This window comes from Seriola dumerili, unplaced genomic scaffold, assembly GCF_002260705.1.
Source record: "Seriola dumerili isolate Sdu_G_001 unplaced genomic scaffold, Sdu_1.0 BDQW01000088.1, whole genome shotgun sequence".
Classification (NCBI taxonomy): Eukaryota; Metazoa; Chordata; class Actinopteri; order Carangiformes; family Carangidae; genus Seriola; species Seriola dumerili.
Genome location: NW_019174343.1, coordinates 13,906,849 through 13,967,796, shown reverse-complemented (window position 1 = coordinate 13,967,796; position 60,948 = coordinate 13,906,849). Strand labels below are relative to the sequence as shown.

At 40.1% G+C, this 60,948-nt stretch overlaps 4 protein-coding genes and 1 pseudogene across 4 annotated transcripts; 2 read left to right on the top strand and 3 right to left on the bottom strand.

The window, feature by feature from the left end:
- Positions 1–1,363: 1,363 nt before the first annotated feature.
- Positions 1,364–16,695, bottom strand: LOC111221880 (SPRY domain-containing protein 3-like). Its single transcript, XM_022745469.1, has 11 exons — positions 16,610–16,695; positions 13,261–13,407; positions 13,009–13,084; positions 9,456–9,580; positions 8,284–8,416; positions 7,973–8,161; positions 4,342–4,491; positions 2,577–2,634; positions 1,970–2,089; positions 1,742–1,866; positions 1,364–1,639 (listed from the first exon to the last, which is right to left on the bottom strand). The coding sequence occupies exons 2-11, from the start codon at positions 13,386–13,388 to the stop codon at positions 1,505–1,507; spliced, it is 1,239 nt and encodes a 412-aa protein (XP_022601190.1). The 5' UTR covers positions 13,389–13,407; positions 16,610–16,695; the 3' UTR covers positions 1,364–1,504.
- A 2,421-nt stretch (positions 16,696–19,116) lies between these two features.
- Positions 19,117–21,475, top strand: LOC111221782 (insulin-like growth factor-binding protein 3). The gene is made up of 4 exons (XM_022745339.1): positions 19,117–19,598; positions 20,109–20,137; positions 20,238–20,357; positions 20,482–21,475. The coding sequence occupies exons 1-4, from the start codon at positions 19,283–19,285 to the stop codon at positions 20,584–20,586; spliced, it is 570 nt and encodes a 189-aa protein (XP_022601060.1). The 5' UTR covers positions 19,117–19,282; the 3' UTR covers positions 20,587–21,475.
- Positions 21,476–22,906: 1,431 nt separating this feature from the next.
- On the top strand, positions 22,907–30,282 carry LOC111221510 (phosphatidylinositol 5-phosphate 4-kinase type-2 gamma-like). The gene is made up of 10 exons (XM_022744895.1): positions 22,907–23,083; positions 23,179–23,276; positions 24,374–24,470; positions 25,508–25,657; positions 27,364–27,510; positions 27,999–28,037; positions 29,252–29,365; positions 29,446–29,704; positions 29,866–29,969; positions 30,113–30,282. Exons 1-10 carry the CDS (start codon positions 22,934–22,936, stop codon positions 30,191–30,193), a joined length of 1,239 nt encoding a protein of 412 aa, XP_022600616.1. The 5' UTR covers positions 22,907–22,933; the 3' UTR covers positions 30,194–30,282.
- A 951-nt stretch (positions 30,283–31,233) lies between these two features.
- On the bottom strand, positions 31,234–44,305 carry LOC111221509 (arf-GAP with GTPase, ANK repeat and PH domain-containing protein 2-like). The gene is made up of 15 exons (XM_022744893.1): positions 44,274–44,305; positions 44,035–44,156; positions 43,669–43,830; positions 42,257–42,340; positions 41,881–41,985; positions 41,626–41,785; positions 40,758–40,886; positions 40,520–40,657; positions 40,238–40,297; positions 39,655–39,806; positions 37,582–37,672; positions 36,085–36,307; positions 35,550–35,853; positions 34,756–35,047; positions 31,234–31,463 (listed from the first exon to the last, which is right to left on the bottom strand). The coding sequence occupies exons 2-14, from the start codon at positions 44,140–44,142 to the stop codon at positions 34,766–34,768; spliced, it is 1,998 nt and encodes a 665-aa protein (XP_022600614.1). The 5' UTR covers positions 44,143–44,156; positions 44,274–44,305; the 3' UTR covers positions 31,234–31,463; positions 34,756–34,765.
- Positions 44,306–56,749: 12,444 nt separating this feature from the next.
- LOC111221614 overlaps positions 56,750–60,948 on the bottom strand; it is a 5,496-nt pseudogene continuing 1,297 nt past the window's right edge.

Here is a 60,948-nt window from a genome sequence, read left to right as displayed (position 1 = left end):
TATAACAACAGGTCAGTTAAACTTCAGGGATATCAATCTGTCAGCACAAGTGATTGTGATTTCACCTGCTTTGGTGCAAATGAAAGTGACAACAGGTGCAATGGAGAGGCAAAAGCAAGACAACGCCCAAAAAGGGAAAGGTTTTGCATGTGGTGGCCACAGACAATTGCTCTCTCCTTCTCCTTCCTGACTGATTCTTCTCTTGTTTTGTGTTTTGCTAGTGTCTTTGTCACTACTGGTAGCATGAGGTGGAACCTGCAGCCCCAATCAGGTTGCACAGGTAGTCCAGCTCCTCCAGGATGGCACATCCATACGTGCGGTCGCAAGGAGGTTTGCTGTGTCTCCCAGCACAGTCTCAAGAGCATGGAGGAGATACCAGGAGACCGGCCGGAGCCAGAGCCCTACAACATGACCTCCAGCAGGCTACTGGTGTGCATGTTTCTGACCAAACTGTCAGAAACAGACTCCAGGAGGGTGGCATGAGAGCCTGACGTCCTCTAGTGGGACCTGTGGGACCCAGCACCGTGCAAGCTCGATTGGCATTCGCCAGAGAACACCAGAATTTGCATTGGCGCCCCGTTCTCTTCACAGACCAGAGCAGGGTCACACTGAGCACATGTGACAGGCGTGAAAGAGTCTGGAGACACCGTGGTGAACGTTATGCTGCCTGTCACATCATCTAGCATGACCGGTTTGGCAGCAGGTCAGTGATGGTCTGGGGAGGCATATCCTTGGAGGGTCGCACAGACCTCCATGTCGTAAGCCAACGGTGCCCCGACTGCTGTTAGGTACCGGGATGAAATCCTCAGAGCGATTGTCAGACCTTTCGCAGTTGCAGCGGGCCCTGGGTTCCTCCTGGTGCAGGACAATGCCCGGCTTCATGTGGCCAGAGTGTGTAGGCAGTTCCTGGATGACGAAGGCACTGACGCCATTGGCTGGCCTTCACGTTCCCCTGACCTAAATCCAATTGAGCACCTATGGGACGTTTTGTACTGCTGGATCCAACGCCGCCAAGTACTGCCACGGACTGTCCAGGAGCTCACTGATGCCCTGATCCAGGTCTGAGAGGAGATCCCCATCCGCTGGCTCATCAGGAGCATTCCCAGACATTGTTGGCAGTGCATACAGGCACGCGGGGCCATACACACTACTGAGTCACATTATGAGTTGCTGTGATGAAATTCACGCAAGTTGGACCAGCCTGTGATTTCAATTTTTCACTTTGATTTTCGGTGTGCTTGTGAATCCAGCCCTCAGTGGGTTGATGATTTTGGTTTCCATTGACTGTTGCTACGTCATTTTGTTCTCAACAAATTATACAATGTAAATCAGTAAAGATTTTCAAATTGAATAATTTGTTCATCAAGATACGATGTGTGATTTAAGTGTTCCCTTCATTTTTTTTCAACAGTGTATTTATTGTCCAATCTCCAAAATGTACCAGAGCTCAATCATTCCTCCTCGCTCTGATTTCCCCAATTGGTTTTCATTTCCTTCTCTCGGCTCAGCCGCTGAGGGGGTGCAGGTCCACTCTGACCTTCTCCCCAGTACTCATCATGCCAATAGTGGGGTAGAAGCCTCCTACCGGTAAGGCCACTTCTCTCCGGCCCACCACCTTTCCATTGCGGGTGAAGAACACCTGTTCAAACACAAAAACACAGCAAAAAAGATTATATAAATGTTTGCATTGAAGCTTTAAGAGTGCTTGGTTTTATATTCCTAGACTCTGACAGCAACTCACCATGACTTTCCTCCCCTCTAAGTCTTCTGCCTCATCCTCCTCTTCATCTTCATTGTTTGCATACAAGTCATTCTGAACCTCGCTGGGCTTGGGAAACACGTCAAGGTCCCAGTCATCTACGTCATCTGACACAACCCAGACAGCAACAGAAAGCGAGACAATTAAGGGCTGTCTTCGATGATAAACAGAGCTTTGAAAAAATGTGGAATCAATATAAAAGATGTTCACCTCCACCATCAGGGTTGAAGTCACGTGGAAACATGATCCCACAGCCCATAATGTCTCCTTCAAAGCAGCGTGGTCCAAACGCATCCCCGACCCCGCTGCCCTGAAACAACTTCCCATCATCTACAAAGGGCAAAGGGTGAAGTTGATTAGTGCTTTTAATCACATACATGAGAGACTGTGATACGATTAAAACACAGGTGCAACTATCAGAACACAAAACACCCGTCATCACCAACATTTACATAACTCTTTTTCTTCTGGCTCCTTCCAGCTGATGGAAGACAAAGAAAGCTGCATAGAAATCAATTCTAACCTTTTAAATATTTCATTATCATTGACACTGCTGTCAATAATAATGAAATTTTAACTGGTCTGTCCTTTTCTACCATTGCCAGAAATGTGAGTGATGATTTGGTGCCATTACCAATGTGATCGTTTGTAACACATTAAATGTGTACGCTAAAAAAAGTCAGATAGAAAATTAAACACACGGACACTGCCCGTGATGATAGTGGTACTATAGTATGGATTTCATTTGAATGCAAATGTTTGCAGAGAAAACTCATGGACACGTCATCATGCACCAACATGATCAGCCAACACTCACCTGCATGATAAGCTATGGACCCTCTGCTCCAACCTGGATGTCTGTTTTTAGGGTAGTCCTGTAAATCAAAAGAGAAAAGTATAATCTTAAGACCTTGAGTTGATTTCATCAGCTTAATCAAACTACTATATGTCCCCATTTTATTTCATTGATGTGTTTTGTGAGGCTTCAGCCAAAGTTCTCATGATACCTGAAATTCTTAAAAGTACTTGAGTACTTTCCAAATGGAAGGGGGGGTTTGAGTTGGATTTCACATTATAAAACAGATCTAATTCGAGGAAGTCTCAGTGACCATATAAGCCCCTGTAAGCAGAGCACTGATGTGATGATGACCACAGCAACAAGCAGGAAAACCAGATGTTGGAGGGAAACAGCATGATGAGATAAGACCGTAGGAACACCCCAGTATTAAAGTGATAAGGAATCTGGTGCGTAAGAAACAGAGACAGTAAGACTTTTACCCGAAGCGACAAAAGGGGAAAGGAATGCACCATAAACAATTGCTCCTTTATACATGATAAGCAATCATTGAGTAACTAGTAAGCATTAAGAATGTGTTAGTCAGAGAAAGAGAATGAGAGAGAGAGAGAGAGAGAGAGACCTTTGTTTTGATTTTTGTAGCAAGAGGTAAGGCTTCCCATCATCAGACTGATGCGTCTTGCAGGAGATGACGGGGGATGGCGCAAAACCTCAGGAATGACCGTTTGATAGATTTATAATGCTCTAGCGAAACCGCAGACACACTGAGAGAAACAATTCCTGGAAAACAATCAGTGAAATGACAGAGCTCTATTCTCCATGCAGGTCTGACCTGGGGGCGCAACATGCCCACACACAGTAACTGACGGCACAGGAATCAGGAGGAGCTTAACACTGAGGGTGAGTGCAAAAATGATCCACCACCTCCCAGGGACCATCACAGCTGGCGAAACAGCAGTGTGATTAGCACGAGCGACGCTCGATCAATCAGCATCCAATAAAAGAGTACAGAACAACAATATCTGAACCACACTTCATTTCATATCTATCATTTAAATGAAACGATTACTGCGCCCCCAGTGATTATTACGCTGCTTTACTTATATTAAACGGGATGTGTATGATTTTGTTTGAGGCCAAAAGCAGCATCTCTGATGTATAAATATTCAACTCACATCCTCTCAGACCCAAGTTTTGGTTCCAAAATATGGATCATCATTTGCTGTCAACATTTCTGATTAAATACGACTCAACTGAGCCAAATTAATCAGGATATTAACCTTAAATTGCGTAGCCTGAGGAACTCCTGAATACGTTTAACCCTTTTCTATTTATTCCTTCTTGTGTAGGGTGAGTGTGTGGAAAGAGGAAGTAAAACAAAGAATAAATGGAAAAGACTGAGACAAATAGAACAATCGGATGTTCTCATCTTATCTCATAACTAACTGTGCCATAACTTACTCGCCTGCAGTATTCTAGTTAAGATGGCAGATTAGCATGTAACTGGAACAACATGCTTTCTATGGAAAACCAGATGTGGGGGTAAAATGAGATAATATTTATTCTGTTGTTAGCTTTTCCTCTTTCGGTCATCCATCACTCAGACTGGAAACAGTGAGAGCAGTGGTGCGTATGAGGGAGAGGGATGACGAGGTGTGAGAGCAAGTTTTCTTAACATGCAGACTGTTACTTACTGTACACAGAGTGTGTACAGTAAGTAAGACGGCGTGTCAATGTCAATGACATGCGATCATTACGGTGGTGACTAAAAGGAGGAGGCTCTTACCCTGCGTGCCAGCCCCAGGGCGATGTAACACTTTTCTCCAGCATCTGTGATCTCCAGTTCATAGTAGTGGAAGCGTGTGTTGAGAGGCCGACGGGCCTGAGCCAGGCCCACGTCCACGATGCTCTTCCCTTTCCCCATGTACTCCAGCAGCTGAGGAACACGCACACACACGAACAGAGGTTGTGACTGTACACAGGGGCTGCATTAACATTCAGATAAATGTCCTAGTCTGAGGATACATATAGAATTTATGTTAGAACAATAATTGAAAACAATGTTGGGCTATACACTGTTGACTCATTTTTGCAATACTGCTTTCAGTTAAGTAAGTTAAGTTAAGTAATTAAAAGAAACACATTATTTTATGCTTTTAAAATTTTAAATTACACCAACTACAACCTCATATGGTCTGGTATGACCAGTAGACCTGCAGCTTTTGGTGGCTAATGTTAGCATATGTCAGCTAACTTTAGGGAAATATTGCGATGTAACTAACGTTACTGAGTCAGTTAGCTGTCTTTATGAGTCCTCCCTACTAGCATTTCACAATAACTGTTTGTTTGTCACTTGTGGCCACAGAGGCAGATGTTCAGTAATGTTACATAGGCTCGCTTCAAGCAGCTTTGCTGTCCCATATGGAAACCGGAGGTCCTGCCCTACTTTCAAAGTAGCTTCTGTTCCACTAACCTCCATTGTGCGTAATGCACTACTTTCAAAGTTGCTTCTTAAAGGCTCAAACAGTATGCAGTGGCTAAGGAGGCATTTTACATTCTGCAATTAATATTACTTGCAAATTTGTTCTAATCCATACTTTTTTAAACGAACCCTTACAATATTTTTAGTCTTTCTTTACTTGTATAGACTAATTGAAGACTACCTTGTTTTAGTCAAGCAGGTGACTGGAGTTTGGTGACTGTATGTTTAGGTGTGTCAGCTGGACTGTGTGAAACCACAGGTGGACGTTGTTGAAATGATCATAATGACTCAAAAACATCTCAGTTCCTCCAAACAGATACCTGCACTTCACTGGTATTGATAGCATGTCTGCACTGGCATAGCTGCTGCCTCCTCCTCAGGTTGGGACAGACCAGAATCCAACAAAATGAAAGGGCATGTTTTATTCACACGTTACCCTATTAGGGATGTTAGATGATGAGATGAAAAAATAGGTCGCAACGGCATGCAATTCTTTCTTGGAAAAATAGGGCAGGATTTGGACTTGTTCTCCCTGCACTGTACTGTTTGGGTACTAAAAGCAAAGCTAAGGCAACAAGGACAACATAACTGTTTACGACACGCAGCACAGGAAATCAACACCACCAAAACTGAATCCTTTCCAGAGTGACCTTTCTAAATGTCAGAGCAGTGGATGAACACATGGGCCCATAATATGCCCATCTGAAGATAACTGCATTAGTCAAAACAAAGCCTATTGTATTCCATGAGTGTCCAGGCTGTTTTGCCCAACATCTCATTATAAATATAGTTGCAGATTTCCCTAATTTCACTGTTCTTTCATAATTAAAAGCAGACTGCATGAGATTTCAGAAATAGACCAATAGTGTTTAAAAATGATGATTGATTGGTGATTCCCACTTTAAACCACTATCGCTTCGGCATCAATAACAACACCTAAGATACACATATGAACAGGTGCATCAGTATAAACCTACTTCTAATAAATAAACTGCATTTTAAGTCTCAGTCATAAGCATTTACAGACTGATTCATTTCTGAAGAACTTGTGTTTTCTTAATACACCTCCTCATCTTTCTTTTTTTAGTATGTAAGCACAACCTCAAGAGGTAAACAGCCACTCTGGTGTTGATACTGCAGCTCACTTCATGTGGATAAAAGCTGACAGTAAATCACTTACTAATCTGTAAACAGCTGTGCCAGTCACAGTATATTTGTAGCCAATATTGGATTTCGTCTGTCTTAATAAACATGAGTGTTTACCACACCTGCATGTCAAGATTTTAAACCAGGGTCCAACAAACGCCTGACCTAACATGCAATCACAAGTGTCAGCAAATTCAAAAAGAATAACCCTTGAAGGTATTGATTGGACAAATGAAAAAGGAACTGCAAATGAGGCTCTAGCAGAAAAAGGAGCTCAGTAACTAGGATGCACAATAACAACTTGAAATTGACTGTAACTTTTTGTTTTTTTCTGCCCTAAGAGCTTTCATGTAACACGTGCACTTGTGTAATTGATGACCTGCAGGAAGTTCAGACTGCGGTTTGTGGGCCCTACCTTCACACAGGACAGGGCCAGATTTGTAGAAATAAAGGGTAAATAAATGTGCGGGTGGCATGCAGGTTACTCGCTCCTGCCTGAGGGCTACTCAGCTGCGATCTCCTCCCATCCTCTTTCAGTTCAGGTTTCGTGTGTATCAGCGCCTGAGTCAGACACAAACACTGTAGCCCTGCTGTCACAGGGAGGGGTGGAGACCCAAACAAATAGAGGGGGAGAGAGAGGTCAATGAACACCTCTGAGAAAAACATTTTTATTTTTGGTTATCTCTTTCTATCTTAATCTTTTATCAGGTGCTTAGCAACAGCTAATATTTATGTCTGAATTTCTGTGTTGATCTATCAACATTAGTTTTACAACTAGTCTAAGAGATGTTTTGATAAATTCTTGTTGCATTTAATCACAGCAACAATTCTGCATTAAGCTAACTGAGACGTTTGGAGGCGGACTTGGTAAGAATCTGTGTGTGCCAGGTTGTGGACATTTTAGCCAGAATATACAGGGCTAGGGTTAGATGTAGGGTCAAGGTTCTTCAGAAAGTCTTGGTTAAAAGAGTACTCCCTCAATTTAGCACTGCACTCCTATATCACTGTCTGCCTCACAGTGGACAGTTTTTTTAAAAAAAGGATCAAAATCAATGTAGCAGAACCAGAGATATGGTCTTTTTTATTCCACACATTCTTCTTCCTTGGCAAAACATGGCACCTACATTACCCACAATGCAACTCTAACTGCCAGCAGTTTGGTTGGAGATTTGAAGTGTTATGCTAGGAAACAGTTAATGTAGCCTCAAACTGGGAACGTCAAGCAGAGATGAGGAGCAGGCTCCTCTTTCTAACGCCACACCCAAAGGTTTTTTAAATTTTCAAATTTGCAGCCGTGAGCCCTAACCGATGTTAGATATCGTGCAGCTCCATCTGGAGCCACAAAAGGCTTTTTACACCTTTTTTTCACATTATGAAACCCAGCACACAGAGTTTGGGATGTTCAAACTACCTGGATATTTCGTAGTTAAACCTTTAAATGCTGACGTAAATTAAATGGACTCTTTTTTTCCCAGTATAACCAAAACCTTTGGTAGGCAAAATTTGATTGAACTACTTGATTGATAAAAGGAGTCAAACCTCAAACATTAGCAGCCAACCTTAATTAAACCTTGCTGATGTACTGTAGAACAATAATCTGGTGTGTGCAGATTCTCTGGTTCATCCACGCACTGATATCAGCCAATCATTACACAGCATGCACCTTCGTGAGGGAGACAACCTTTCAAAGTTTGTGTGACCTTTATTCGCAATAAACTTGGTAAAAACTTCAGTAAAAATGATGTCCAAGTTTTATATATCTTATTCTTCTCTATGCTCTAGGACTTACCGTGCCAATCACCTTGACGTCATGGAGACGGCCCCAGTCCTCTTCATGACTGTCTACAATCATCTGTCCATCATCATCTTCCATCCCCCACTCAGCGTTCAGGTCCAGCAGAACTTCCTCCCCCAAAGAGTGCATTCCCACAGCGGGGTAGAGAGCTTCAGGAGATGCTGGGATTTCCACATTGCCAACCTGAGGACACATTCAGATACAGTATTGTTGGGGAAAAGAAAAAACAAATTCACTTGTAGACTTGCACTGGCTGAATACGTTCGGTGTGAGTTAAAGTAATACGATGGTAATGGAGTACTTACTTCTTTACCATTCTTGGTAAAAAACACTGTCAGCTGTCCATCGTCGGAGTCCAGAGAGATTCCACAGCCGATTCTGTCGCCTCGGCAGCATTTTGGACCAAACTGCTGTCCCACAGTGTTGCCATTATACAGCCTGCGGAAAGACATATTCTTGAGAGGCTGAATGGCGAAGGAAGATTTTGCAGATGTTCACAGAAAAACATCAAAGGACACTCAGAAAATACTTCCACTAATAGAAAATGAAACTAAAAATGGCAGATAATCCGCCGCTCATTGACGCGAACTCTCTCTCAGTAAATAAAGAAAACTATACAACTTTTGACCTGGATTTATATAAAACTGAATTCTGAGTCAAATTTCATATGCATAAAAATCATTGATGAATTCTGGATTTTTGAATAAAAATCTAAAATATTGGGGCATCCTGGTGACCTGAGGGTGTAAGGTGCTGTACCATGAACCAGAACATCCACGATTTGAATCTAGCCAGAGACCTTTGCTTCCTGTCCTCTCTCTACTGTTTGAGCTCTAATGAATGCATCAAAAATAATGACCCCAAGCTTTATTATATCAAAAACTACTATTGTAACTTGGTCCCATGCCTTTTATATCTGACTTCCCTGTGATGAAGCCAATAGTGCTTGTGTGATATTGGTTCCTTTCAGTTCCCAGCACTGTGCGACTTTTTTTAGGGGAAGTGTTACTGTGTTGTAATGAACTCATATCAATTTACAGCATATTCTTATAAATACCAGCAAACCCAGAGGAAACCCTCTCAATTGTACAATAAATCCTGGTGTTTGTCACATCACTACAGCTACTCTAAAGGGCCAGTCCAGCATAAATGAGCAGCTTCTCTATATTTGGTCCAGTTCCTAAAACATCAGACCAAGTATTGCGCTCTCACGCTGACTGACAAAGCTCTTACTAAAAGTAGTAAACAGTTTCTGAGAACTGAACATTAAATATGAAAGTGTGCCCTTTCACGACCTTTCCAAATTTATTCAACAGAACCCTTCGTAAACAGACAAGAGTGCTCTGCTCTCGGTTCCTCAGTCTGTTACGTGAACAGACTAAGCGTTCTGTGGGGATGTGAGATCCCTACATCGGATGTATAACATTATTACATTCAGTCTACAGTGTATGTAAATGAAATGATCAGTGACACATACTTGCCATCATCAGCATGAAAAGCCACAGAGTGTGGGAGCCAGCCCGGCTGATGGTCCAGTTTGTAGAGCTGTGGCACCAAACCAACGGCGATCATCCCCCTCACTCCTGTATCGACGATGGTCACCTGCAAAGACCACAGGTTGATTTCATCACCAAAGAACAAGAGAGGAGTTTTCACTGCAGTTTAAAACCCTCTTCCTTTTGAAATAACTTTTCTCTTTTAAAAAGGACTCCAAGGACAAAAACAGATTTTCCCCAAATTCACAGTAATGTGTCAAACTTTACTTGGAAGTGTCTCCTTATAGTCTTTAAACAACATGGCGTTAGCAGACTTGAGCATCACAAGGAGGGCAGAAGCTGTAGATATTAATATTTCTTTTAAATAATGTGAGTAGTCATTTTATCCATCCTCTGACACATCTTCAGACGCCAACCTAGAACTTAAAGGAAGCTGTTTTCACATCCAGAGCTACGAGTCATAACACATTATCTGTGGGAGGCTGTTGCATTGTGAGAGTGCATAAGCAGAACAAACTTTGTTGATCGTGAGGAGGCGGAGGAGAGGGGTGAAGTCGAGGTGAAGGACATGTCTTTTTTTCCTTTCTTTTTTTTCTTTTCTTTTTTTTATCAGAATTGATTTTATTTTTATTGTGGTGGACGATGTCTTAAAAACATGAGTCAGCCACTGTGATGAATTAAGTGTTTACATTGATGTTATGTTGTGAAAAGTAATATATTTATACACTTTTTTTTATATGTTGTGTGCTGACATTTGCTAATTAGCACTAAACACAAAGTATAGAGATGAGGCTCATGGGAATGTCATTAGTCATGAACTAAAGGACTGGATAAATACTATTTTGCAGTTGTTGGTTTCATTCAAAGTGGTCGACTGTAATCTACCTCCCAGTTTTATAGTTTTACAGATCTGATGGGAGGAAAATCATATAAGATGAACACAAAAAGTTTCTAAATGCCCTTTTGAGTGCTGCAGGTTTATTGCTGTTTCTACTCCTTCAGGCTCCACCCCAAACTTTTACAGGCACTTACATTGTATTTCAATTTTGGGTCGGCCCTGCTTCTCTTTTCACCTCACTGAATTTCCAAATCAACTTGAAACTGTGTAGTTTCACTCTGTACACACATGATGGATCAAAGTAAAAACCCTGAAGCAAAGAGCTAGCCTGCACCATTGTTATCATAACTGAATACTGACCATATGACATCATCCCCAGGGAGCCCTAGATGGACGCATTGCAACCAGAGCACTGCTGTCAAATCCAGGGCAAGCAGAGCAGGAAATTTTTAAGTTCTTTCCCATGACCTCAGCAGTGGTCTCCGGAGAGGGAGAGGGAATACGTCCCTTTTTTTCTGTGTCAGTGTAAAACATGCAGATGATCTGTAAAATCTACCGTCAGATCAACAATCAGCATCCACTTAACTATCATGTATTAGCTCATAAACCCCATTTACGTAAATTGCTTCCTCCCTCCTCCTACGTGACTCCCACAAAGTGAGTCACGTAGCATGAAGCATACGTAAGTATAAAGGTTGCTGTTGCTGTTTCACTACACATCCGATGTGTGTGTTAGGCAAGTTTGAACATGGCTACTTCTGAGAAACGGCCACTGTCTTCAGATGTTTGTTCACGTCAGCGTCTAGATTACCAAAAACAGTAAAATAAACAAACCAGCACATGATTTGTAATGAGCTGCGACTTCTTTGGCTCCGTGAAAGCAGTCTGTCAGGGCTGAGATAAGAGAGCCAAGTCTGTAGAAAAGTACCACTGAAACTTAAACACACTGTATCTGTGTGTGCAGCAGCTGTTAATGCACTTTCTTCTTTTTTTTTTTCTGTCGGAGTATACAGTAGAGTGCTGACCCTACTGACAGGATCACAGGAGTTTTACTGGCTGCTGGCTGAAGCAGTTTTCAAACAAAGGGTCAGAATCTGAGTGCACTGGTGTCAACAGCAAAGTCTGGTACATTTTAGCCCCAGAGCAGCAGCTATGACTTGTTGCTGGCCTTTTCCAACAACATCATGTATGCAGCCATCAACTGCACACTTAAGACCTCATTTTGCTGGGTTTTTGTTTTACAATGACAGCCATCTGGAAACATTAGCTAAAAAGAAAGCAGAGACAACTGTTTGAAATCAAGGACTCACTGTTTTAAAAATGACTAAGATTTTCAAATTATTAAGATTGCTTCACTTGTTTATGATGTAATTGACTGTCTGGAGCATGTAGCATGAGTTTTCTACAGAAAAACGGAACATGAGCGTGATCCTAGTGACTCCTCTAACCGACACTAAAGATCATCCTAATTCGTTTTTTTCAGGTTTCTTCTCTGATCCAAAAATACATTGCTGCCTCCACTTGTACCTAGGCTTTGCAATAAAGTGATACGATCAAAAAACATCACAATATTTTTAACCCTAATTGAATCTGGTATATTGACTGAACAGTAACTCAACATCAAAGCTGCTCAAGATATAAATACAGATTTGCCAGGCAAGCCTCAGCAGGCAGAGGAAAACCTGTCTGAATTTTAAAAATTGATATTTGCTCATTTCTGTGTTGGTACTGAGACTTAATTGCTGAGTATGCTTCTGACTCTGGCGTAAATGATTTCGGTGTCTTTGACTTGAACAAATCAGCAATTACTGCACACCCAGGCCAAGCACACAATGTAAAAAGAGCTGCCAAGTAATTCCACAAATCTATTTCCAAGCTGAAAGGTCTTTGTTTCTCAGATGCGCACTATTCCCAGGAGAGTTCATGATTTCTTTTCCATTATGGTTCAAGAAGATGAAGGCGAGCAGTCAGACGCGACGGCCTGCCAAGTCTCCTCTCATCACACAGAATGAAGGTGGTGTCCTACATCAATAATATATACTAACGCAATACAGTTAACACTGCATGCTTATCTTAATGGTGTACTGTTTTGACAGTTAGTACAAGAAATAAATGCACTTCATCACTTTCTACTCACTGGAAATGAAACCAGAGATGTGCGACAAAGGATACCGATCACTCTTTACTAAATGTGAATACTTTATTTTTAAGTTTGTATCTTGTGCTGAACCTGGTAGTCCAAAGTTAAAAATTATTTTCAGTTCTGAGGCATGCATTGCATTGTGGGACAGTAGGTGTCCATCAATATCACACAAAAAAAGCTATTTGTTCACACATTTAATTTAGTCAAAATTCTCAAGCTTAGATTTGCACAGCAGAATATTACACTTACAGTAAACCAACAATGTGAGAACAAATGAGTCAGCTACATCCTGTGGTAGATGAAAGAAGATCCAGCTAATTAGAACTAGAGTTACTGGGCTAGAGTTACAGTTTGAGATTCTGTCCTAATTATGAGATATGTAGGCCAAATTCATGATGCAGAGTCAAGCAGTGAAGCCAGGAAACTTTCATGTGAAAGTAGATCAGAAAATAACTTGTGTAGCAGTAACCTTTCCTTGATTGTTTTTTTTTTGTGTGTCACTTCTGTGTCATATTAATAGTCATGAACTGAGAGGAAATCATCAAACTCTTACTTCAAAATAGCGATTTCTTCTCGACAACGGTCTGGCTGCAACAAAACAGCCAACTTCATCTGAATTCCCATGATACCTACAAAGAGATCCAAAAAGAAAAACAAAAATGTCACTTCTGCCAAACACAAGCAAAGTGGGATGCTGATTCAGCAGGCAAAGGAAGGGCTCTAGCATAAAATCTGGGAATGAACCACATGACTAAGAAATGTCTCCAGTTTGACCTCTCGTGCTGGCATTGCTCATCACCGTTACCTAAGTATGTCTCCGTCTCTCAGCATCCTTTTGAGCCGCTCCTTGTATCGCACTGCTCGCACCTCACGAATTTCTCGGATTCGCCTCCTCCAGTTGAGAAAGCGATAATGAAGGTTTATGTCGTCCATGTCTGAAAATCATTACAATCTAGGACACAGGGAAACTAATCAGATTGATTACTGCTTTCGAGAATGTTACCTTGAAAAAAACAGGCCAACTAACATTAAATAATTATTCTTAAGACACAAGACAAAGATTCTAGTGATTGCTCAGTCAACATAATTTAGTGTAAAAAAAAAATCATCACTTAAATTAATGCACAAGACAAGATGCAGTCTAATGAAAGTGATTTTGAGTCTGAACTTCAGTGATGCTTCCACTATTGACGCACACAACAAGCAGAGCAATCGTGGTAAACAACTCTGGAACAATGAAATGTCAGTGCAGTCATAAAAGCTGTAAGCGGAAGGAGAGCAAACATCTCTGACCACAACATGGTTACCACTGTTGCCTGACAACAAGAAAGGCCTAGGTTTGATCCTCAGGCCAAACCCTTTGTGTTTGCGTTTGTGTTTTTCCATTTACGTTTAATCCCACATTCCACAGACAAGCAAAGGCCTGGACAGTGACTGTACACTGCCAAGAGGCAGGAACGTGAGTCCCCTATTTGTGTTAGGCCTGTGATGGTCAGGTACCTCCCTTGGGTGTCTTCCACCCCAATGCAATCTGGGACTGACTCAAGCTTAGACCAGCTCTTCTATTAATGTCAGTGTATGGGAGACACCCAGACTGTTTGGTGTCTCTAACATTTGAAATCAATACACACACACACACACACACACACACACACACACACACACACACACACACACACACACACACACACACACACACACACACACACACACCTTCTGATGTGCAGCTTCAGTTTCGGCAGTTAAATTTAGCAAACTAGTTAAATCTTCATCACTGGCTAAAACACATTTTCAGATTTGTGAAACCTTTTTAACATCCACAGCAGCGTGGCTGGTATTGTTTTCACCTTGTGAGTGTGAGTCGATGGGCGTCGTGGCTGGTGTGATTCCAACACAAGATGGTCTCTCATTTAAAACCTTTTGTTTCATTTGCGAAAACACAAATAGGGCTATTTCACTGTTCTTTTTAGATAAAGCAATAAAAGATTTCACAAATCTGAAACAGACTTTAATCTAAGGTTAATCTACTCCAAACGTGACAACTCAGGTATAGTGTTCTTTGATCTAGAAGTGGTCTGATGTGGCCTAGATGGGGGATGAAAGAGTTACTTTGACATTTTTTTACTTTCACAAATAAACTGGAGATGGGATCACACCAGCCATGACACCTGTCAACATGTTGATGTTTCGACCCATGAGTACTCAGTAGTTACTACTACATTAGTCAGTATTTATGGGTCAGACCACACCTATCTTCAAACTTGTCTTTAATTTTGATTTCAACTACACGTCTGGAAAGTTTCATGACTGTATCTTGCACAGTTGTGACACTATCATGGTGACAAAATCAGCCGTATTAACACCTGCCAAAGTACTCAAAGCCACCTCTGTGGTAGTTTCCGCTACAGTAGGTGTCTCATGACCACATTTCGCCATGACGACACACATACACACAAGATGAAAATACCAGCCACACGCTGTCGCAGCTGATAATCAGATGTTTTAAACAGTCTTTAGCTTCTCTTGGTTATTTTAGTTCAGATTTGACAAGTCTAGGTAGAGTGGTTTTTGATTTAGACCTGGTGTGATGTGGTCTGGTTAGGAAACCTCACTTTCACCTTAAGTGCCAAATCAGAAGCTACCCACACAGTAACATTTTTCTAGCCAAAACTTGGGCCACATATAGTGTCTTTTCTGGCCCACTATACACCTCGGTCCTCACCCCAAGTCTGGTCTAGACTAGCATGATAGTCAGACACTACACACAGATAATCTGGCTGGCTCTCAGCCGACACTGCCTGATAACAGCCAGTATAGGCCTAGAAGTGACCGCTTTATGGGTAACTTCAGCATTGTGATTATTTTCTCGATTAACCCATTAATAATTTAGTCCATAAAATGCCAGAAAGTAGTGAAGAATATCTGTCACAATTTTCTAACACCAAGGTCGTGACATTAAACAGTTTATCTGCCTAAAAATATTCTGCATTTACTGTGGAATAAAACGGGTAATCCACAAAATTGAAAAACTGGAACTAGAGAATTTGGCAATTTTGTTTGATAAATTACTTTAATAAATAATTAAACAATCATCAGAGTAATTGTTGATTATTTTCTGTCAATTTTTTGTCTGTCTATTTTTTCATCTCTACACTGATGCAGTATGATGTGCATTATACTTAAGTACAATTTTGAGATACTTTTGTTTTTCTTGAGTATTTCAATTTTACTATTACTTTATACCTCTACTGCTCAACATTTCAGAAGAAAATATTCTACTTTTTACTCGACTACATTCATCGGATAAGTTTAATATTATATGTACTTAATAATATATATTATTCTGAATGGGCCATTCTGCATAATAAATACTGAGTACATGATAAATAGCCTACTTTTAATTATAGTACTTATATATACCTTATATAGTACCTATATAATTATATTTTGATCCCAATACTTATGTAATTTGACTTTAATAACATTTTGAATGCATGACTCTTACTTTTAACTGCGTTAGGTGTGAGTACATCTTCCACCATTGTACATGTGTAACCTGTTATGCTTTTCCTGTGTCAGGTTATGACGTAGCCAGGGTGACTCAGGTAAACGCACCTTTACAGTTTTGTTGTTCCATTCAAATTCATCACTCAATACTAAAGTACCTAAGTGGGTGGGTTGTTTTTTTTTTACTTCCACTGGATTAAAGGTGGATCATTACACTATGGTAACGGGCTAGTTTGGTTGGTAAAAGCCTGAAAATGTTTTCGGTTCGTCTTAAAACATGAGCAGTGAAAACAAATTATGGCCTCATCTTAGTGAATGATGATGAAAGAAGTCACCAGACCGAATACGACTGAATAACATAGTTGAGGATCTAACAAGTAAAGTGTTTCAACAAAGTAAACAAAAAAGCGAACTATCACCTCATATTGTTATTTGTTGCGTGTTCACTTCTAGGATTTACCAATTTACGAGCCAACCACAAACGTAGCAACACATTTCCCAAACTACAGGGAGGACTCGGTTGGCCGGCTAGCTGTTTTCAGTGTCTCAACGTTGTCGCGCTGTATGGCTAATAAAATCATGTAAACACGAATGTACCTCACATACCACACTGTTCAAAGCCCCGTTGTCTTATATTGATTCCTTACTGTTTTAAAACTTGTAACGCATCGTCCTCCGGGTTTTCTTCCAATTTTAAGGAGGTGAAGTCTGTCACTTTATGTCCAACCTGCGCTGTCGGAAGTCCCGCCTTCTTAACCAATCACAGCAGAGGAAAATACAGCGTGAGGTCCTTAACCTATGCAGTGCCGTGTGTGAGTGTCTTTGGTTACACAGCTTATGTTCCACATAGGCCTTTTACATGTATTTGACATGAGTACATATACATCTACCTTAAAAGACTATTCACACAAAAAATATGGAAACTCAAACTTACTTTTATGAAAGCTTTTTTATTTTGGACAGTAGCCTAATAAAAATGTACACTTTAGTGCTTGGGAGGGCTATCTACTGTCTACTCACTGCAGTTTGATTTAATGAGGTAGCTCTTGTTTTAGTTTCGGTAAGGCCCCACAGAGTAGCCTGAAATCCTGCTTTGAGGGCACAAAAAGAAGGATGTTCCATTTAAATTTGCCTTAGAAATAGTCTGGGATAAGCATAAAGAAAAGAACTGTCACCACCTCATCACCTCATCAACTAAAGTAGAGTCATTTGGCACCCAAAAATTCCTCTCCAAGTGATGCAGTATGGCCCTTTCAAGGTGACCATATGTGTTTTATATGTATTTATTAGTAACTGACACTAGGGGTATTGTATGTCTCAGTGTCTTCTGTCTCTTCATGTATCCCAGACTGACTTCCTGATGCTTACATCAGGGCTTTTTAGAGGCCAGATCCTCTGTTGCAGGACTCCTTGTTCTTATGTCTCTGAAGATAGTTCTTTATAACTCTGGCTGTGTGTTTGGCTTGTTGTCCTGCAGCAGAATTCATTTAGGAGCAATCAGACACCACTCCGATTGTGTTGTGTGATAGACAAGAATTTAAACATCTTAAGTGCCTAAAACCTTTACACAGAACTGTATGTGTATATACTATGGTAGCAAATACATTATTTTCAATATCAATTAATATGACAATTATTTTTGCCCACCGCAATTTCCTAGGGCCCGAGCTAACATCAAAATAGTTGCCAATTTATGCCCTGCTGCTCATCTTGTTGTTTACTCAGCTAATCATTTCATCTTTAACATATAATATTATGTAGTAAATTTTGTAGAAATTGAAATAAGAAAATATTTATTGATTTAAAAAAGAAGTGTGACTTTTTGCTTCTAGTGATTAACCAAGGTGCCTCATCACACTGAAGCAAAACTACCAATGGAATCACTATTATCAACAAGTCCTAATACACCAAAACATATAAATAATTACCAAAATCTATGAGCTGCCTGTGTACCTTTACTGTACGTGACTAATATAAGGCCATGTTTCCACTTACACTGTATTCTCATCGACATTATCAGAGGTCAGGTACAACAGGTTAGAAGACGGGCTGCCAGATCTTTGTGATCCTGTTTTCTAATTTAATGTGTTTGTGACTCACACATGGTGGAATTTACAGGGTGGGACTTTTTGCTCGTGGCTATTAATGTCTTAGTCATCCAGCCTTGAGTGGCACTCCTTCAGCCTCTCAGAGTCGACCAACTCCTCTGAACCTTTAGCCCTGAAGTTACAGACTTTGTAAATCCATGCTGTCAGCAAAGTGTTTGTTAAGTGGTTGCTATTTAAAGAAAAGTCATAAAGTCAAAAACAAGGTGGAAGTAACTAAATACTCTTACTCCCATTGTTGTAACTGGGTAGTTTTCTTTTCCATAGTTGCCTTATTCTGAATACTTTATGAGGCCAACTAGTTTATCTATACATTTCTAATCAATGTTTTTAACTGATTGTTGGACGATTTGCTGTATAAAACATTTTAAAGTTATACTTGAGTGAGGTTGAGCTACATTCGATCATATTCAATAATCTCTTATAGATATTGTATGCAAAAACTTTAGTATATTTGTAGTGGAATAAAAATATTGAGCAGCTTAAAATGGAAGTATTTAAGTAAATTTCTACTGTAAGATTACATATTCTGAACTTGAATAAATATACTGAGATTTAAGTTGTTTTAAGTTGTACTTATTTATACTGGAGTTGATGATTTAAGTTCTCAATTTCAATTACTGGTGACTGATTATAAGAGATTTTCTTTTAAATTCTGATGGAAAGCATATATTTTTTATTATCACCAGCAATAGTTTAAAAAAACATCAACAGTGAATTTCTTATCTGCTGAGTTACAATTAGTTGGTCACATGAAAGTGTCAGCTCTGGAAATGAATTATCCTCAAAGAGAGAGCAACGGAGCAGCACACACAGCAATCAGTGGAGAAAAACATTACTATCCTGCAGGATGACAAACAACAAATGGTATGAGCATGCGTGAGTGTGTATGTGTCAGAGACAAGGGGAAACGGGGTGTGCTCTGCTGTGTGGAAATGAGAAGGAAAGCTAACATTCTCCATCACGTACCCTCCCATACCTTTCCCCGCTGGTTTGGGCTCTTTAAAAGCTGCTGCCAGTGGTGTCTGTCAGCCTCATTATCACTTTGTCTTGGCTTGAGGGAATTATATAACCCTTTTGACACACAGACAAACTGCAGTCTGTGGAACTAAACAGAGATAGTGCAAAACAGGGAACAGAGTTAGAATAGGAAGTCTTAATAGAAAACAGAGACTGGACTGTTAACATCTATTAGTGGACAACTTTCAGAGTAAGATGCTTCTGTATTTAAACATCCTGGTGCTGCTCCTCCTGCAGCCGGCTCTGTCAAGCCCATTGCCGCTGACCACACCGTCCAGAGGATGTCCCGGCTGTAAAGCAAAGACCTCACAGAGTCAGCCGTCTGTAGATTTCAACACCACCGTTCTGGCTGTTGGAGAACCATGTGGGGTCTACACAGTGAGCTGTGCCCACGGTCTGCGTTGTGCACCTCCAGAGGATGAGCCGAGGCCTCTCCGTGCCCTGCTGGAGGGCAAAGGAGTCTGCAGTAATGCCAGCAGCGCCAACCCGACTGAACAGACCAACACTGCAGGTAAGTCCCACACAGCACTTTATGGCTGGATGGTGATGTGAACGCATGGATGAAGCAGAGTTGTTCAGTGGGTGAGACACAGTGGTGGATTTTCAGCTTCATCTCACCCTTTGCTGATTTTATTTGTGGATTTTTGACAGGGTTACATACTTTAATTTCACTTTAAATCAACATAGGGATATTCAACAAATCTCCCTGTGACATGATTATGAGTTTGTTATGGTCAAGAGAAAATCTGAACAGAGAAACACCCTTGTTTTTAATTTTTTTTTCCATGGCTCAACTGCTTAGTCCTGCAGCAGCTGGGAAATAAAAATATCAGAAGAGAGAGATGCAGTGAAAAATGCTTTTATGGCTCAGTGACAGTTTTTTGAGTTTTTGAGGAGTTAATAAAAAAAGAGTAATTGGAGCTGACCTCACAGTCAAAGGAATTTTGTGTTGTTCCACTTCCAATATTCACATGGTAATAAGTGATAGATGCTAAATATTTACGCCTATTTCTAATTCTAGATCCAGGACCCACTGAGGATCCAGAGGAGGTAAAAAAAAAAAAACTCTTCATCTGCTTCAGTGAAACAGTACATCACTAACCTGGAATCAGACATGCACTTACATGTATCTGTTGAACCCTTCCTACAGGCGCCATGTCGTAAGCTGCTAACAAATCTCATCCAAGGTCTGGATGCCCATTTATTTAAGTCAAATCATGATATCTACATGCCCAACTGTGACAAGCGTGGTTTCTTCAGAAAGAAGCAGGTGAGTTTAATCTAAGATGCACTACAAGAAATCACTGAAACAATATCATGTGGTTGGAGGTGTGGTTGTATTTGCAGCTCCACATGAAAGCTTCACTGTCTGTTTGCTTGCTCTGTTTGTGCAGTGTTGGTCGTCACGAGGTAAGCAGCGTGGCAAGTGTTGGTGTGTGGACGAGAACGGCATGCCGGTCTCCTCAAACACCAAACAGAAAGGCAGCCTGAGTTGTTAAAATGCATAAAGCCTGGACTAAAGCAGAGCAGGCTGCAGCTTCGTTACCAGTATGAGATAAAGATGAAGGAACACCACACAGAGTTTAAAGGAAGTGAAAATGGTGCCTCACTTTTCACTCTCCATCCGCCAGAAGCAGCTCTCCACCAATGAAAATCTGTTTCAAAATCAGGTGTATCTTTGTCTCCTTGCGCCCTCTACTGAACATATCAAGACTGTCTTCATCTGACGTGTCACATTGGAGCGAGACATCCTACAGAGACAACCTGTCTCCTCATTTAACTCTGCAATAACTTTCAGGAACTGCACCTACAGTCTGGGCTGCACATATTCAAGGGGTTTACTTCTAAGTTTCAAGATTTTAACATTTTATCTGATTACAAGTTTTCTATATAGGAATAGTTGGAAACATGTTTTTTTTTTTTTTACATTACTGTATATACAGTATATCATACATAAGGTTCAGGTGTAGTTTAGTCTTTTGTATGTACTCAATCCTATTTATATATTTTTCAGTATTTCTTTTTTACTTTGAAACCACTGTAACTGTATTACTGTAATTTCTGTACATAATCTATAGATGTAATCCTATTTATGTTACTTTGAATATGGTATTTTATTTATAGTATTATGTTATTTCCACTACTTTGAATCTTCCATAAGAGCAAACACTAGACATTTCTATGTTTGTAAGCACAAACTTACATGGCAGCATTGTTTTGTTTTTTTTATCCTTTGGCTATTAGGTTTAGATTTAGATTCACGTAAGAAGGAAGGAGGAAGTGATTTTAAAAAGAATACAAACTTAAGACCAATACAGATGGACAGTATTATGAAATATTCCTTAACAGACTTCATCTGTTTTATTGTTGAGTATCTGAATTGTTATAATAAAGAATAAAAATCACTGAGTTATAATTTTTTGGAAATAAAAATAAATTTTCTCACAAAGTAAATTCCATCTAGTCCATTAGATGAAGCATAAGGCAAAACTTGCAAGACTTCTCAGGATAAGAATCTCACACGTGGCTAGATGCATGATTGACGGTAACAGATAACATGTAACATGACTACAGAACTGTGAGTGTCAGTTAGCAAAAGGTATTTTTATCAGTAACCTGCACACCTGCTTATAATGTCTGAAAGATTGTAAAGTCTCAGCATTTTGGAGCCTCCTGTAACCATTATGGAGAGAACAAATGTTTGGCTGCAGTAAAGCAATATGACAGTGAGGGATGGGGTCAGGTATCCGCTTCATTATAGATGCAGAAAGCCCCTCAATATAATGACTTATACTGCAGCGTTGAGACCATGATTACACTGAGTGACAGAAAAATAGAAACACCTACATATTGCAACAGAATCCAATACAACAGCCCTGTTCTATTGGATCTCTGCCCAGAACATTTAGATACATAGAAGAAAGACCTTACAGTGCTGGTCCCAAGATAAACTCCAGGGGGAAACGATAGAAAAAAATGAAAAACTGAAAAAAAAAATATTATGCAAAATTGTGTTTCTCTGAACTACTTCTCTGAACTTTCTTCTAATTCATGCTTTTCTTGTGAAATACTGGACACTCACACACAAAAAGTCCAAAAACTGAAAACAGATTTGTGTATCAGAACACTGTTTTTTCTTCTTTCTTTTCCCATTAATCATCTCACCACCCCTCAGATTTATCTGGTGTCCCTGTTCCTGGCTGTAAAACTGTATATAAAATCCAAGCTACAACAGTAACATACTGCTTACACACTGATGCTTCAGCATTAATCATCAAATGATGAAACAAATGATAACATAGCAGTCAGAGGGACCACACCGGTACTTTTACTTTAATACTTCAACTACATTTGCTGCAAATACTTATGTACTTTTACAAAAGTTGGATTTTTAATGCAGGACTTTTACTTGTATTGAGTGAATGAATGTATTTTTACATTGTTGTATTGGTACTTTTACTTCCACCACTGATTCTCATATTATTATTATTATTATTATTATTGTTGTTGTTGTTGTTGTTGTTGTTGTTGGTGGTGGTGGTGGTGGTGGTGGTGGTGGTTGCAGGAATAAAGCCTTCTGTCATCTCCAGTTCCAAACCAGTCACACATCACATGCATGAATGAGGTGAGATTATTATTTTTTGCCTATTGTATCATCATACTGACAGTAGCCCACAGCTAAGTCTCTGGTCCCGCAGAAGTTGGTTCATAGCGCCAACAGGCTGCTGCTGTTGCTGCAGAGACTCCACAGGGCGGACTTCAGACTACTTTACATACACGGGACTCTACAGATGACAGCAGAAGCCCTGCTCACAGACCTGACGCTCGGACACCTGTGAAAGCGCGATGTCTTCTCCCAGCGCCGCCTCCAATCCTCTGAACTCTCTGGCGTCCAAACGGAAGACCAAGAAGAAACACTTTGTGCAGCAGAAAGTGGAGGTTTTCCGAGCCAGTGACCCCGTGCTGAGCGTGCTGATGTGGGGAGTCAATCATTCGGTAGGTATGTGAGCTGCTTATTGAGGCCAAATGTGTATTCATGTCGGTCTGAGTGAGGATATGTCCCTGAACTATTCATCCATTGATCATTGCAGATTAATGACCTGAACCAGGTGCCTGTGCCCGTCATGCTGCTCCCAGACAACTTCAAAGCCAGCACCAAGATAAAAGTCAACAACCACCTCTTTAACAAGTACTGTGCTCCACTCTCTCCAGCTCTGTCTGCCTGACTCTATGACCCTTCATCCTGCTTCCTGTCACTTGCACAGATTTTTGTAGCTTTTGTGATTTATTTGCCTGCCTGTGCTTATCAGAAATTTGCAGACCCCTTCAGAGGACGACAATGATTTTCTCCACCAACAATAGTTTTAACACTCTCACAGCTCCAGCTATTACCACTAACAATAACGGCGGCATCAGCCAAAAAAAGATGAAAGAAATCAAATGTGAGCTTGTATGGACTACAGCCTGAAATATGCCGTACTGTTAATGCCATGCAAAAGAATGATATCGTATACTAAAGTTGGAAATGCAGCATAATAGCCATCCAATGAGCTGCTTCAGAGGTTGAATAACACCACAGCATTAATAGGTGCCAGACGAATAATAAATGAACTCATCTGAAGATGTTGCAGGGCTCACAGAGTGTCAGTAGGACAAAGGTGCCAGATATAGTACGCTACAAAATCATTACTGTTTATGAAAACTGTGCTATACACTCTGTCTGCTGGGAGGTTCAGTTTCTATAAGGATGGAGTCTAGAAAACTGAGTGGCTTTCATTAATCCTTTAATCCATTCAGGAATCCGGGTTGTGTAAAGACTTATAAACAGAGGTGGGAAGAACAAGAAAATATGTTTTCCTTGCCTCTGTGACATTTTACGCAAGTGTTTTGTTTTTTTTTTAAAACATGACTTGATGTTTCACCTTATCCAACTAGTCAAGGGAAACAGCTGTATGCTGAGAAGAATTCAGTCAAGTTATATGAATAATTTAGACATAGCCAACAATGAAAGTGTCCATTGTGAAATTATTTTGTCTGATTTGGTTACTATCTCTGAATAGATTTCATTCATTTTGAATGAGCACATCAGTATGGAAACAGCTGCACAAAACAGCAGGGATGTCACCATGTTATTGTTTTGATAACATGAAATATTGTATTTATGCTGTGTTTAGATGTAGAAAGTGACAACAAAACCTTTAGTGATGGCTATTTCACATTAGACAAATGATGTGAAATTGTACACATTTTTAATATTCATTTAAGCATTGATTCTTTGTTCCTCAGAGAGAATCTCCCTGGACAGTTCAAATTCAAAGAGTACTGTCCACAGGTGTTTAGAAACCTGCGAGAGCGCTTTGGCATTGAGGACCAAGATTATCAGGTAATGAATGTAAACTTGCCTCGAATCAATGTTTGATTGTCCAGAAAAATCATGGACAAAACAAGCAGGTTGAAAAACAGCACAAACTCAGAACTTTCAAGGTTTTTCTGTGCTTTCTCTTATTAAAACCAGACACACAAAAATACATATTTATCTGTTCCTTTCTAAATTTGCATTCCTTTGTGTGATATTTGCATGTGCCAGGTGGCACACAGAGTCATCATCCACTCTGCACAGTGCACATTTGGTTAGCACAGAATGATGTGAGGCAAGCTGTATGTGCACTTTAAAGTCTGCAGAATAGAATAGTCATCCTATGACGATGTTTTAAGAGAATAGTCTTAAAACAGAGTGAGCATCAGTGCAAACGTCATCTTTTTATGTTCCTGTGTGATCCATAACAAGCTAGAATCACCACCTCACAGCTGTATGCCTCCACCAACCAGCCAAGTTGCAGGAAATATGGTCACAATCTCCCCTTCCTGAGTGACAGCATTGAATAATATCCAGAGCTGTTTTTGCAGAACATGACGTCACAGTGAAGTTGACCTTTGACCTGCTGGATATAAAATGTCATCACTTCATCTTTTTATCCTATTAGACATTTTGTCTAATAGGATTTTGTCTAACTGTGTCATAATTAGGGTATGAATACACGAGTTATGGACAAAAATGTGTTTTGTGAGGTCACAGTGACCTTTGACCTTTGACCACAAAATTCTAATCAGTTCATCCTTAAGACGAAGAGAATGTTTGCACCATATGTAATGAAATTCCCTCTGGGTGTTCCTGATATATCACATTCACAAGAACGTGAGGTCACCGTGACCTAGAACTTTGACCTTTGACCACCAAAATCTTAATCTTAAGAATATTTTGTGGTAGAGATTTGCATTACAAATTTCTACAGTGTTTCAGTGAAAATGATTTTAAAAACAGGATCCCAGTATAACAGATGTAACAGCTTCACTGGGCAGACTTACTGTACAGCGGATGTCTCATGTGCTCATGATGTTTTTCCTCTCACTCACCAACAGGTGTCTCTGGCCCGCAGCCCTCCACTCAAAGACGAGGAGGGGCAACGCGAGGGGCTGCTGCTGACGTCTTATGACCGCACTTTGGTAATAAAAGAAATCTCCAGTGAGGAGGTGGAGGAAATGCACAACATCCTCTCTGAGTATCACCAGGTATGAGTAGCAGGGGGTAGAGTAAGCTCAGGCTTAAATGTCCTTTCAAAACGACACAAATGTAATTTCAGCCCACATTTTAGTGAGTTAGTGAGTGTGTTTTCTAGTTTTTGTGTAAAGTTTCAGTGGGTGGAAGCTGAGGATGAATTCTATTGGTTACATGTCATTTTGTGCTGTATACTAGCAGAGAGGAGGTGCTTTTTCTTTTCTCAGGTTGCCATGGCAAAGATTTTACAACATCAGAGCTATCAAACAGAGGAGGTTTTTCCTTTACTAGTAATGACACATGATAAGGGCCTCTTGTTTTTACATCTAAATTTGGTTAAAAATACAGAATGCCAAGCAAGGGTTCTCTATCAGGCCTTTTTCTGTTTCAAGAGGACTGATGGAAAAGCTAGTTATGGACGAGATGCTCTCGAGTCAATACGGTTTGATTTGTATTGTCATGTTGTCGAAATAAATGCATAATATTTTGTAGTGTAGTGTAACATATTTGCATTTGTTTTGGCCTAATAGGCCTTTTTCATAGCAGATATTTTGACTTGTTACAGCAGGAAAATCACAAGTATTGCTAAACACATTAACAATGACTCTATTATATTCAAGTGCTCCAGGAAGACATGAGAATGTGACAGTGAGTCAGCATGTGCAAAGCCAGCAACCTGAAACTGAGGCTATATTACATTCGGCCAACGTTCATTTTACTGTGAAAAAGATATATGGCCAAGAAAAAATGTTTGACAACAAACGGTATCCCATGACAACCATTATTCAACACCCATACACACACAGACAAAAAATGTAATTTATTGTCCATTTACAAGGTTTCTCTGGTGCTTTCATCTCATGGTCTTTTTCAGTGGCGGAAGTTTGCTCAGACAAAAAGTTAGAAAGTGGACCTTACAGGTGCTGTGTGTGTGTGTTTGTGTTTGTGTGTTTCTGTGTGTGTGTGTGTGTGTGTGTGTGTGTGTGTGTGTGTGTGTGTGTGTTATTGTAAACAAGCAACGTTTTTATTTATGATGCAGTATTTCTCACCAAAACTCATTGTTTGTTTCCTTGAGGCCTGAATATGTGTTGAATGCTTTCTTATTCCTAATAAAAAATGTACAAAGCCAATTTTTTAAAAACATTTTGAAACCTGTGTAGTTTACATCCATGTTAACTTGCTAGCAGTCATCTTCTTCTAGCCTTTTCAGGAACATTGCTGTGATTATTGGTGCATTGCTGCTACTTGTAGATCAGTGGAATAGTGTGACAATATTGGCAGAAATGTGTAACATGTCACCTGCATGCTTTTGCTGCATTTGCACGAAACCAAACAAAATAGGGACCCACTCAGAAAAAACATTCCTTTATAGCACTACTAGTAGTAAAGTTAAAGTAGTTAAAATGAAGATATCCTTTATGTCAAACTGCTATTTAGAAGGTGAACAATCTGTCATGTTCAAGAACTATCGTGTGTTTGTTTTTTTTTCTCACACCTCAATTACTTCTAGTGTTTCACTACTTCTTTAGACAGCAGGAAGCCAGAGAGGGAGACAGAGTACAGCAGAGACAAACAACCTGTCCAAATGCTGATCACAGGCCAGTGAAGGATCATCTGGGAGAGCATTTAAGCAAAGACAGCAGCACTTTCATTTATGCCTCACTGCTGTGCTCATGCTTCCTTCGATTCATCGCTCATTCACTGCTGCCCTCCCTTCCAGCATATTGTCACCTGCCACGGCAGCACGCTGCTCCCTCAGTTCTTGGCCATGTACAGAGTCACTGTGGAGAGCGAGGACACCTACCTGTTAGTTATGAGGAACATGTTCAGCCACAGACTGCATGTGCACAGGAAGTACGACCTCAAGGTAAACCCTGCAGGAGTCACGTGGCTGGATGAGGGTTCAGAAGTCTGGTGCATCATGTGTTGAAGCATCAGTTGTGTTTTTAGTTTTACTTCAGTCTATTTTGCCACCAGCATTTATGGTTTAGAGTTTATTTGATTTATTTCACTGGAATTTGAAAACCAAAGATAAAAATTTGGTAAATGTTTTTATGTCATAAACTTTCATTACAACTGAATTTTTGAGTCTTGCTAAGAAGCAGATGCTGTACGCAGGAATTTTTGAAAGGAGGAGAGGGAGCGCTAGTACAGTTTGTCTGACTTGAAAGATACTGTAAACGCTGTGCATAATACACACAGAGGCTTTAATTCTCTGAATTTAAGAAATGCCTACGTCACCTAAACCACCTCAGTTGCAAGCAGACTCTAGGGTTTATGGCCATTCATGTATCATGTTTCAGGGGCTTGTACGCCAGGATAACAGTAATCAGTGACTGTCTTTTCTCTCCTCAGGGGTCCCTGGTGTCTCGTGAAGCAAGTTTTAAAGAGAAGGTGAGATCAGACTTTGGTAAAAGTTGCATGATGAGATCCTACTTAAACTCCACTTTCTGCCGTTCAACAACTGTGTCGATTATAGACGATTTACTGAAGTGTGGTCTTGGAAAATCTAAAGGACTGTCAACTAATATAAAGAGAACAAAAATCATTTACTCCTCACATGAGTCTGTTCTGTCTGATGTTATTTGACTCAGACTCCATTGGTAAGATGATGAATTAGATCCTGCAAGTGTAGCTGAGGATCCTTTAAGCGTGTTACCTTTAATTATACGGGGACCTTTTCAGATAAGAAAGTTTGGCGCAGCTACTGTCTATGGCCTGACTTGTACGAGATAAAAAGGTTTCTATACCCTAAAAGATAGGTTCAGTATTTCACTAAAATGGGTTTCTGCTCTTCAGTTTTTAAAATGATTCACTGCGATGACTCAAAGCAGCAGAGGCCGAGATATCCTGAATTTTAGTATTTGTCAAACTCCAAACCCAGATTACTGAATCCTACATTTCCCATAATGCTTGTTGATTTGGTAGGATCTATCTTTATTTCAATTTCATGCACCTAGCTTGTGAGACACAACCCTCATAACCCTGATGATATCATTTCTCCTGACGTGTTAACTTATCTTCATATGTAAAATTAGTGAAGGGTCCCTTTAACAGATTTGAATGTTTTTGATTCATTTTAACAAAATGTAAATATGAAAATGTATGACTGAGAAGAGTCTGAAGTCGACTCTGCAGCTGTCTGAAGGTGTGGATGTACAGTGCTGTATCTCTCAACGCAAACCAGAGAAATGTTCTTTTTCAAATGTGTGACTGACAGCCGAGTGTGAAAATTACATTTCCTGTTGTATCTTATTGTTATTGTTTAGTTTACCAGTGTGGTTTTTCCAAAAGTGTTTGCACTGTAAAATCTCTTATCAAATGACTTTAAATAACATCAGAGGCCCTCTGTTTGGCCTGGAGCGTCTCTGACCTAGATAAAATGCTGTTAAGTAGCTGGTTGAATGGATAGAGTTTAAATAACTGCAGAAACCTTTGATCTTTTCAAACTGTGGATTTGGAAAACAATTTTTGGGGTAATATTATTTGACTTTTATGTCACTGGAAATAGGAAGGCTGTTAATGAGAAAAATGCTAATGAATACTGTGTTCACTTTGTGATTTTTATGCTGCATGTAATTCAGTCAACCTTCACTCTGTATTTACAGGTGAAAGAACTGCCCACTTACAAGGACGTGGACTTCAGGAATAACATGCAAAAAGTTTATGTGAGTGACGAGGAGAAAGAGAAGATCATGGACAAGCTCATCAGAGATACTGAGGTAAGAAAGGCGAGTTTAAGGAATCACTCCCGTCATTCTTTTCTTCTGATTCGACGAGCGTGCGTGTCATCTTTCCGCAGTTTCTGGTGCGTATGAGGATGATGGACTACAGCCTTCTGCTGGGCATCCATGATGTTGAGCGGGCTGAGGAGGAGGAGGAGGAGGAAGAGGAGATGGAGTCATCCTATGACGAGGAAGGGGAGGAGGAAAACGGCCTGGCTCCTGCCCCAAGCTCCACCTCACCAGAGGGCATTGCTGGCTACATGAACTCCTTCAAACCCATGGGTCCCGGGGAGTTTGACCCTTACGTGGATGTGTACGCTATTCAGAGCGCTGTAGGTGAGTCCTGACAGCTGAGATATCTCTGGTGAATTTAAGTAGGTTATAGGAGCTCTAGGCTGTAATACACCCAGACCTCATTTCACGCTGGGCTGCAGCAGATAAGATCCTACTTGCAGATCAATATCACCCACCCAATGCTGTGAATCACTCCCATGCAGGTGCACCCCAGAGAGAGGTGTATTTTATGGGTTTGATTGACGTGCTGACACAGTATGACACCAAGAAAAAAGCTGCTCACGCTGCCAAGGCTGTCAAACACGGGGTGAGAGATCAGTGTTCTTTAAAGGGATTGCTTTGCATACAGTACGCACGCTTTCATCTCTATCCTGCTAAGTGTAAAGAAATGATTTGATTTCCCGTCAAGTTATTTCTAATCAACTGTGTCTCGTGTGTGTGTTTTTACAGGCTGGAGCAGAAATCTCCACAGTTCATCCAGAGCAGTACGCTAAACGTTTCCGAGAGTTCATCGCTAACATCTTTGCCTAGTTCAAAGATTCACTCGTCCACTTGTCATTTAATACAAGAGGAGTCTCACTATACAATACTTAACGCCACAGCAAATCAATATTAAGAAGCTGTGAAAATTTGTTGTTAATTTCGATATGATTTATGTGCTCTCTGAGTATTTACCCTCCATATTATTCTCTGCTGCACAATGTGACTGTGTCTTTATTTTGACTGACGAGCTGTAATTGAAGAAAAGGAAGAAAACTTTTCTTGGCAACTCATTGCTGTTGTTAATGGGTTTCTTTTGTTTCCACTTAAAGTTTTGGCAGCACCACTGCGGCTTTGAGTGACAGCCAGAAATACAGGATTGCAGAAATAAAATCATATGAGGTGATGTAAGTTAGCACCTCTGACAAAAAAATGAAGGTGGTCAGGAAAAAATGTTTTCTCAACACATTCATCCTTCATTTTTCCAGCTTTCCATCAGTGGAAGTCTGCTGCATGGGAAAAAGATTTTGGTTTTGCTTTTAAATACTGATTTCTGACTCCCTCTTCCCCATCAGTGACAACACTTAGGAAGGAAATAATCTGGGCTAACTAGACAAATCTACAGGGTCTCAATTAGGAACAATACAATATTCATGTCCTGTTCAGCACCAATGTTTGATAAGGCTGTTGTAGTTTTACATGAAAATGTTTCCAAGTGCAGATTCAAAATTAATAGCACAAACATAATGGTGTAAATGAAGCATCAAATCCGGTTACCTTATATCTTATACACATATATTAAAAAGAAGAAGAAATTGATTATTTAAAAATCTTCTGTGTGATTATTAAATGAATAGGTAAAGCCATTGGAAATGTTGTTTATTGAGGAATGTATTATCAATACTGATGATCTGATGACCAGGTGTATTAAAACCTATTTTCACAAAAAGCATACCAGACTAGTCATTTCATCAAAGACACTTTCACTTTTTTGGATGCCTTAACACTACTGGAAACCTACCACTGACTGTAAATATGTGAGTAAAATACTACAGGCTGCTGCAGATGTAAGTACAAATAGTCTCCTTTTGTTGCCTGAAACTGAAAGGTTTAACTTAGCTGCGGTTTAAATCTCAGTTTTAGAGAGTGAGATGGTTGTAAGTCCAACAGGTGAATATGGCACCAACAGTACATGTGTTCCTATAAAATGCATTCTCAGTGATGAAACAGTAATTTGTGTCCTTGTTTAGTCCTCCCTCCCCTGTCCCAGTCCTCCTGGCACACATTCTTGATAAGATTACCATGAGGATTTCACTTTGAGCTGAGTAGACAAACAGAGGCAGGGGAGGGAAGATGAAGAGGAATAAGATTGTGAGAGTGAATCCAAGATTATTTTAACGAAATTACACACCAGATAAATTACAAAAAACAAAACAAAACAAAACAAAAACCAGAAAACTGACATAATCACAGCAGCCTTGCTTTAAATTGTGAGCGGAGAGGAAATTTTGTTTTATTTTAAGATGAAACTGATCGTCTCTGCTAATTATTATTGTACATTCACTCTTTATAGATTATTTTCTCTACATATGTCAGTCTCAGTTTAGTTTTCTCATACAGTGTACACCAAACTCGGTGCAGAGCAGTTTTGTGTTGGCATATAAAAATGGTCCAAAATGGACCAAGAAGATAAACACCAGCACTTATGTCAAGCAGTAAACTTCAAAAACGCATAAAAAGCCCAACAAAAATGTTTCCATTACACTGAAATCTTTGTCCTGTCAACAGTAACTTTGCATTCATTTTTCTTTTAGAAGATTATCAACAATCATGTTTACAAATGTACGCTGGATTAAACTCTGAGTAAAACATTTCTTGTTCTTTTCGAGTTGTGTACATGTTCCAGAGCCGAGGCCCGAGTTTGAAGCTTTCACAGCAATGTAAACACAAACATGTCAGAAGTGGATTGAATCAATGTCAGTATTTAAGGGAAAACACAAAAGCTGGGTTTTCTCTTTCATGCATTGCGATCTGTAACAAGCACATACAGTCTATAGTATATATACTGATCTTATTTTCAGAGGTTTGGAACCAGTGGCTGTAGCTCACCCAAATAAAGTGGAGTTTAACCCTGTTTGGTTTATGCGGCTCAAATCATTCAAACTCTCTAAGAGCTATATGAAGGCAGCTGGACTTGCTTGGGGTTCTTGGGCGATATTTCATCTCTCATCCAAAAGACTTCTTCAGTCTGAAAGGCTTCTGTCGTGAAACGTCTTCAAGAGCTTCAAGCAAGTCCAGTTGCCTTCGTACAGCTCTGAGATCTGGATGACTGAGGATCTTCACAGACAATTTGAAAACTCAACAGCAACATCTCAAATACAATCTGCAAATACAATCATTCATTAAATTGCAATAATCAGTTGGATTATTGTATTGCAATTGGATAGAGTTAATTCTATATCTATATCATTCATATATCATTATTCCATATCATATATACCAACCTCATGTTTTTTATATAGTTCCTGAACACCAACATCTATAAATCTACAAAACATCCCCATATTGGCACCATTTGCCTTCTAGTTATTGTGTTTATATCACTTTTGTCTTTACATGTGTTTTCCCAGAAAAATCACTTCACAACTCCATGAAACTGAAACCATCTCAGAGATGGTATGATGGAATAAAAATGAGTCCATGACTTCAACCTAGAAAGAAGTAGGTCGAAGCCAGTAGGGGCCTTTAACAAGAGCTGGTGTGATCCAAAACACCTCACATTCAAATGCTAGAAGAGTGTTAAGTGATGGCCTCTGGCTACTGGAGGACTCCCACCTGTCTAGAAAATGATGCTCTCAGCTCAGTTTGAAACATGAACCTTCTGCACACCAGCATATGAGATGTAACTACACTGCATGATGCTCCTGTGAGCTGGAGCCTCTCGTGACCTCCCAGGAGTAAATTCTACAGTATATTTAAAGGTCAAAATAGGTAAGTGAATAACCAAATCTGGACAAACGTATATATATATATACGTATATATATATAAAACAACTTGCCTTTTGAAAAATGGTCTGCTAAGAGCCCAGACACAAAAACACACACAACTCTGAACAAAACACCACAGCTTGGGCAGTAGCCTTAGTGTATTGGTAATGAATGCTCTATGAACCATTGCATGAGTAAAAAAATACAAATGGAGAGAGATGCTTACATCACAGACAAGTACACTCAGCGTCTTCAGATCAACACAAAATACACACAGTACTGCAGGAGGGTTGTTTTTTATGCCTTCTTTTTAAATATTAATTTGGGCAACATTCTTCTAGTTCATGTTGGTTTTCAGCCACTTGTAAATATAATCATAGTCATTCAAAGGCCCAGTTTTGTAGATCACAACATTTGATCTATTAAACCTATTACTTTCAATGTCTATTAGTCACAGCAGGAATATTAGTCAATTAAAAATAAAACAGTAACATCTGGAAAACACATGTTAGTGTTTGAAATAATGAACTCAAACCATCTGTTTTCATATACATTCAGTCAAAATGGAGGCATTTCACTTCTTCGTGTACACGTCTAGTATTACACTCGCCACGGTAATGACCTGCTGCCATGACGCACACATCATGTGCAGTGTTTATGTCACACACAGTGATGCAAACATAACATATAAATCTCAGTTGTGGACGTCAAAGAGTTAATCAGGTGGTAGTCAAAGGAAAACTAAACCAAGAGGCTGTGCAGTAAATCTCTGAGCAGCTATGAGTAACCCTTTGAGTTTTATACACAGAACCAACTGTACAAATCATACAATAACAATCTGGAAAATGAAGCACTTTTAAATCTTTAGAATATTATAGTATTTTTATCAATGTATCTCTATACAGTTATTTTGATTATCTTTAAAACAACCTTTCTTTTCCAACCATTGTAAAGTTTTTTTTTGTTTTGTTTTTTTTAATCAACTTACACAACATTATTTATGCACTGAACGACCAGCTGTGTTGAACGTAACACAGTATACGCACTCTGAATTTAAAACATTCGTGGTCAATAAAGTAGAAGAAGAAGTATGGATGTGTTTGACACCGGGATTTCAAGCAAGACAGACTTGAAAATAGAGACGTCCATCTTTCAAAGAGTAAACTTATTGCAGTTCTTTATTTCTGGGCTCTAGATGCTCAGTTAAGCTGTTTGAGGCCAAAGGCAGATTTCCATCCTCAGTAGAGTGGAGAATAAAGTTGAATATTGACTGCATGAGGAAATGTGAATCAAACCAGCTGGTATACAGTGCAATACATTCCTATTAAATCTGAACGCCATGTCATGTGTAGTCAGGAAAATTTCTCTTTTTGTTTTGGTTAAATCATTGTAGCAGACTGAATGTGCCTGTGTGATTACCAATGAGTGTTTTCATCCCACACAAACATGCACGCGCGCACACACACGCACACACACACACACACACACATCAAACCAGCTGGTATACAGTGCAATACATTCCTATTAAATCTGAACGCCATGTCATGTGTAGTCCACACACACACACACACACACACACACACTCTTACACACTCTTACACACACTCACACACTTTATACCACACCATATTTCCATTATGACACTGCTCTTCTGGAAGTGCTGTAGCTCAAGCTGGTGCCACCGCTCTTGTGCGAGATCTTGAGTGTCGTGGCAACCGTCAGGCTAGGCGTCATAGCAACAGGGAAGCTGGATGTAGCGGCTGCTGCGAAACCGACTGTCGTGGCGACGGAGGGGGACGGTTCATTTGGGCATCCGTACTGGAGCAAGATGTCGACGCACTCCTGGCTGCCAGCACAACGAGCCAGAGCCAACGCTGTCTGCCCCTGAGCGTCCCGACACCGAACATCACAGCCATACTGAACACAAAGAGAAAAAGAAGATCAAAAACTGGATCAGACTATGTAATTACCCCATATTCCACATTTTATCACATGGAATAAATGGCCTGTGGTCTCTGAGGCCTAAAACCTGACAAGGCTGCCTTAAATTATCCCAACAAGATGTGACTCAGTAAGCTTTGTGCTTCCACATTGATTACCACACACACACACACACACACACACACACACACACACACACACACACACTCACACACACACACATCACCTTGAGTGGTCTGCTGAGTCATTTATTCAGCATCTTTTCTTTCTTGCTGAGCCTATTACTTAGAGGTTATTGAAGGGTAACATTATTATTTTTGCTGTGGACGTCGACATTTAAAATCGTTTTACACTTTGTCTATTCTGTTCATTCAGTGCAACGTGTCTCTGTCGCTGTGTATTGCAGTTCTTTGGTGTTTATTACATCAAAACTATGAAGAACCACAGTGAGGTAAAACAGATAGGGAGGGAAACGCACCCAAACAAGAAGCTGCGTCATCACCACATCAGCCTGCTGACAGGCAGCGTGCAGGGCAGAGCCGGGCAGTCGCAGCGCTAAGAGCGACCTGGATGAGAGGGCCAGGCTGAGAGGTGCATTAATGTCCTCCTTAGTGCAGTGGGCCAAAAGGAGCAGCAGCCTGGGGAGGTTGTGCTCCATCACTGCCAACAGAAGACGGCCAGATAGTGTGATGTCTGGGCCCTCACTGGGAGTGGGAGGAGGCAACGGCGCCACAAACAGTTTCTGCTCATATTTGGCTCTGATCCAAGACTCCCGCTCCTCCCTGAACCAGCAAAGAAAGCAGAGAAACAGAAAGAAAGGTGAAATACGTTTACAGCTTCTTGTCTTTTCTTCTGCTCAAGAATGTAAAACAGCTTGTAGACTCAGACGCATAACTGTAAGCAGCTCATACCCGCATGATGTAAGATATTGAACTAGAGCAGTGCTGCCCCATGTCGCATCAATAACGTTACATCTCATGACACGTTGGTCTGTTTTAACACTCTTTCCTTACCTTGTAGCATCGGGCGCTGGTTTACGCCGCCCCAGTGTGCGCGCCTCCCATATACTGTTGACCATGTGGTTGCCGATGGCACGGAGAACCAGAGTCATCTCTCGTGGCAGATCGTCAAGGTCCAGGGAGCGAACACGCGTCAGATGGGTTCCCAAGTTCCTGTGGATTCCTGAACACTCGATGCATATGAGAGCGCCCAGGTTCAGACTGGCCCAGGTTGGATCTTGGGAGAGGGAGAGTACACACAAACAAATTAGGCTGACACTACATTTGAAACTATGTGCAATATGGTTGACAGATTTCTACCATCTGAATTTGTTGTATGCCAGTTTGGCCATGTCATGCCATGAAAGTGTCTGAAGTTGTGTGAAATCCTGTTTGGACAAGTTTTAAAGCAGGGCTGTTAAATCTGTGGCCAGTGAGCCAAACATTATATTCCCCTGAAACTCTGGCCTTTTAAAGTGTTCCAACATCAGAAGAATATTCAGCGTTTAATCTATTTTTGTTCGGTTTAGTGATTTCTAAGATACTGATTTTAATTCTGGAGTATGAGTGAAATTTTGCTGATTACATTTCCTAAAAGCGAAGGTTTGCATCGCAGCCCATTGCTCATGTGTTGGACTGAAATTAGACAATATTTGCACGTCCTTCCCTAATGGATTAATTTACCTTGCACTTAACATTGTAGCCATTCTTTTGGCCAAAAGTTTTGCTTACACAAGTAAAAAATTATTTCAAGGATGACAACTCAATTCAGATTCAATAAAGCATTCAGGTAGTGAGTTTGAGTTGAAGGACTCAGAAAATTTTTTTAACTTACCTTTAAAAATTCAACAATTATACAACATGAATACAATAATGAAGAAAAATTTAAACTCAGTTTTCCTGTGAATATAATAAATATGGTTGGGAAACACGCCAACACACACACACACACACACACACACACACACACACACACAGGTACACATGGAAAACAGGGACTTGCTTTATTTAGAGTTATAGTACATGCATAGTCACTCAATCTGTAACTATTTCACAGATTCAGTGTTCAGTGCATGTAAACCAGGGCCATTATGTGACTGCAACACCTCAATAAATAACAGTCCAAATGAGCTGTTCTTAGGAGAGTCAGAAAGATGTGAAGCTGGTTTTAGATAGTGAGACATTTTCTTGTAACTTTCCAAACCTGACAATCCAGTGGTCACACCCACTCTCCACACTGACTGACCAGGTTTGTTCTAGTGTAATAATGCTTCAACAGCTCCATAAATTCAATTCTCCACATTCCTCTCAGTCTTGGTCTCAAACCTGGTTGATTCTTTTTTCACAGACTTTTGAAACTAAAAACATGACCAAAGAGAAAATAACAAGGGTAGTCTGGAGAGATGACACATGTACAGGGTTGAAATGAGACAAGATGGGAAATGTACCAAAACCAGACACGCGTATGGACATGTACAAGGAGGAGAAAAGCTGTTAGAGTGTGTTACTCACTTGGTGCATCACAGTCAACACAGAAGTTGTTGCCCTTTGCGTTGCGGATCGCCTGCAGAGCCACCGCTTCACTCTGGCTGTTCTTGCGAGCCTGTAGAAAACACACAGTATATGAATAAAATGAAAAAAACACCAGAAAGCGCCCCTCTGTGATATTAGCTCCGCTAACTGCTCTCATTACTAATAACAATGATTATCATCTCCAAATCTCCCAGTGAAAAAGCTGTGGTAGATGGCTATAATCATTATAATGACCATTTAAAGCTGTAAAATGAAGGGTTTTGGCCTCCTATGACATACTATTCTCATAAAGACATGCATCATGGGATTTAGGTAATCATTCAGAATCATCATATTAGTGGCAATTATAATTTTTAGAGATGACTGAACTAATTCCACACCAGGATGTACTCCCCACTCAAGAACAGAAACCATCCTAGCCCATTTGTTAGTTTGGCACATGCAGCACTTTGGTAATGGCCGATCGCATTAGCCGCAGTTTCCTAATGGATTGAGAAGAGTCTCCCTAAGAGAAAGCTCTTCTCATCCAGGAGTCCCAGGGTGTAAATATATAGCATACAATGAGATTAGCGAGCAGATAATGCCGATTCTAAATTTCCGTTTACATTTCAGGAGATAGTGAAATCGCCTCACATACACAATGCTGCTCTTTTTAAGAAAAAAAAAGATAAAAACCCAGTTTGGCTACAACTGCTGCAACCTGTAGTACAAATATATATTTCCACTATTACTATCTACTGTCTATATTTTGCTTGCTAAAATGGGATGATTGCCTTCATTTATATTTGCATACATGTACTGGATATTTGTACAATGATGCTCCAATAATTCTTTAAGCCAATCAATGCTCAGTTTTAGCAGTTAACAAAACTAAAATATTGGTTTGGACTGTCCAAACAAATCTGTGGTGGAATATTGTTTATGTCCTTGATGGAGCTCAGGTCTCATTCAGCAAACACATCCTGTACCCCAAAATGATTTTATTATATAAAGTATTTATGCTATGTGTGTGCCTTTGGCAACTAAAGCCTTAAGAATTATACTGTTGACTTGCAATAAGAGGCGGTCTGAGCAGATGGAAGCGCAGACACAATTTCATGCCAATATGGGTCCCAATATTGCGCTGCACCACCTGATTTGCATAAAAACAAACCTCAGGTGTATGACTCTGCCCATCTCCATGCAAGCAGGTACACGTAATACTAAAAAAGGCACATCTTGAGTTGTTATCATATTCATTAATATTTTGTCCTTTGTGAGTTACATTATCACTGCACTGGGACACACACACACAAGGAGATGTGCCCGCAGGAAACAGATGAAGATGCATTTCAACATATGTGGGAGTAATCAATAAATATGATTCGTTTGCATCTGTGTTGATGGGAGAAATCTATAAAGACCTCGCCCACATATTTAAATCATGTGTCATGTATTAGATTAGTGAAAAAGAATGTATTATGAACATTTCCATGGATCCAGATTTTTTTAAATGATCTTATCAGGTGTAATGCCTCCTGAAAAAATGGCCAAAAGGGAAAAAATTTTACTTAGAATATTGAGAATAATAGAACTGGTGAAGCATAAAAGCATAGAAAAAAAATCTCATAAAATAAGAGGCAATATTGACTGTTTTGAAACAAGATTGGCTAAATAGCTGTGCCGTGATATCATATAGGCAATGAACGGATTTAATGTGTACAGGTACATACAGACAGGTGGAGGTGTATTCATGTCAATATACACGTTCAGACATACACAGTATGTTGATAGAGAATTATGTATGTGCATAAGTATGTAAAAGGATCTTTACTGTCTTTTTATGCATTAATGTGAATGTTTACTGTGTTTTACTGTAGTAAGGAGGATCAGAGTTCTCATTTTTGCAGCCACACCAGTTAAAACATGATGAATTGCGGGTTACAAACCCAGTACAGACATAATTAATGAAGGTAATTAATGACAATACAGTTTTAAAAAAATTATCATTGTAAAATACATTGAATGCATTGTCTATAGAAAATACACTGAATGCCTTTTGTTCTGTCTTGCCTTGTTTTTGCTGCTCTCACACAGCTGCAGACTGGCCAGGATCTGGCTCTCGATGGCTTGGACCCAGGAATCCCTCTCCTCCACACTCTGGGCTTCAAAGTGCCACGTCTGGCCAGTGCTCGACACGATGAGGAAGTCAAAGTTATCCTCATCTGACACAGAAAAACATGAACACACCACATAGATTTTTCAGTGGAAGTCATTTTGCCCATGTAGAAAGTTAAGCCAGTCACCCGAATGCAGACGCTTCTGCAGCATTATGAACGAAAGGGTTTAAGTTTGCATGTATCAATGCAGTTAAGCATCCGTGTTGGACCATCATTTTTCTTTTTGTATCAGTGAACTGTTCAAATATAACCAAACCCCTGACCCACATGATACATTTTGCATTCATGAAGGAAGACAAAATGTATATGTGACGAATACCAATTGCATATTTTACAGTTTAATTTAGCCATGCTACAACAAAGCTTGATATGATATAATATCCTTCCCTGATGTGAAAGGAACCCAAGCCGACAGACTGACGTGTACAGAGGGTCAGGCAGAGTTTGAAAGATGAAGTTCGACAGATCAACATTACCTGTCTTGCTTACGTTTCTTAAGCTACCAAAGCTTTTCAGTTTCCACATTTTGCGCTTGGCTGCAGAAGAAGTCACGAAAAAGCAAAAGAGACAGAGAGGAAACAAAAAATGTTACATGTTGAAAGCACATTAGATATAATATAAAAGTTATCAATTATTACTATTGTTTTTTCATGATTAACATCATCTAAAAAATATCAGAATATGATTGCTGTCTTTATTATTGGGCTTGCTGAATGCTGAATGGAAAAACACATTTGCTGGAGTTGTTCCAGTGTTACCATCTGCTTGGCCAGTGGTTGCATCTCCTTTCTGGTTCATGCTCTTCTTCCTACGATGCTTCTTCCTGTCAGTCACTGGGGAGGCAGAGCCAACATCTTTGGTGGAGGAGGAGCTGGAGACTCCCTCAACTGCAGAGTCTAGCCACAAGAGCACAGGACCAATGCACCAAGTTATATGAATCTGGTGCAAACACATGGATGATTTTAAGTCATGCACATACTGAGGTCCTTTACTCACCAACACTTTGAGCATGGTTAGATAATGTGGAAGGACATCGCTGCACCCCTCTGTTACTCCTCAGGAAGAGTGCACCGCCCAGGCCTTCCATTTCCTCCACTTGCAGGAGACTACTGGCACTTACAGGGACTAAAGAGACAACAGAAAGCATGTACTTAATAACAGAGTTATTTAGGCAAACATTAAATGTAATCTGAGTTTCTATGATTTAAATAAATACGACACTAACACTATATATATATATATATATATATATACCAAAGAAAATAAAAGATACAGAGTATTACTAAATAAATGGTGAAGTGTTTCACACACTCTTGCAAAACGTGTAAAACCCCTTATGATGCTCTTTTGTTAAGGTTTTGCATTCTCTTGCAATTTCTTTCCCACTCTGGTACAGAGGCTTGACCCCCCTCCTCACAAAAAAAGTCTTAAAATCCAAAGGACCATGCACTGACTGTAGTTCTGGGCCCTGATTCCCCCGCCCCAACTCTTGCCTCTTTATCTTTTTTTTTTTCTTTTAACATTACTTTGCTCATTTCTACTCAGTGTCATCAGGTTCTGTTTCACCCACTCACATGCACCCGTGCTTCACAAAGAAAAGAACCATCGTGGAGATTTCAAATCAGGACTTTCAATCAATCTTTTCAAATTTCAGCCTCTTCATGGGTGCACTTTGAAGCACTTTGTGTAAGTGAGTTTTATTTCTATAATTCCTCTGATAATTGGAAAATAGTTGTTAGACTTATTGTAGTTTATGTTTTATACTTATGCCCAGATTTAAATACATTTTTGTGTGGCATCTAAAATTAGAATTGCCCTCATCCTCTCATGGTGTACAATGCAGGAAAAATGTTTATTCTTTGACCTGGGCTGAGACCCTCAGGTCCCGGCACGTCTTTGACCCGCCCGTTGAGCCCGACTGGAGGGCCGCCGGCAGGTACAGCACGGGGCGGTCGCTTTCCCGGCACCTTCACTGTCACTCGCAGCAGGTCCATCTCTTTCCCCGGGGTGTTCAGCATGTAGTCCTGTCAAACCAAACATCCGCCATTACCATCAGCCACCAGCCGTCAGTGGTGCTTTCAGCAGCATAATGCTTTGGGGACTCAACACAGTGACTCACATTGACACTGGAGTGATAGGACAGTATGCCATCGTTGGACAGTGTGACATACTTCTTCTTCCACTCTTTGTTGAGTGAGCTTCCACTGCGCTTCAGCAAGAAGCCCTGATGGAGGTGACAAAACCCGAGAGTGAGAATTTATTGCTAAAGTCTCGCGTGTTCATCTAACATATTTTGGCGGCACACGATTACTGGCTGCCAACAAGACCCACCAACTATTCATCAGGGCAATTTGAGAGATCACACCTCATCGCTCCACATGATGAAACTGCCTTCACACATTTGATTTGAAGAGACAGCTGGTGTGATGTCCTCTGCAGAGGGTCATTAGATACATGATATTTGATTCTGTATCAAGTGCAAATCTGTGTCCTACCTGTTTGATGGGAATGGAGCGCCCACTGCCCAGATCTCCTTTATAGTCTGCACTTCTTCTGTTTGAATCACTGCCTCTCCGGCCCTAGACGAAAAAGCAATAACTGCATCAGAGGCAAGAATGGGGTGATTGGTTAAAAATATTAATTCTAACTCATAAAGCATGGAGCCTTTCCCTATGAATAACTGTGCATTTAAAAAAAAAAAGCCATAAAAGATATTTTGCCTGTAAAGACTGGCTTATAACTGATTTCCATAGAAATTAGTTTAGTACCAGTCCCATTTGCATTGATATCAATATTATCAAATTAACAAAAGCTTACTAGTAATCTGAAAGGGGTCACTCATAGGGACAAATGTACATATCACCCAACTTGGAGTATTTTAGCATCTTTCAGCTCACTGTTCTGGTTTTAAAGCTTGAAACGTTAACGTGTGAATTCTCTCTCACCGCTCTCATCGACTCATCGAAGCCTCTTAATCCCACTGTGCACTACCTGCCCAGCAACAAACAACATACGGACGAAGTTGTGCTTTCAGTTCATTGCCCTGCTCCCTAGGGGCCGAAAATCAATAAATGCAGGTTTAATCTTTTGTTTCAAAATTCTTCTACATGCAATGTCAGATAACCCCATCAAGTCTTACCAGCAAGAGACTGATCAAAAACCGTGTTACAAATAAAAATAAAAAACTAACATAGGCTTCAGCCACTGACTTTATATTATCTATTCACCATTCTGCCCAACATTGATCAAAATGTGGTGTTGAATTTTTTAAATAAAGTTCCTAAGTTTCCTAGTCAAATCCCGAAACCAAGTTATGGGTTTTTCTTAGATATGAATTTCTTTCTTTTTGCAAAAAGACTGCTTGATCTATGCTTTGGTTTTCAAAAGTCAAACATTGAGGAGAATGCAAATTTCCACAGACTAATGCGGTGTGACGAGCTTCTTCACCCATCACTTCTTATCTGATAATGTGTGTTGTTTTGACAAATAAAAGACATCCTATAACAGTAGAGCCATATCCATATCACGGTGCATCTCTCTACCGTTGTGCTTTTTACATTGGTTATACCTCCCACTCCTCCTTTATGGGCCCTGTGAGCAAACTGTTCACTGTGGATATGAGTTAGTAAGTTTTTGTATATTAAGGTGAATAAACTGTATGACAGAGTAAAGTTTCTTACTGTGACTATAGGTTTATCAATAGCATTCTTCCGCTGAGCCTTGGTTTATCTTTATCTGCGTGGCATCTTGACAAGTGCTCACAGTTTCATGAGTTTTTTTAACATGGAAACCGAGTGAAATGTGAGTTAAAAGTAACAAAGAGAAAGAGAATAAAGGGAAAGTAAATAGTGCCAAACCACACTTGAAGCTTGTGTCCCTAAAAAACAATCACTTGATCAATATGTACCGCAAATCGAGAGGTGCGTCTTCGGGTGGCGCTTCGCACTGACCCAGGCGTGGCACTGTCTTGTTTCTCCCCTCTGGCTGTCCTGCCGATCTCCTTATGACTGATCACAGGGGTGGAGGGAAGTGATGAGGAGTAATCACTGCTCTGACCACCGTTACTGGCCTAAAGAGAGGAACGAGGCAGAGCAGCATAAGGGGGGGGGGGTGAACAGGAGAGCGGGATAATTGAGTTTGATACAACAATGTGCATACAGCTTATAAAAAAAAGCCGGACAACAAAAACCTGAAATACACAACACACTCAGTAAGAAAAGATAAATGGTCCAACTTTGCTCAATGTGGAACATATGGTCTTTAACAGTTTTACCTGTCCTGGAAAGACACCTGACACTGGGGTGGATCCTCCAGAGTGACTGGGAGAGTTTGGGAGAGATTTACAGGAAGCCAGTAGAGCAGCTTGCTTCTTGGCTGCCATGATCTTCTGAGCAGCTGTGGAACAAAAAAATAAATGTTAGCCCTCTAAACAGACACATAATCTTTCATATATCTGCTTCTTCTTCAGCAGTACGCTCCATGTTGCGGTCTGGTTTTCACCTGGACACATACCATCAGTGAAGACTCTGTTCACATTGAGGCCGTATGTTGCACAGGTTTCATAGTAAGTGCAGCGCCGCACATCTGAGCACAGCTGTCTGGCCCTGGCATCATCTATTACTCTGGGGTTGGTGCTGCTGATCTTATCTAGAAAAAGAACAAACAACAGATACAGCAAGATGTCACCTCTGCAAACATTTGAATGAAAGCACATGTTGTGTATGAGTGTCTTACCCTGAGTGCCAACTACTACAAAAGGTATCTCAGTGACAGGTCGGTAGATGGCAAGCTGGTGGTAGATTTTGTAAACTTCCTGGAAGCTCGACTCATTTTCCAGACTGAACACCAAGATAACTGCATCCACCCAACTTGCAAACTAAGGAAAAGGAAGAAGAAGAATAGCACTCAATTACACAAGAGCGTGCTAAGAGTAAAGACTAATTTATACAAAGTGTAATTAGTTGTCCATTATATTCAAGTTTAGGTCAGTTCTTAACCCACCTGAGAACCTGGGAGTTCAGTCTCTTCTCTGATTATCAACAGGTGGCTCTGTCCGTCCACTAGGACATCCTTAATATACTGGCGTCCTGAAAATATGGGGATAAACAATAGCCACTGTAAACTGTCTTTCTCAGCAAGCATTTCCACTTGTTAAGGCAGGAAAAGCACCTGTATAACTAATAAAATTATTAGCATGGCCCTGGCGGTGGATCGTCCACTATTAATGTTATCCGTTACACCTGTGTATGCCAAGTCAAAATGTCTGCTTTGATAAAGGTATATTGTCAGGTTTCAACAGCGTGACAGAAAAAACACACATAAAGGCTGTAGATGACGATATGTGAAACCAACCCTCAGCATTTTCCAGTGGCAGGTAACTTCCTGTCAGGTGTCTGTGGACCAGAGCAGACTTCCCACTGCACAGACCTCCCAAAACACCCTGGAGACCATACACAAAAATAGACAGAGAGAAAGAAAATATTCATTTAGTATAAAATCGCACTGAACAGTTTGTAAAAGCTATGTCCTCATGCTTACCAGGTGAAGCTCTTGCACAGGTTGGTTCATGGTCCATTCTTGACTGCTGGTGCATGCAGCTGCAGAAACAAATTCACAGAGAGAACAAAAAGGGGGTGGGGGATTTATTAATAAAAAGTTAAAAAAAATAAGCTCAGCACTTCAACGATCTGATGTGTTGGAAATTTTCTTTACACCAAGATACAGAATACAAACTACAAAGAGGACAACTTTGGAGTTGCTGGAAGTTATTTGAACTTTCAACAGCGCTAATATTTGGGCTAACAGTTTCCCTCTGCCTAACCTAGGCTTGCCTAGGCTAGGCAGAGGGAAACTGAGGCAAGCCTAGCCTAGCCTAGGCTTGGCTAGGCTAGGCTAGGCAGGTTGGTGGAGAAAGGGCTCCAATGCATAAAATAAGTGCTCCACAAACCACAATGTCTTGTTTTTGTTGTATAACTGTTGAATACAAAAGATAACAAAAAGTTGTTAGAAAGCATGTTTAACATGCTAACTAAGCTAACCATACCACCCGCTTTCAGCAGAGACAGTTGAGAGAGGTATAGAGTATCTTTCTAAGCTAAGCTAAACAAGACATAGACCTATTTCTGTAAATTAACAAAGAAGAACCCTATCTTCTTTACAAGTCAGGGTATATTGACAAACAGACCTATTGTCACAGCATTCATTTGAATGAAAAGAGTTACTGTGGCCTGTTGGCTAAGTTAATGTCTGTGGACACAGCACAGCGAGGAGAGTCAGGGTGTCCGAGCCTCCCCACTGGGTGCAGAGAGGCTGCAGCTCCCAGAAAATTCAATCAAGTGTACAAATGTGCATGTCTACACGAGTTAGCGAGCATGCCAGATATCTTTAGTTTACCCTAACAATGTTAGGCATGCCACTTTTTTGCCTCTTATTGTGGTTACCTGGCAGAAAACCTCTAACAAGTCATTTATTCTTTTACTCAGTCTTGAAGACTGAAAGCAATAGAAAGAATTCAGCCAGCTGTGGTGAGATAATTCATCTTATTCCAAGTACAGTTTCCCTCATTTCATGAATTTTATAGAAGTCAGTGTCAACTGAAAGAAGGCAGAATATGCCAACGGGTGCTCTGTGGTATCGAGAAGATGAAACCTGTCTGAAATAGACTTCTGAAAGAAGTGGATTTGCATCAGAAACAAGAAAACAACCTAAACAAAATCTAAAATACCTAAAATAAAAATGGTCTGTTAATGCAGCATTTTTGCATTTTCATCTAAAATGCTTTAAGTTACTGTTGTGTCTAAATGAGTTAGCCAGAGTCTTAATGCTAGTGCAACAATCTGATTTATCCTGCACTATTACATTACTGACCAATATTTCTAAAATATTTCATAAAAAGGGAAAACAGCACTGAGGAAAGTGAATAATGAATAAACAAGAAAAAAGCATTGAAGGAAGAATCTGAGACCAAATGCCTTGTTAAGATGGATGTTTTAATACTGAAGGATCAATAGTGGGATTTTGGTTTACGTGGAGCCTTATTTTGTATCAGACAGAACAGAAATGGCTCTTAAAATAAACAATAGATGATAGCTGGTGTAAAGTGACTCATCTAGTTACATTTACAGTTACGTCATCTTTAAGGTGAGGCAGCATGTCAAGATGAGCAAACTCATCCTTGGTTCTTTAAAAGTCTTTGAACTGCACAATAATTTTCTTACATCTAGGCATTTACCATAAAACCATGGTACAAAGAAAGATGGCTGAAAGAGGTGCTATGTTTCTATTGTAAATTAACACCATGTGAATTTGCATGTAAATTACAATTTAACTTTAACATTACTTAAAATATCTATTATTATCTATTGAACACTTAAAATTCAAACAGAGTTGTGCTTATGTTGGTTTTCTGGCTTTGTTTCTTAGAGATAATGGCATCAACTTGGCAGCAACTACATGATGACTGAGTGTTAATATTAAACGCTCACATTATGTTCCAAGTGTCATGATGATAAATAGTTGTGAGATTACTGAGATTATACCCAAATATATCTGCTTCACTGGTTAACTGTTATCATAATGATCTTCCAGCCGTGCTGATTTATTGTGTCACTTTAGTAGTCAGTTCAGTAAGTAATCTTCATCATTTTTGATGCTGATAGACTAAAGTAAAACATGGCAAAAAAGGCTTGTTCTTTTATAAATTAATTCATAAAGGACATATAGACACTAAGGTTACAGTATTACAGTAGTTACATTTTTTTTCAGTCTTGGTGTGGAAATTTTCCAGCACTACAGCAAGATTGTCTGATTGACTAGAAATCTGACTCAATGTGCTCTACAAAAAAAAACATCTTTGACCATAAAAGTCCGCCATGATGGATTCTCCGGCATCTCATCATCATCAACCGTAGGTCCAACTGCAACAGATTTTTCTGAGGCTTAGCAAGTAAAATCATTAATGATTTTTCCAATCATCATACATTTCGGTAGATATCTTCAGGCCATGTTTGGGAGTAGGCCCTCCAAAGCATTTTGAGGTCGACCCATAGGGGTTGCCACAAACACCAAAAAATGTGTAGCTGAAACCTGATGGACAGAATGTCATCAAATTTGGAGCACATGCACATTTTTGCACATGTCCTCCTAAACTGTAAGTCTGATTGCTACTAAATAGTCTGTGCATCATTATTGGACCAGGCTTATCAAAAGTTGAATCAAGCTTGTTGATATCTTGTGTGGTTTTCATGATATTGACCAATGAATTTTAAAAGGGTCAAGTCAACAACTGTTGGGCCAGTCATCACAATACTTGCAGGATCAACTCCACATGATTAACTGAAACATACCCTGAAAATGTTGATCAAATCTACCACTAGGAGGCCAAGAAATTGGCATAACCTAGCACAAATCAATTTACAAATGAGAAAATGTTTGTCCAAACCTTACAAAACTTGCATATATTTAATAACAATTTTGAATCACTTGTGTAAAACTAATTTGACATTGCTCAATAGGGGGCGACACCAGCGCCAAACATGTGCACAAGCCTGGTCCAAATTGTGCCATGAACAAATGAGTTTGTCCAGTCATCACAAAAATTGGTAGATATCTATGTTGAACTATGTTTGTAACAAATCTTTTCCATATGGCCTTACAGTGTAGCATTTTAAGGGTGCTTTAATTTGAAACTAGGTATTGTTTTTTAAGAATGGAAGCCTCTGCCCTTGTAGCCTTGCTTATATAAACATAAAGTGAAGTGCATAGATTTGTGTAATTTATCCTCTTGAATTCATTTTGCAGTAAAATAAACTATTACTTATTCGGTGTGTTGTTAATGTAGGCCCACAATGGAAATAATGTCACTGGATGAATGTTGGGGCATTGTAAAATTTACTGGTCATGTCACAACATGTTTGAAAAATTGCTTTATTGTCATTCACCTGTCATATTTATGAGTGCTGATGACTTGCACACACAGCTGAGGTTAATTTTGTCACAATGAACAATACGGAGACCAGTGTTGACTAATAATGCGTGACAGTAATAATAGTTTTTCCAGTAGTATAACGAATTACTATTTAAATTCCAGTAATAAGCGCAAAAGGGTTACTGCTTGCAGCTATATTTCTTACTTTTTATCACTCCCATAGCTCAGTCTTTAATTTAATTTTGTGGTCATAGATATACAGTATGTCTGCTCAATCACTTACTCTCTTATATTCAACCTTAAAGTTCTCTTGAAAGCTCATACATTATGATGGACTGGCTTTGAAAAAAATAGTGTCATTCTATCTTGTTTCAAGATACTAAGACAGATAAGTCCACTAGTGTCAAGAAAATAAAATTATTTTCAGTTCTTTACTACTGACAGATATTTCTTACATTTTAAAGGACTTTTTGTTGAGAGGTTGCACTAAACATTGTGCTTTGAGTGCCTTAGGCTTACCCTCAGTAGAATCACAGCAAAGGTGCCTCTGTGAATGGACCTTTTAATAAAACAAGCACACACACACACACACACACACACACACACACACACTCATATACACACAAAGCCGCGAAGGACATCACGCACATCTGCAGATTTGAGGCTGAACAGACAAAGACAAATGCCCGCCAGTGTGGACGCAACCACTCATTCACACACTCTTGGCAACACTGTGAAAGTGCTTACAGATGTCCATCGATGTAGGACTCACACCATCAGAGACAACGACATAGATACTGTTAGCACACACACACTCTGAAGCTGTCGGGTCACGCTGTGCTCGGGCGGGGCCGTGGTATCGGCCCGGCTCTCTGGGGACACAGATCCTAACTTTAAACCCCGTCGACTCTCCCTCATCCCCATCTTTGGGCTATCCCCACGCCCACACTCCCCTCCATCAACAGCGTCACGCCACAGACCAAATAGCATCTCTCACGGCTTGCTGTTGCCATGGCAACTCCATTTTCCAGAAGCCTCCAGCCCAGGTCTCTATACAATAAATGGTCTCTCATGGATACAGCGACGTGTGTGTGAGAGGCATAGAGACATGATGTCCACTGGTGCACACATGATGCTGAAAATATGCTGCTGTGTGTCTCTGACATTCTTGACAATGCTGACCAATATTTTCTAAATCAAATGTGATCAATAACGCTCATCTGTCATCAAAATACCAAGATAAATGCTTAAATTACAGGTTCAATATGACATGATGTTGACTATGCTGCTCACAAACACTTAAACACAATGTAGTGTCGACGAATGAATAGGGTCCATTTGTAGACTGATTAACTCTATGCACAGAGCAGGAAGCAGCAGGTTCCCGCTCTCCTCGCTCCTCCGATGAACACAGCTCTGTGTATCCCCAACCTTAATTATTCATGTCCCACTTACTCCTGACAAATTATTCAGAGCTTACTCCAATCCTACACTCTCTGTCAAAGATGATTGTCTTTAGAATATGTTAATAAAGATTGAAGATTGATAAAGTTTCATCATTTCGTTTACTTCAAAATAGAGAAGCCTTAATATTTCATGAAGCGTCCTTATAGTTTTTGACAAAACTGATCTAATTTGTGTTTGTTTAAGTGTCAGGGGTTTGAGGAATTCCCCAAAAACAGATATCCAAACCATTAGGTACAAGGTACAGAGACAGATCACAGCATTTTACAGTCTTCATTATTCACTATTGTAGCACCTACAGTGAAGCATAAGTATGACTCACAGATAAAGAACACTCTGTACTAACTTTTGAAACTTTGCCTTTAACATTTATTTTAAAAATCTAATTATATATGGTTTTACCTTTTTTTGAGTGGTTGCCATCTATACCTTAGCAACAGTTGCATTTAATTACAGCTTCATAATATTCCATTGATTTCAATAGGATCTTTAGCAACAGACCCAGCTTTTGTTTTTCAAAGATGATGATTTATCTTGACATGTGTTTACATTTTTATAGCAAATCTAGTGATCATTAAAGGGCTGCAACTAACAATGGTTTTCATTATCAATTAATATGATTAATCTAATTATTGTCTTGTCTAATTGATATCTTGGTCTATAAATTGTCAGAAAATAGTGAAAACATGCCCACGAAAATTTCTAAATTCGAATGTGACATCTTCAAATATCTTGTTTTGTCTGAACACTGATCCAAAACCCAAAATGACTCAGTTTGCTGTCAGACAAAGAAAAACAGCAATTCCTCACATTTGAGAAGCTGTAACTAGAAAATGTCTCCAGAGAATAATTTGCTTTAAAATGACTTTGACGCTTAACTGACTCAAAATATATTTGATAAAAATATATTTATTCATTAGTTTAACTTCAGCCCATTCATTTTCTGTCAGTTGACTAATCAAATAAGTGACTGCAGATCATTATGGAATCTGAGCTCTGGTTTTCCCTTTTGGTTTACCATGACACAGTTAAAAAATTAAGAGGATAAATGCCACAATGAGTCTTACAGATGTGAAGTTCCTTTAGAAACCTGACCCTTCTGCAGCTTTAAGTGGAAGATCATCCTGTGTTTTTTTTTTCCTCTTTAGAGAGGTGTGTTGTAAGGAGCCCCATTTTATTCGATCTGACGGCATTCTCACCAAACATAGTTATTTTAAGTTGTGTAGCCATTACATGTAGTTTCAGATACACTGAGAGCTCAGGGCTGTAACAAAACAGCAGAGCTGTTTCACCAAAGACAGGAAGGATTGGCAGCTGGGGCATTAACGTGCGTCTTTGCCCTACATGTTATTAACTTATTGGCCATCATGTCGCAAACACTGTAAGTGTTCACCTGTAAAGCTTTCAGTTACCACCTGCTGCTCATGTTAACTTCTCCACTCCTCTCTAAGAACTTAACAACAGCTTATTTTAACAGATGATAATCACAAAGGACTCTTCCTTTATATTAGTGGTATAACCACATTTAAATCCACTTTCTATGAAAATATGAATAATATATTCACGCACACCTGATAATTGAATATCTGGGAGCTGTAATTCCCAGCAACTGCCCAAAATAAATACATTTGTGAATTGTATCAGAGCATTACCATGACAAAGTGGGAGCAGATTTTTTTTGGTTCAGGTCCACACAACTCCAGAGGGGGCAATGTAAATGTGTAAATGGTAATAAATATGTGACCCTGTTTAATCAGATTGAACAAAATGGTCTTCTCAGTCGCTTAATTTCAACCCAAGTGAGCAGTGATGGATGAACTGAAACAGCGGATGGTGATAGTGTTTTCTGAAAGCGTTATCAAATTCTCATGGACGAGGAGTTTTGCGTCTCTTCTGCAGAGTTGTGTGAACGATGCTCTGCTGGTTCGTGTGACCAGATTAAACTGCCTCTTTACTGTTTTCCTCTTCATTTTTTTTTTTTTTTTGGGTACTTGCAGCACTGTGGGGCTCAAAACCACTTGCATCTCTAGAAGCAGAGTCAAATGTATTAAAACGATCTGAACGGAAATGCTCATATAAAATATTGGGTTGATTTTACATTCAAAGTCTGACATGAAGTTCTGTGTGCAGGTGCAGAACACGCAGAAAGTGAACTTACCTTCCTCCTCACTCGAGCCCCTCTCCACAGCTGGATAGAGGGGCGGTGTAGTGTTGACACTGGGTGGAACAGCTGTACTTTTGGTGAAAATCCCACTGATGAACTTAAGCATCTTGCGGTCACGAGGAGGAGCTCGCTGGATTGTTCCTCCCTGGCCCTCCTTCCCCTTCTTCAGGTCCTCAGAGAAGGAATGTAGGTCACTGTTGTCCAGGGTACGACTTGTACCTTTTCTCTGAGGCCTGGACACATCTGTGGCAGGAGGTGCAGGCAGGGAAACAGTAACTGTCTTAAACCTCTCCCCCTGAGGACTGTCCCGGGTCATTAGGCCTGAAAATCCTCCGCTTATGGGAGCTCCGGGGCGAATGAGCGTGCCCCTTCCGTCGCTGTCGGCCCAGGACGCCCTGTAAGGCCCAAGAGTTGTAGCTGCCATTAAGGGAGACTGGTCCCCCATACGGTTATCCCTTCGGTCCAAAGTCTTAGCAGAGTGATACAGGCTGGTATTGGCCTCTCTGAGTTCCCTCCAGCATGCAGAGTTGCCTCCTGCATGTGACCTCATCAGGACTTCAGGACGCTGGCTGACTTGCGGCGGGACGGAGAAAGGGAGGCTGCAACGTGAGCGACTGTTAAGGTCTGCTCCATTTTCACCCTTTAGGAACAGCATGGGGGGCTCTCTGTAGAGCTCCGTCTTAGGGCGCATGGCATCTGAGCGAGGTCCCTCTCTGCGCACAGTTCCCTCAGAGGACGTTCCTCCATACACTTTGACCATTTGCCTAAGGGGTGGATGCATGAGAGAAGTGTCTTTGCTTTTACCAGTTGCTGCGATGTCTTTTTGGTGTCCGTGAGTTTCCCTCCTCTCAGGCTTCCCTCTGTTCTCTGTGGGGCTGCCATACTTGACCTGCACCTGTTCCACTTCATCTTCCACCTGTGTGTTTTCTTTTCCCACCACTTCCACACATACAAGTCCTCCCTCCTTATCAGGGACATTGCTCACCTCCTCCTTCTCCTCATCCTTCTTAGGGCTCCCTTCCCCCTCTGGAAGAGCCTCCTTCTGGTTCCCTGCTACATCCTCTGGCACAGCCTCAACCTTCACCAGAGTGAGGGAAATGAGGTAGGTGGTGCGTTTCTGTGGGTTGGCTGCTTTGCTCATTGGGACAGCAGACCTCAGCACAGTGGCACCTGCTCTCTGACCTAGCCAGACTTGCACATCTCAGTTATGGCAACAGGGACAAGACTGAAGCAGAGGAGAAAGAAGATCTAAGATAAGACACAGACACATGATCAAACCTTGTGTTGCTGATTAGGTCTGACATCAGGCTTATGTCGGGTATCCTACTTTCCTTTTATAAAAGACACAAGGAGTCAGTGAAGAGGAATCCTGTGAATTGCAAATTTCCAGAATATATTTAAAAGGCTGACCCAGTGGTGAAACAAGTCTAGACCATTTTTTCTAATGCCTCCATTAATCCTCTTCAATGCACACCGCTACTACTGGTCTCTACCACTGATTCATTCATAATCCTTGCCTGTGTCTCCTTAGCTTTCCCTCTTAAACTCATTTATTTTGTACAAATCTGACAGGTAGACACATGGATAGATATAAGAAGGCATTTCCTTCTACAGTGTTGATGTCTTAGCCTCAGATTTCATACTGGAATTATGCAACAGTCAATACATTCGGTTGATCCATTTCTTGACTAGGACTAAAATTAATACTGGTTGAATAATGCCACCTTACTACAGTATGTGTCTTGGCTTTCGCCCATATCATACCTTCATTTTTCCTGAAGAAAAGCCATTGCACGGCTCCTTGTACATTTCATCTGATGAGGAATTTTATCTTGCCATCAGATTGCCGTTCATATCAAATGGCACATCAAACAAGGCTGACAAAAAAAGAGCTCCAGCTGATGAGTCCGAGAGAAAAACAGGTGAGAGGGAGCAGGGTGAAAAGACATCAAAATGGAAATCATTCACTTGTCACGAAGCGTCTGGCAGCTGGAGCCTCAATTCGACAATGTCATGCATCAAATTATGTATGCACGGTGTGAGGGTCACTGGGAGATGCTGAAAAACATCTGTTATGTCTCCAGAAAATTAAAATAAAAGAGATAAAGTAGCCGGATTTACGCAACCCAAGCAATGCTTCCTTCTGCCTATATCCCTGCTCTGGAGAACAGCTCCTCTCGGTCACCGCATCCTCTCCTCCGAGTGCCTCATCCAATTAGCAAGTCAATAAAATGTGTCTGTGAGGCAGAGGAAGCCCACCAGCTCACCACAGCCCCTCCTCCTTTTTTTTCCCCTCCTCTTCTCGCTGCCACAGAGCCTTGCAACCCCCCGCTAGCCCGCCGTTAGCCTGCCGCACAGCCAGCTCCACACTGGGATTCAGCTCTGGCAAGCGGGTTGGGAATGAGAGGCTTGCAGTGAGGTGGTGGTGGTCCTTGCCCACGTTCATCAGATTTTTATCTGTGCCGACACAACAAAAGAGACAGGAGGGAGAAGAAGAAAAAAAAAAAAAAAAAAAAAAAAACCTCAGCTCTGCTCCTGCCAATGCATCTGCTCTGTCTCCATCTCTCTCTCTCTCTCTCTCTCTCTCTCTCTCTCTCTCTCTCTCCTCTCCTTTTCCAAAGCAATTTATGGGCAGCTCCTGCTTTCTTTCCCTGCCTCACAGTCTGTCCCCTCTGAGAGAGAAACAAGTGAGGATGCACAGGAGGGAAAAATCTGGATGTCTGTGCATGACTGCAATAGGAAATACAATGGAAAAAGAATAGTTAGATGTTAAAGAGAATAAAAACTCAATGTAAAGAGAGGGGGAGCTGAATGAAGTGATTAAATTGCATCAGAAGAAATGGAGAGAAAACTGAAATACTGATGGGAATAAAGGGTTTGGATAAATAAATACAGGACATTAGAATTAGATAGAAATGAGGGAATGAAAAAAAAATGGAAATACAAGAAAATGCACAAAATAGCTCATAAAATCATGTTTGTTTACTACACAATCTCTCTTCAGGGGGCGCAGCCTGTCTTACCTCTGTGTTTGTACCATCATCATAAACCTGTCCAAATCTAGAAAATGGTTCAAAAATCAGGTTTATCAGTATTTTTTACCCTCTTAAGCATCAAGCTCCCTGATCCTGTGTGTAGCTCAGCTGGGTGATATCTTTTGAACCCTGGATTTGTCTTTGATTTACATTTGTTTTGTATCAATTTGTAGAATTTTTATTTTGATGTAATAGTGCCACTGTAGCCATTTGCTTATTATGGAATAAGACAAAACAAGCAACACTTTTAAAGTTTTATCGTAGTACTCTCAAGTGTTGCTGGGTGGAGTTAATTGCATAAAGGAACAGTTCAACATTTTGGGTAATGTGCTTATTTGCTTTCTTGTTGAGAGTTAAATGAGAATAACACTCTATCACTCTCATGTCTCTACAGTAGATGTAGTAACTAGAGCCAGCAGCAGGTTAGCTTAGCTTAGCAAAGAGACTGGAAACATGGGGAAACAGCTAGTGTGGCTCTGTTCAAAAGTGGTTAAATTATGCTGTGTGTGAATATTTGAATCGCTCATTTGAATATTTGTTTGTGCATTTTATTATGACAATCTTTAGAGTATTTTGAGCTAATGAGCTAATGGACACATGAATTTCCCCTAGGGGATAAATAAAGTATCTATCTATGTATTAACTTCACTTTTGTAGTAGTAGTTAATTCATCAGATTGGTCAGTTGACTTGTGACCGCAGTGAAAAATTCAAATAATTTAAAAGGGGAATTTCACTGATTTTCCAATCAACTCATCATGGAGAGTACTACTCAGTCTGTGAAAAAAGTGTGAAAGTTGTATTAATAGATTCTCTGGGTCTGAAAGGAGATTTATTATGTTTAGAGAAAATAAACCCCAGTGACGTCATGAGGGTTATCTTGGCTTGGGCCTCAAAACTACACATTTTTAATACAAACTCTCAAAATATTCAGGGTGTGGAGTTTGACAGATTTGGTCATTTACCAGGCAGAAAGAGTCCAACAAAATGACTCAATCGTGTTGCATTATGGGAAGTGTAGGACCCACTGTCTTTGGAGCTTGACCTACAGGAAATTTAAAATGAAATTCAGGATATTTCAGCTTCTAGTGCATGATGTCTTTTTTGTAACATCTGCCTTTTGTAACCCCCTTAACTTAACAGATGTGTAATACTAAATCGTTTGAGTATCCCTTTGTGAGATACAAAAACAACTCACCCGCAAAAATCAAAAAGAAAGATCTCTGGCTGATTTTGACAGCCACATTCATTAACAGGCTATGACTAGGTGTTTTTGATTTTTTTTGTTAGAATTTGTGTTTTTCACAAAATATTTCAGTCCATTTCAGTTTTCATAGAATCACATTTATTTGTTTCATATGGACTACCATCTGTATAATAATACACAAATGAAGTCTGAATGTGATTAAAACTGTGTTTTATTCATTTGTAGTTGCAGTGCTGGTTGATTTCAGATGGTTTTAGCAATGGAGAAAAAAATGTTAAAAGTAAAATGAGGTTCAATCTCTCAGTCCACCAATAAACAAAACAATTGTTTAAGAGCAGTACCAGTATTTTTGTCATATATGTCTTTGTTGTGCGTTCTTGTTCAGCTACTTCAGACTATTGTTGCTTTTCTTTACAATTTAAATACAGTTGTGTTTAATAATGTTCATACAGATTTATTTCTGTCAGAAATACAGTCAAATCCCAAACAACTGGTTGATTTAACCCTCTGAGGTGTCACTTCTGTCAGACTTCTTTCAGTCTGTGACAACAAAAGATGACATCTCTGCTTCCTTCTGTCTAAACACTGTACAAAGGTAACAAGAGCAACATTTGAGAGGAGATGACAGACGTTTCTATTCATGAGTCCCTGCTGATGAGACTGATGCCGAAATCAAACATCAAAAACACTGGTACTGTCCTTGAAGACATGATATGTTACCATCATTAACTGTGACATTTACATGTTGGAAAGCTTGCCAGTGATCCTTAGGTTCACTCCTCTTCATTTTTTATCCCATTTCTCAGGCTTTAATCCTTTTTTGATGCAGGAGTAACAAAATAATATCCCACAGCATAACCCAGACATCTTGAAAGGCAATGCACTGAATTAAATTGAAATCCTTTAAGGTTAGGCCAGGACTGAAGCTTAGACACTGTTACCTCTCGTTGCATGTTTCTATGCATCATTTCAGCTTTTTGTCTGAGTCAATGTCTCCTCGTCCTGGAAATATGGATGTTCTAGTGCATTCAGGGCGGATATTCGTTTCAAGGGGTCAAAGGTCAGCATGTTCTGTGGATGAAAGGATAGCAGGATGTTAGAGCTGTGTCACTGTCAAATTTCAGGTCTTGATGGAATATTTTGACATTCTGAGAAATACCCTTATTCACTCTCTTGCCAACACTTAGATTTGGAGGCTGTATGGTAAATATGACGCTACAGCAAGAAGCTTTATAGCTTAGCTTAGCTTAGCATAAAGACTGGAAACTGGGGGAAACAGCTAGCCTGACTCTGCGCATAGGTAACAAAATCCACAATCCACATCCAGCACCTCTAAAGCTTATTAATTATCATATTATATCTTGTTTGTTTAATCTGCACAAAAAAGTAAAGAAATGGATTTTTAAAAAAATGGTTTATGCACCAGGTTTATGCACCTGTTGCCAGGCAACCAGCAGAAACTCCAGGCAGTTCCTGGTTGAAAAGGGGTCAAACTATTGCTTTAACATATAAAGAGGAAATTCAAGAAAAAGAACAAAATGAATAGTCACATTAAAAAATTAGCTAATATAACTCCTTTCTTTCGTCATTAAGATTTAATTGATCAAATTTAGTTATTTCAACAAGCTGCTGTCTGATATTGTGTTTCTATTATTTTGCACTTACTAAAACTATATTTTCTACATTATATGGAGAGGCAAAAATAAATATACCATTTACTTTAAAAGGTACTGTGAAGTCACTGGTTCAGCCCCAGATAGGCAACATTTACTGTGCATTTTCTTTTTTCTTTTTTTTTTTTTTTTACATCAGTTGGTAAATTAAATAGCAATCTATAAGAAAAGCTAAGGTTTTATTGCTCTGTTCTCTAGCTCAACCAGCTGACAGTTCAACATTTTCCAATACTGCATCAGTGAAATTCTGGTGGCTTGTGTTGATTATCACCAGACTTCTTCTGGAGTCTGAGGTTACTTATCTGTTACTGTCCTGATTCCAACTCTGTTTACAGCTGACAGCGAGTTACCAGGCAGGATGGACTTTCACTATAATTAAAAATCTTTTCAAGTTCCAAACCAAATCTTACCAGCAATAGTTGTGCCCCCTGCTCAGTTATCTCTGAAACAAAGTCAGCAATTGGGCGAGGCATGAGAGGGGGGAAGTTTTTTCTTGACAGTGTGACGTCAGTCGGCCACTCGTCCTCTGGTGGCAAGCCAATAACTCTGAAATTACATATTATTGTCATTGAAACAAGTATAATATGAATCCATCTACCAATACATGTCTTAGTCGGCTAAACGTGATGGAAGCTGTGTGTTACTCACTCAAAAATTTTCCCAAGTTGATCCACTTCTGATTCACCACAGAACAACGGTCTAAGCAAACAAAGCAATAATTGTGAGGCATGAATATCTTTACCCAAGCTGAACCAACATCGTCATGCAAAGTGTCACTTCTACCAGTAGATGGAGCTACTGTGTGTATCACTGAGCTGATCTGGAAGATGATGTAGAACAGTCTGGTGTCTTTAAAGCTTTCCGCCACACATCACCTCAGGTAAACCAGTCACAAAATACTTACTATCATGTCTTGTCTCTAAATTCACTGATTATGACTTTTGCACCAACACTAGTGAAGGAGCAGGTCATTGTCCGTGAGCTGGGTTTCTGTTGGCATGGAAGAGATACCTGACCCCCTCCAGGGGGCAACTGAATTTCGAGTTTGGGGCAGTCTTGAAAAACTAGTAAGGGGGTCTGACCTTTGAAGTTGAATTAAATTCTGTATTACAGCAGTTTTTTTTTGTTTGTATGCTTTCTTGAAGAGGGGTAAGACTGAAGTAGACTAGATTTAGATTTTGCTGTAACATTGTGTCTGGCAAAGCCCTGCTGTTTTTCAACAATTCACCTCCCGACAGCCTGAGGCTCGGAACAGATTTCCCCAGAGCCACAGATAACCTCATAATGTGATTCATTTACAGATAAAATCTGGACACTCGCATCACCAGTATGCCCTCTATAGGCAATGAGACGAGCCTAGAGGTGGAGTTTTTATTCAAACATAACACGGAGATGTTCATATTGAATGTATTTTCAAGCTGTTTGCTGCAAATGTATTTCATTTGTTTTCACTCATGGCAACTAAAGCGTGACTTAAAGTACAAGACGGGACAAGACTTTTGTCAATATTTAACCAAAGTCACAGTCTTTCCCTAAACTTACCTACAGTGTTTTAGTAACCCAAACCGAACAACAAATAAGAGGAGAGACATCCCATATGCCCTAGCCTCCTTTCTTATGATTTATGTGCAGTATACGGAATAAAGCAAGAGTTTCCTCCAAAACATATTTGTTAAATCAAATCAATATAAATCAAATGTATTTGCAAAGGTAAATGGTGGTTGTGTGTGCGTGTGTATGTGTGTGTGTGTGTATGTGTATGTGTGTGTGTGTGTGCGAATGTGTATTGTATGTGTGTGTGTGTGTTTTGGTTGTGTGTGTGTGTGCGTGTGTATGTGTTGGTGTGGATGTGTATGTGTATGTGTGTGTGTGTGTGTGCGTGTGTATGTGTGTGTGTGTGTATGTGTATGTGTGTGTGTGTGTGTGTGTGTGTGTGTGTGTGTGTTGTGTGTGTGTGTGTGTGTGTCTATTAGATTTAGAAACTCTGGACTGTCTTGAGGAGTTATATGAGAAATTACAACTCACTTTGACTCAGGTCAACGTCAAAATCTAATGCACTGTCCAAAGCTTCTCTTTTCACCAAATTGTATCAAAATGTGTTTGTTACAAATACAGAGATTATAATCTCATCATAACAGACACACTAACATAAAGAACGTTAGTGTGGTCTGTCTTATTTTTTTTTTTATCTGAAAACGACTCTGCTGACTCACTTGCGTCGGAACATCTCAGCAAAGATGCAGCCGGTGCTCCAGATGTCCACAGGTGTGGCGTAACTGGACTGTAGCAGCACTTCAGGAGGGCGATACCACAGTGTCACCACCTGGGAGACACAAATATAGAGTCCATCAAAAGTAGTACGTGTAGATAGTAACATTCACAGGGATCATATTAAAGTACTATACTGGTGGCTTGGCAGGTTTTGGCTTGTTAGTGATGAAAATTGCCGTAATTTAACTTCAGTGTTTCGACATAGCAGTTTACAAAACTCTCAGGTGGCCAGTTTTTTAAATACATTTACTACAGTATGAATTTCAAGCTGTACATTGTGTTGAGCAAATGTTAACAGTCTTAGCTAAGACTGTGAGCCTGGTAAACATTAGCTACCCTCTAAACAACAACACCATGTTAGCACAATCACTGCGAACATGTCAGTATGCTCACACAGCTGCTAGGGTGGCTGTCGACTCTTAGTCTTGTTAAAACTGATCCTTTAATA

Excerpts from the sequence above, each read along its gene's own strand:
- LOC111221880 (XM_022745469.1), bottom strand. The coding sequence starts at position 13,388 with ATGGACGACATAAACCTTCATTATCGCTTTCTCAACTGGAGGAGGCGA. Across the intron at positions 9,581-13,008 it reads GAAGAAATCGCTATTTTGAA|GTGACCATCGTCGATACAGG; the intron begins GTAAGAGTTTGA and ends TGGTCTTTGCAG. Across the intron at positions 2,090-2,576 it reads GTCCATAGCTTATCATGCAG|ATGATGGGAAGTTGTTTCAG; the intron begins GTGAGTGTTGGC and ends TGCCCTTTGTAG.
- LOC111221782 (XM_022745339.1), top strand. The coding sequence starts at position 19,283 with ATGCTTCTGTATTTAAACATCCTGGTGCTGCTCCTCCTGCAGCCGGCT. Across the intron at positions 20,138-20,237 it reads CCACTGAGGATCCAGAGGAG|GCGCCATGTCGTAAGCTGCT; the intron begins GTAAAAAAAAAA and ends CCCTTCCTACAG. Across the intron at positions 20,358-20,481 it reads GTTTCTTCAGAAAGAAGCAG|TGTTGGTCGTCACGAGGTAA; the intron begins GTGAGTTTAATC and ends CTGTTTGTGCAG.
- LOC111221509 (XM_022744893.1), bottom strand. The coding sequence starts at position 44,142 with ATGGCAGCCAAGAAGCAAGCTGCTCTACTGGCTTCCTGTAAATCTCTC. Across the intron at positions 40,887-41,625 it reads ACCTGAGGGTCTCAGCCCAG|TCCCTGTAAGTGCCAGTAGT; the intron begins GTCAAAGAATAA and ends TTGTCTCTTTAG. Across the intron at positions 39,807-40,237 it reads AAGAAACGTAAGCAAGACAG|ATGAGGATAACTTTGACTTC; the intron begins GTAATGTTGATC and ends TTTCTGTGTCAG.
- LOC111221510 (XM_022744895.1), top strand. The coding sequence starts at position 22,934 with ATGTCTTCTCCCAGCGCCGCCTCCAATCCTCTGAACTCTCTGGCGTCC. Across the intron at positions 24,471-25,507 it reads TTGAGGACCAAGATTATCAG|GTGTCTCTGGCCCGCAGCCC; the intron begins GTAATGAATGTA and ends ACTCACCAACAG. Across the intron at positions 25,658-27,363 it reads TCCTCTCTGAGTATCACCAG|CATATTGTCACCTGCCACGG; the intron begins GTATGAGTAGCA and ends CCTCCCTTCCAG.